This window comes from Hemiscyllium ocellatum, chromosome 7, assembly GCF_020745735.1.
Source record: "Hemiscyllium ocellatum isolate sHemOce1 chromosome 7, sHemOce1.pat.X.cur, whole genome shotgun sequence".
Lineage (NCBI taxonomy): Eukaryota > Metazoa > Chordata > Chondrichthyes > Orectolobiformes > Hemiscylliidae > Hemiscyllium > Hemiscyllium ocellatum.
In genome coordinates, this window is record NC_083407.1 from 1,770,544 (window position 1) to 1,842,632 (window position 72,089).

A 72,089-nucleotide genomic window follows, 5' to 3' on the forward strand; every position below is an offset into this window, starting at 1 on the left:
GGCCTCCCTCAGTACTGACCCTCTGACTGTGCGGCACTCGCTCAGCAATGACCCTCTAACAATGTGGCACTACCTCAGTACTGACCCTCCAACATTGCGGTACTCCCTCAGCACTCACCCTCTGACAATGTGGCACTCCCTCTGCACTGACCCTCTGACAGTGCGGCACTCCTTCAGTCCTGAATCTCTGACAGTGCGGCACTTCCTCAGCACTGACCCTCTGACAGTGCAGCACTCTCTCAGTCCTGACCCTCTGACAGTGCGGCACTCCCTCAGCACTGACCCTCTTGACAATAAGGCACTCTCTCACTACTGACCCTCCAACAGTGCAGCACTCCCTCAGTACTGACCCTCTGACAGTGTGGCACTCCCTTAGTCCTGACCCTCTGACAGTGCGGCACTTCCTCAGTACTGACTCTCTGACAGTGCAGCACTCCCTCAGCACTGACCCTCTGACAGTGCGGCACTCCCTCTGTACTGACCCTCTGACAGTGCGGCACTCCCTCAGCACTGACCCTCTGACAGTGTGGCACTCCCTCAGCACTGACCCTCTGACAGTGCAGCACTCCCTCAGCACTGACCCTCTGACAATGTTGCACTCCCTCTGCACTGACCCTCTGACAGTGCAGCACACCCTCAGAACCGACCCTCTGACAGTGCGGCACTCCCTCAGTACTGACCGTCTGACAGTGCAGCACTCCCTCAGTACTGACCCTCTGACAGTACGGCATTTCCTCAGCACTGACCCTCTAACAGTGCAGCACTCCCTCAGCAGTGACCCTTTAACTGTGCGGCATCCCTCAGTACTGACCCTCTGACTGTGTGGTACTCCCTCAGTACTGACCCTCTGACAGTACAGAACTCCCTCAGTACTGACCCTCTGACAGTGTGGCACTCCCTCAGTACTGACCCTCTGACAGTACAGCACTCCCTCAGTTCTGACCCTCTGACAGTGTGGCACTCCCTCAGCACTGACCCTCTGACAGTGCGGCACTCCCTCAGTTCTGACCCTCTGACTGTGCGGCACTCCCTCAGCACTGACCCTCTGACAGTGCGGCACTCCCTCAGTACTGACCCTCTGACAGTGTGGCACTCCCTCAGTACTGATCCTCTGACAGTGTGGCACTCCCTCAGTACTGACCCTCTGACAGTACAGCACTCCCTCAGTTCTGACCCTCTGACTGTGCGGCACTCCCTCAGCACTGACCCTCTGACAGTGCGGCACTCCCTCAGCACTGACCCTCTGACAGTGCTGCACTCACTCAGCACTGACCGTCTGACAGTGCGGCCTCCCTCAGTACTGACCCTCTGACAGTGTGGCACTCCCTCAGCAGTGACCCTCTAACAGTGCGGCACTCCCTCAGCACTGACCCTCCGACAGTGCGCTACTCCCTCAGCAGTGACCCATTAACTGTGCGGCACTCCCTCAGCACTGACCCTCTGACAGTGCAACACTCCCTCAGCACTGACCCTCCGACAGTGCAGCACACCCTCAGCACTGACCCTCCGACAGTGCAGCACACCCTCAGTATTGACCGTCTGTCAATGTGGCACTCCCTCTGCACTGACCCTCTGACAGTGCGGCACTCCCTCAGCACTGACCCTCTGACAGTGCAGCACACCCTCAGCACTGACCCTCCGACAGTGCAGCACACCCTCAGTACTGACCGTCTGACAGTGCAGCACTCCCTCAGCACTGACCCTCTGACAGTGCAGCACTCCCTCAGCACTGACCCTCTGACAGTGCAGCACTTCCTCAGTACTGACCCTCTGACAGTGCTGCATTTCCTCAGCACTGACCCTCTAACAGTGCGGCACTCCCTCAGCACTGACCCTCTGACAGTGCTGCACTCACTCAGCACTGACCCTCTGACAGTGCGGCACTCCCTCAGTACTGACCCTCTGACAGTACAGCACTCCCTCAGTACTGACCCTCTGACAGTACAGCACTCCCTCAGTACTGACCCTCTGACAGTACAGCACTCACTCAGTTCTGACCCTCTGACAGTGCGGCACTCCCTCAGCACTGACCGTCTGACAGTGCGGCCTCCCTCAGTACTGACCCTCTGACTGTGCGGCACTCGCTCAGCAATGACCCTCTAACAATGTGGCACTACCTCAGTACTGACCCTCCAACATTGCGGTACTCCCTCAGCACTCACCCTCTGACAATGTGGCACTCCCTCTGCACTGACCCTCTGACAGTGCGGCACTCCTTCAGTCCTGAATCTCTGACAGTGCGGCACTTCCTCAGCACTGACCCTCTGACAGTGCAGCACTCTCTCAGTCCTGACCCTCTGACAGTGCGGCACTCCCTCAGCACTGACCCTCTTGACAATAAGGCACTCTCTCACTACTGACCCTCCAACAGTGCAGCACTCCCTCAGTACTGACCCTCTGACAGTGTGGCACTCCCTTAGTCCTGACCCTCTGACAGTGCGGCACTTCCTCAGTACTGACTCTCTGACAGTGCAGCACTCCCTCAGCACTGACCCTCTGACAGTGCGGCACTCCCTCTGTACTGACCCTCTGACAGTGCGGCACTCCCTCAGCACTGACCCTCTGACAGTGTGGCACTCCCTCAGCACTGACCCTCTGACAGTGCAGCACTCCCTCAGCACTGACCCTCTGACAATGTTGCACTCCCTCTGCACTGACCCTCTGACAGTGCAGCACACCCTCAGAACCGACCCTCTGACAGTGCGGCACTCCCTCAGTACTGACCGTCTGACAGTGCAGCACTCCCTCAGTACTGACCCTCTGACAGTACGGCATTTCCTCAGCACTGACCCTCTAACAGTGCAGCACTCCCTCAGCAGTGACCCTTTAACTGTGCGGCATCCCTCAGTACTGACCCTCTGACTGTGTGGTACTCCCTCAGTACTGACCCTCTGACAGTACAGAACTCACTCAGTTCTGACCCTCTGACAGTGCGGCACTCCCTCAGCACTGACCCTCTGACAGTGCGGCACTCCCTCAGTACTGACCCTCTGACAGTGTGGCACTCCCTCAGTACTGATCCTCTGACAGTGTGGCACTCCCTCAGTACTGACCCTCTGACAGTACAGCACTCCCTCAGTTCTGACCCTCTGACTGTGCGGCACTCCCTCAGCACTGACCCTCTGACAGTGCGGCACTCCCTCAGCACTGACCCTCTGACAGTGCTGCACTCACTCAGCACTGACCGTCTGACAGTGCGGCCTCCCTCAGTACTGACCCTCTGACAGTGTGGCACTCCCTCAGCAGTGACCCTCTAACAGTGCGGCACTCCCTCAGCACTGACCCTCCGACAGTGCGCTACTCCCTCAGCAGTGACCCATTAACTGTGCGGCACTTCCTCAGCACTGACCCTCTGACAGTGCAACACTCCCTCAGCACTGACCCTCCGACAGTGCAGCACACCCTCAGCACTGACCCTCCGACAGTGCAGCACACCCTCAGTATTGACCGTCTGTCAATGTGGCACTCCCTCTGCACTGACCCTCTGACAGTGCGGCACTCCCTCAGCACTGAGCCTCTGACAGTGCAGCACACCCTCAGCACTGACCCTCTGACAGTGCTGCACTCACTCAGCACTGACCGTCTGACTGTGCGGCATCCCTCAGTACTGACCCTCTGACAGTGCGGCACTCCCTCAGCACTGACCCTCTGACAGTGCGGCACTCCCTCAGTACTGACCCTCTGACAGTACGGCACTTACTCAGCACTGACCCTCTAACAGTGCAGCACTACCTCAGCAGTGACCCTTTAACTGTCCGGCATCCCTCAGTACTGACCCTCTGACTGTGTGGTACTCCCTCAGTACTGACCCTCTGACAGTACAGCACTCCCTCAGTTCTGACCCTCTGACTGTGCGGCACTCCCTCAGCACTGACCCTCTGACAGTGCGGCACTCCCTCAGCACTGACCCTCTGACGATGCAGCACTCCCTCAGCACTGAGCCTCTGACAGTGCAGCACGCCCTCAGAACTGACCCTCTGACAGTGCTGCACTCACTCAGCACTGACCGTCTGACTGTGCGGCATCCCTCAGTACTGACCCTCTGACAGTGCGGCACTCCCTCAGCACTGACCCTCTGACAGTGCAGCACACCCTCAGAACCGACCCTCTGACAGTGCGGCACTCCCTCAGTACTGACCGTCTGACAGTGCAGCACTCCCTCAGTACTGACCCTCTGACAGTACGGCATTTCCTCAGCACTGACCCTCTAACAGTGCAGGACTCCCTCAGTACTGACCCTCTGACAGTACAGAACTCCCTCAGTACTGACCCTCTGACAGTGTGGCTCTCCCTCAGTACTGACCCTCTGACAGTGCTGCACTCCCTCAGTTCTGACCCTCTGACTGTGCGGCACTCCCTCAGTTCTGACCCTCTGACAGTGCGGCACTCCCTCAGCACTGACCCTCTGACGATGCAGCACTCCCTCAGCACTGACCCTCTGACAGTGCAGCACACCCTCAGCAATGACCCTCTGACAGTGCTGCACTCACTCAGCACTGACCGTCTGACTGTGCGGCATCCCTCAGTACTGACCCTCTGACAGTGCTGCACTCCCTCAGCACTGACCCTCTGACAGTGCGGCACTCCCTCAGTACTGACCCTCTGACAGTACGGCACTTACTCAGCACTGATCCTCTAACAGTGCGGCACTACCTCAGCAGTGACCCTTTAACTGTCCGGCATCCCTCAGAACTGACCCTCTGACTGTGTGGTACTCCCTCAGTACTGATCCTCTGACAGTACAGCACTCCCTCAGTTCTGACCCTCTGACAGTGTGGCACTCCCTCAGTACTGACCCTCTGACAGTACAGCACTCCCTCAGTTCTGACCCTCTGACTGTGCGGCACTCCCTCAGCACTGACCCTCTGACAGTGCGGCACTCCCTCAGCACTGACCCTCTGACGATGCAGCACTCCCTCAGCACTGAGCCTCTGACAGTGCAGCACGCCCTCAGCACTGACCCTCTGACAGTGCTGCACTCACTCAGCACTGACCGTCTGACTGTGCGGCATACCTCAGTACTGACCCTCTGACAGTGCGGCACTCCCTCAGCACTGACCCTCCGACAGTGCGGCACTCCCTCAGCACTGACCCTCCGACAGTGCAGCACTCCCTCAGCACTGAACCTCTGACAGTGCGGCATCCCTCAGTACTGACCCTCTGACAGTGCGGCACTCCCTCAGTACTGACCCTCTGACAGTGTGGCACTCCCTCAGTACTGACCCTCTGACAGTACAGCACTCACTCAGTTCTGACCCTCTGACTGTGCGGCACTCCCTCAGCACTGACCCTCTGACAGTGCGGCACTCCCTCAGCACTGACCCTCTGATAGTGCGGCACACCTTCAGCACTGAACCTCTGACAGTGTGGCATCCCTCAGTACTGACCCACTGACAGTGCGGCACTCCCTCAGTACTGACCCTCTGACAGTGTGGCACTCCCTCAGTACTGACCCTCTGACAGTACAGCACTCACTCAGTTCTGACCCTCTGACAGTGCGGCCTCCCTCAGTACTGACCCTCTGACAGTGCGGCACTCCCTCAGCAGTGACCCTCTAACAGTGCGGCACTCCCTCAGCACTGACCCTCCGACAGTGCACTACTCCCTCAGCAGTGACCCATTAACTGTGCGGCACTCCCTCAGCACTGACCCTCTGACAGTGCAGCACACCCTCAGTACTGACCGTCTGACAATGTGGCACTCCCTCTGCACTGACCCTCTGACAGTGCGGCACTCCCTCAGTACTGACCGTCTGACAGTGCAGCACTCCCTCTGCACTGACCCTCTGACAGTGCGGCACTCCCTCAGTACTGACCCTCTGACAGTGCGGCATTTCCTCAGCACTGACCCTCTAACAGTGCGGCACTCCCTCAGCACTGACCCTCTGACAGTGCTGCACTCACTCAGCACTGACCCTCTGACAGTGCAGCACTCCCTCAGCACTGACCCTCTGACAGTGCAGCACTCCCTCAGTACTGACCCTCTGACAGTGCGGCATTTCCTCAGCACTGACCCTCTAACAGTGCGGCACTCCCTCAGCACTGACCCTCTGACAGTGCTGCACTCACTCAGCACTGACCCTCTGACAGTACAGCACTCCCTCAGTACTGACCCTCTGACAGTGCGGCATTTCCTCAGCACTGACCCTCTGACAGTGCGGCACTCCCTCAGCACTGACCCTCCGACAGTGCAGCACTCCCTCAGCACTGACCCTCTGACAGTGCAGCACACCCTCAGAACCGACCCTCTGACAGTGCGGCACTCCCTCAGTACTGACCGTCTGACAGTGCAGCACTCCCTCAGTACTGACCCTCTGACAGTACGGCATTTCCTCAGCACTGACCCTCTAACAGTGCAGCACTCCCTCAGCAGTGACCCTTTAACTGTGCGGCATCCCTCAGTACTGACCCTCTGACAGTGCAGCACTCCCTCAGTACTGACCCTCTGACAGTGCAGCACTCACTCAGTTCTGACCCTCTGACTGTGCGGCACTCCCTCAGCACTGACCCTCTGACAGTGCGGCACTCCCTCAGCACTGACCCTCTGACAGTGCGGCACACCTTCAGCACTGAACCTCTGACAGTGTGGCATCCCTCAGTACTGACCCTCTGACAGTGCGGCACTCCCTCAGTACTGACCCTCTGACAGTGTGGCACTCCCTCAGTACTGACCCTCTGACAGTACAGCACTCACTCAGTACTGACCCTCTGACTGTGTGGTACTCCCTCAGTACTGACCCTCTGACAGTGCAGCACTCCCTCAGTAATGATCCTCTGACAGTACAGCACTCCCTCAGTTCTGACCCTCTGACTGTGCGGCATCCCTCAGTACTGACCCTCTGACTGTGTGGTACTCCCTCAGTACTGACCCTCTGACAGTGCGGCACTCCATCAGTACTGACCCTCTGACAGTACAGCACTCCCTCAGTTTTGACCCTCTGACTGTGCGGCACTCGCTCAGCAATGACCCTCCAACAATGTGGCACTACCTCAGTACTGACCCTCCAACATTGCGGTACTCCCTCTGCACTGACCCTCTGACAGTGCAGCACACCCTCAGCAGTGACCCTCTGACAGTGCAGCACTCCCTCAGCACTGACCCTCTGACAATGTTGCACTCCCTCTGCACTGACCCGCTGACAGTGCAGCACACCCTCAGAACCGACCCTCTGACAGTGCGGCACTCCCTCAGTACTGACCGTCTGACAGTGCAGCACTCCCTCAGTACTGACCCTCTGACTGTGTGGTACTCCCTCAGTACTGACCCTCTGACAGTACAGCACTCCCTCAGTTCTGACCCTCTGACTGTGCGGCACTCCCTCAGCACTGACCCTCTGACAGTGCGGCGCTCCCTCAGCACTGACCCTCTGACGATGCAGCACTCCCTCAGCACTGACCCTCTGACAGTGCAGCACGCCCTCAGCACTGACCCTCTGACAGTGCGGCACTCCCTCAGCACTGACCCTCCGACAGTGCTGCACTCCCTCAGCACTGACCCTCTGACGATGCAGCACTCCCTCAGCACTGAGCCTCTGACAGTGCAGCACGCCCTCAGCACTGACCCTCTGACAGTGCTGCACTCACTCAGCACTGACCGTCTGACTGTGCGGCATCCCTCAGTACTGACCCTCTGACAGTGCGGCACTCCCTCAGCACTGACCCTCCGACAGTGCGGCACTCCCTCAGCACTGACCCTCCGACAGTGCGGCACTCACTCAGCACTGACCATCTGACAGTGCGGCCTCCCTCAGTACTGACCCTCTGACAGTGCAGCACTCCCTCAGCAGTGACCCTTTAACTGTGCGGCATCCCTCAGTACTGACCCTCTGACAGTGCAGCACTCCCTCAGTACTGACCCTCTGACAGTACAGAACTCCCTCAGTACTGACCCTCTGACAGTGTGGCTCTCCCTCAGTACTGACCCTCTGACAGTGCTGCACTCCCTCAGTTCTGACCCTCTGACTGTGCGGCACTCCCTCAGTTCTGACCCTCTGACAGTGCGGCACTCCCTCAGCACTGACCCTTTGACGATGCAGCACTCCCTCAGCACTGAGCCTCTGACAGTGCAGCACACCCTCAGCACTGACCCTCTGACAGTGCTGCACTCACTCAGCACTGACCGTCTGACTGTGCGGCATCCCTCAGTACTGACCCTCTGACAGTGCGGCACTCCCTCAGCACTGACCCTCTGACAGTGCGGCACTCCCTCAGTACTGACCCTCTGACAGTACGGCACTTACTCAGCACTGACCCTCTAACAGTGCAGCACTACCTCAGCAGTGACCCTTTAACTGTCCGGCATCCCTCAGTACTGACCCTCTGACTGTGTGGTACTCCCTCAGTACTGACCCTCTGACAGTACAGCACTCCCTCAGTTCTGACCCTCTGACTGTGCGGCACTCCCTCAGCACTGACCCTCTGACAGTGCGGCACTCCCTCAGCACTGACCCTCTGACGATGCAGCACTCCCTCAGCACTGAGCCTCTGACAGTGCAGCACGCCCTCAGCACTGACCCTCTGACAGTGCTGCACTCACTCAGCACTGACCGTCTGACTGTGCGGCATCCCTCAGTACTGACCCTCTGACAGTGCGGCACTCCCTCAGCACTGACCCTCCGACAGTGCGGCACTCCCTCAGCACTGACCCTCCGACAGTGCAGCACACCCTCAGAACCGACCCTCTGACAGTGCGGCACTCCCTCAGTACTGACCGTCTGACAGTGCAGCATTTCCTCAGCACTGACCCTCTAACAGTGCAGCACTCCCTCAGCAGTGACCCTTTAACTGTGCGGCATCCCTCAGTACTGACCCTCTGACAGTGCAGCACTCCCTCAGTACTGACCCTCTGACAGTACAGAACTCCCTCAGTACTGACCCTCTGACAGTGTGGCTCTCCCTCAGTACTGACCCTCTGACAGTGCTGCACTCCCTCAGTTCTGACCCTCTGACTGTGCGGCACTCCCTCAGTTCTGACCCTCTGACAGTACAGCACTCGCTCAGTTCAGACCCTCTGACAGTGTGGCACTCCCTCAGTACTGACCCTCTGACAGTGCAGCACTCCCTCAATACTGACCCTCTGACAGTACGGCATTTCCTCAGCACTGACCCTCTAACAGTGCAGCACTCCCTCAGCACTGACCCTCTGACAGTACAGAACTCCCTCAGTACTGACCCTCTGACAGTACAGAACTCCCTCAGTACTGACCCTCTGACAGTGTGGCTCTCCCTCAGTACTGACCCTCTGACAGTGCTGCACTCCCTCAGTACTGACCCTCTGACAGTACAGAACTCCCTCAGTACTGACCCTCTGACAGTGTGGCTCTCCCTCAGTACTGACCCTCTGACAGTGCTGCACTCCCTCAGTTCTGACCCTCTGACAGTGCGGCACTCCCTCAGCACTGACCCTTTGACGATGCAGCTCTCCCTCAGCACTGAGCCTCTGACAGTGCAGCACACCCTCAGCACTGACCCTCTGACAGTGCTGCACTCACTCAGCACTGACCGTCTGACTGTGCGGCATCCCTCAGTACTGACCCTCTGACAGTGCGGCACTCCCTCAGCACTGACCCTCTGACAGTGCGGCACTCCCTCAGTACTGACCCTCTGACAGTACGGCACTTACTCAGCACTGACCCTCTAACAGTGCAGCACTACCTCAGCAGTGACCCTTTAACTGTCCGGCATCCCTCAGTACTGACCCTCTGACTGTGTGGTACTCCCTCAGTACTGACCCTCTGACAGTACAGCACTCCCTCAGTTCTGACCCTCTGACTGTGCGGCACTCCCTCAGCACTGACCCTCTGACAGTGCGGCATTCCCTCAGCACTGACCCTCTGACGATGCAGCACTCCCTCAGCACTGAGCCTCTGACAGTGCAGCACGCCCTCAGCACTGACCCTCTGACAGTGCTGCACTCACTCAGCACTGACCGTCTGACTGTGCGGCATCCCTCAGTACTGACCCTCTGACAGTGCGGCACTCCCTCAGCACTGACCCTCCGACAGTGCGGCACTCCCTCAGCACTGACCCTCCGACAGTGCAGCACTCCCTCAGCACTGACCCTCTGACAGTGCAGCACACCCTCAGAACCGACCCTCTGACAGTGCGGCACTCCCTCAGTACTGACCGTCTGACAGTGCAGCACTCCCTCAGTACTGACCCTCTGACAGTACGGCATTTCCTCAGCACTGACCCTCTAACAGTGCAGCACTCCCTCAGTACTGACCCTCTGACAGTACAGAACTCCCTCAGTACTGACCCTCTGACAGTGTGGCTCTCCCTCAGTACTGACCCTCTGACAGTGCTGCACTCCCTCAGTTCTGACCCTCTGACTGTGCGGCACTCCCTCAGTTCTGACCCTCTGACAGTGCGGCACTCCCTCAGCACTGACCCTCTGACGATGCAGCACTCCCTCAGCACTGACCCTCTGACAGTGCAGCACACCCTCAGCAATGACCCTCTGACAGTGCTGCACTCACTCAGCACTGACCGTCTGACTGTGCGGCATCCCTCAGTACTGACCCTCTGACAGTGCGGCACTCCCTCAGCACTGACCCTCTGACAGTGCGGCACTCCCTCAGTACTGACCCTCTGACAGTACGGCACTTACTCAGCACTGACCCTCTAACAGTGCAGCACTACCTCAGCAGTGACCCTTTAACTGTCCGGCATCCCTCAGAACTGACCCTCTGACTGTGTGGTACTCCCTCAGTACTGATCCTCTGACAGTACAGCACTCCCTCAGTTCTGACCCTCTGACAGTGTGGCACTCCCTCAGTACTGACCCTCTGACAGTACAGCACTCCCTCAGTTCTGACCCTCTGACTGTGCGGCACTCCCTCAGCACTGACCCTCTGACAGTGCGGCACTCCCTCAGCACTGACCCTCTGACGATGCAGCACTCCCTCAGCACTGAGCCTCTGACAGTGCAGCACGCCCTCAGCACTGACCCTCTGACAGTGCTGCACTCACTCAGCACTGACCGTCTGACTGTGCGGCATACCTCAGTACTGACCCTCTGACAGTGCGGCACTCCCTCAGCACTGACCCACCGACAGTGCGGCACTCCCTCAGCACTGACCCTCCGACAGTGCAGCACTCACTCAGCACTGAACCTCTGACAGTGCGGCATCCCTCAGTACTGACCCTCTGACAGTGCGGCACTCCCTCAGTACTGACCCTCTGACAGTGTGGCACTCCCTCAGTACTGACCCTCTGACAGTCCAGCACTCACTCAGTTCTGACCCTCTGACTGTGCGGCACTCCCTCAGCACTGACCCTCTGACAGTGCGGCACTCCCTCAGCACTGACCCTCTGACACTGCTGCACTCACTCAGCACTGACCGTCTGACAGTGCGGCCTCCCTCAGTACTGACCCTCTGACAGTGCGGCACTCCCTCAGCAGTGACCCTCTAACAGTGCGGCACTCCCTCAGCACTGACCCTCCGACAGTGCGCTACTCCCTCAGCAGTGACCCATTAACTGTGCGGCACTCCCTCAGCACTGACCCTCTGACAGTGCAGCACACCCTCAGTACTGACCGTCTGACAATGTGGCACTCCCTCTGCACTGACCCTCTGACAGTGCGGCACTCCCTCAGTACTGACCGTCTGACAGTGCAGCACTCCCTCTGCACTGACCCTCTGACAGTGCGGCACTCCCTCAGTACTGACCCTCTGACAGTGCGGCATTTCCTCAGCACTGACCCTCTAACAGTGCGGCACTCCCTCAGCACTGACCCTCTGACAGTGCTGCACTCACTCAGCACTGACCCTCTGACAGTGCAGCACTCCCTCAGCACTGACCCTCTGACAGTGCAGCACTCCCTCAGTACTGACCCTCTGACAGTGCGGCATTTCCTCAGCACTGACCCTCTAACAGTGCGGCACTCCCTCAGCACTGACCCTCTGACAGTGTGGCACTCACTCAGCACTGACCCTCTGACAGTACAGCACTCCCTCAGTACTGACCCTCTGACAGTGCGGCATTTCCTCAGCACTGACCCTCCGACAGTGCGGCACTCCCTCAGCACTGACCCTCCGACAGTGCAGCACTCCCTCAGCACTGACCCTCTGACAGTGCAGCACACCCTCAGAACCGACCCTCTGACAGTGCGGCACTCCCTCAGTACTGACCGTCTGACAGTGCAGCACTCCCTCAGTACTGACCCTCTGACAGTACGGCATTTCCTCAGCACTGACCCTCTAACAGTGCAGCACTCCCTCAGCAGTGACCCTTTAACTGTGCGGCATCCCTCAGTACTGACCCTCTGACAGTGCAGCACTCCCTCAGTACTGACCCTCTGACAGTACAGAACTCCCTCAGTACTGACCCTCTGACAGTGTGGCTCTCCCTCAGTACTGACCCTCTGACAGTGCTGCACTCCCACAGTTCTGACCCTCTGACTGTGCGGCACTCCCTCAGTTCTGACCCTCTGACAGTGCTACACTCCCTCAGCACTGACCCTCTGACGATGCAGCACTCCCTCAGCACTGAGCCTCTGACAGTGCAGCACACCCTCAGCACTGACCCTCTGACAGTGCTGCACTCACTCAGCACTGACCGTCTGACTGTGCGGCATCCCTCAGTACTGACCCTCTGACAGTGCGGCACTCCCTCAGCACTGACCCTCCGACAGTGCGGCACTCCCTCAGCACTGACCCTCTGACAGTACGGCACTTACTCAGCACTGACCCTCTAACAGTGCAGCACTACCTCAGCAGTGACCCTTTAACTGTCCGGCATCCCTCAGAACTGACCCTCTGACTGTGTGGTACTCCCTCAGTACTGATCCTCTGACAGTACAGCACTCCCTCAGTTCTGACCCTCTGACAGTGTGGCACTCCCTCAGTACTGACCCTCTGACAGTACAGCACTCCCTCAGTTCTGACCCTCTGACTGTGCGGCACTCCCTCAGCACTGACCCTCTGACAGTGCGGCACTCCCTCAGCACTGACCCTCTGACGATGCAGCACTCCCTCAGCACTGAGCCTCTGACAGTGCGGCACTCCCTCAGCACTGACCCTCCGACAGTGCAGCACTCCCTCAGCACTGACCCTCTGACATTGCGGCACTCCCTCAGTACTGTCCCTCTGACAGTGCGGCACACCTTCAGCACTGAACCTCTGACAGTGCGGCATCCCTCAGTACTGACCCTCTGACAGTGCGGCACTCCCTCAGTACTGACCCTCTGACAGTGTGGCACTCCCTCAGTACTGACCCTCTGACAGTACAGCACTCACTCAGTTCTGACCCTCTGACTGTGCGGCACTCCCTCAGCACTGACCCTCTGACAGTGCGGCACTCCCTCAGCACTGACCCTCTGACAGTGCGGCACACCTTCAGCACTGAACCTCTGACAGTGTGGCATCCCTCAGTACTGACCCTCTGACAGTGCGGCACTCCCTCAGTACTGACCCTCTGACAGTGTGGCACTCCCTCAGTACTGACCCTCTGACAGTACAGCACTCACTCAGTTCTGACCCTCTGACTGTGCGGCACTCCCTCAGCACTGACCCTCTGACAGTGCGGCACTCCCTCAGCACTGACCCTCTGACAGTGCTGCACTCACTCAGCACTGACCGTCTGACAGTGCGGCCTCCCTCAGTACTGACCCTCTGACAGTGCGGCACTCCCTCAGCAGTGACCCTCTAACAGTGCGGCACTCCCTCAGCACTGACCCTCCGACATTGCGCTACTCCCTCAGCAGTGACCCATTAACTGTGCGGCACTCCCTCAGCACTGACCCTCTGACAGTGCAGCACACCCTCAGTACTGACCGTCTGACAATGTGGCACTCCCTCTGCACTGACCCTCTGACAGTGCGGCACTCCCTCAGTACTGACCGTCTGACAGTGCAGCACTCCCTCTGCACTGACCCTCTGACAGTGCGGCACTCCCTCAGTACTGACCGTCTGACAGTGCGGCATTTCCTCAGCACTGACCCTCTAACAGTGCGGCACTCCCTCAGCACTGACCCTCTGACAGTGCTGCACTCACTCAGCACTGACCCTCTGACAGTGCAGCACTCCCTCAGCACTGACCCTCTGACAGTGCAGCACTCCCTCAGTACTGACCCTCTGACAGTGCGGCATTTCCTCAGCACTGACCCTCTAACAGTGCGGCACTCCCTCAGCACTGACCCTCTGACAGTGTGGCACTCACTCAGCACTGACCCTCTGACAGTACAGCACTCCCTCAGTACTGACCCTCTGACAGTACAGCATTCACTCAGCACTGACCCTCTGACAGTGCAGCACTCCCTCAGTTCTGACCCTCTGACAGTGCGGCACTCCCTCAGCACTGACCCTCTGACGATGCAGCACTCCCTCAGCACTGAGCCTCTGACAGTGCAGCACGCCCTCAGCACTGACCCTCTGACAGTGCTGCACTCACTCAGCACTGACCGTCTGACTGTGCGGCATCCCTCAGTGCTGACCCTCTGACAGTGCGGCACTCCCTCAGCACTGACCCTCCGACAGTGCGGCACTCCCTCAGCACTGACCCTCCGACAGTGCAGCACTCCCTCAGCACTGACCCTCTGACAGTGCAGCACACCCTCAGAACCGACCCTCTGACAGTGCGGCACTCCCTCAGTACTGACCGTCTGACAGTGCAGCACTCCCTCAGTACTGACCCTCTGACAGTACGGCATTTCCTCAGCACTGACCCTCTAACAGTGCAGCACTCCCTCAGCAGTGACCCTTTAACTGTGCGGCATCCCTCAGTACTGACCCTCTGACAGTGCAGCACTCCCTCAGTACTGACCCTCTGACAGTACAGAACTCCCTCAGTACTGACCCTCTGACAGTGCTGCACTCCCACAGTTCTGACCCTCTGACTGTGCGGCACTCCCTCAGTTCTGACCCTCTGACAGTGCGGCACTCCCTCAGCACTGACCCTCTGACGATGCAGCACTCCCTCAGCACTGAGCCTCTGACAGTGCAGCACACCCTCAGCACTGACCCTTTGACAGTGCTGCACTCACTCAGCACTGACCGTCTGACTGTGCGGCATCCCTCAGTACTGACCCTCTGACAGTGCGGCACTCCCTCAGTACTGACCCTCTGAAAGTACGGCACTTACACAGCACTGACCCTCTAACAGTGCAGCACTACCTCAGCAGTGACCCTTTAACTGTCCGGCATCCCTCAGAACTGACCCTCTGACTGTGTGGTACTCCCTCAGTACTGATCCTCTGACAGTACAGCACTCCCTCAGTTCTGACCCTCTGACAGTGTGGCACTCCCTCAGTACTGACCCTCTGACAGTACAGCACTCCCTCAGTTCTGACCCTCTGACTGTGCGGCACTCCCTCAACACTGACCCTCTGACGATGCAGCACTCCCTCAGCACTGAGCCTCTGACAGTGCAGCACGCCCTCAGCACTGACCCTCTGACAGTGCTGCACTCACTCAGCACTGACCGTCTGACTGTGCGGCATACCTCAGTACTGACATTCTGACAGTGCGGCACTCCCTCAGCACTGACCCTCCGACAGTGCGGCACTCACTCAGCACTGACCCTCCGACAGTGCAGCACTCCCTCAGCACTGACCCTCTGACAGTGCGGCACTCCCTCAGTACTGTCCCTCTGACAGTGCGGCACACCTTCAGCACTGAACCTCTGACAGTGCGGCATCCCTCAGTACTGACCCTCTGACAGTGCGGCACTCCCTCAGCACTGAACCTCTGACAGTGTGGCATCCCTCAGTACTGACCCTCTGACAGTGCGGCACTCCCTCAGTCCTGACCCTCTGACAGTGCAGCACTCACTCAGCACTGACCCTCTGACAGTGCGGCACTCCCTCAGTCCTGACCCTCTGACAGTGCAGCACTCACTCAGCACTGACCCTCTGACAGTGCGGCACTCCCTCAGTATTGATCCTCTGACAGTGCGGCACTCCCTCAGCACTGACCCTCGGACAGTGCGGCACTCCCTCAGCACTGACCCTCTGACAATGTGGCACTCCCTCTGCACTGACCCTCTGACAGTGCAGCACACCCTCAGCACTGACCCTCTGACAGTGCAGCACACCCTCAGTACTGACCGTCTGACAATGTGGCACTCCCTCAGTACTTACCCTCTGACAGTGCGGTACTCCCTCAGCAGTGACCCTTTAACTGTGCGGCACTCCCTCAGCACTGACCCTCTGACAGTGCAGCACTCCCTCAGCACTGACCCTCTGACAGTGCAACACTCCCTCAGCACTGACCCTCCGACAGTGCAGCACACCCTCAGCACTGACCCTCTGACAGTGCAGCACACCCTCAGTACTGACCGTCTGACAATGTGGCACTCCCTCTGCACTGACCCTCTGACAGTGCGGCACTCCCTCAGTACTGACCCTCTGACAGTGCGGCATTTCCTCAGTACTGACCCTCTGACAGTGCAGCACACCCTCAGCACTGACCCTCTAACAGTGCGGCACTCCCTCAGCACTGACCCTCTGACAGTGCTGCACTCACTCAGCACTGACCCTCTGACAGTGCAGCACTCCCTCAGCACTGACCCTCTGACAGTGTGGCACTCCCTCAGTACTGACCCTCTGACAGTGCGGCATTTCCTCAGCACTGACCCTCTAACAGTGCGGCACTCCCTCAGCACTGACCCTCTGACAGTGCTGCACTCACTCAGCACTGACCCTCTGACAGTGCAGCACTCCCTCAGCACTGACCCTCTGACAGTGCAACACTCCCTCAGCACTGACCCTCCGACAGTGCAGCACACCCTCAGCACTGACCCTCTGACAGTGCAGCACACCCTCAGTACTGACCGTCTGACAATGTGGCACTCCCTCTGCACTGACCCTCTGACAGTGCGGCACTCCCTCAGTACTGACCCTCTGACAGTGCGGCATTTCCTCAGTACCGACCCTCTGACAGTGCGGCATTTCCTCAGCACTGACCCTCTAACAGTGCGGCACTCCCTCAGCACTGACCCTCTGACAGTGCTGCACTCAGTCAGCACTGACCCTCTGACAGTGCAGCACTCCCTCAGCACTGACCCTCTGACAGTGCAGCACTCCCTCAGTACTGACCCTCTGACAGTGCGGCATTTCCTCAGCACTGACCCTCTAACAGTGCGGCACTCCCTCAGCACTGACCCTCTGACAGTGCTGCACTCACTCAGCACTGACCCTCTGACAGTACAGCACTCCCTCAGTACTGACCCTCTGACAGTACAGCATTCACTCAGCACTGACCCTCTGACAATGTGGCACTCCCTCAGCACTGACCCTCTGACAGTGCAGCACTCCCTCAGCACTGACTCTCTGACAATGTGGCACTCCCTCAGAACTGACCCTCTGACAGTGCAGCACCCCCTCAGCACTGACCCTCTGACAATGTGGCACTCCCTCAGAACTGACCCTCTGATAGTGTGGCACTCCCTCAGCACTGACCCTATGACAGTGCAGCGCTCCCTCAACACTGACCATCTGACAGTGCGGCACTCCCTCAGCACTGACCCTCTGACAGTGTGGTACTCCCTCAGTCTTGACCCTCCGACAGTGCGGCACTCCCTCAGTACTTACCCTCTAACAGTGCAGCACTCCCTCAGCACTGACCCTCCAACATTGCGGTACTCCCTCAGCACTCACCCTCTGACAATGTGGCACTCCCTCTGCACTGACCCTCTGACAGTGCAGCACACCCTCAGCAGTGACCCTCCGACAGTGCGGCACTCCCTCAGTACTGACCCTCTGACGGTGCGGCACTCCTTCAGTACTGACCCTCTGACAGTGCAGCACTCACTCAGCACTGACCCTCTGACAGTGCGGCACTCCTTCAGTATTGACCCTCTGACAGTGCAGCACTCCCTCAGTATTGATCCTCTGACAGTGCGGCACTCCCTCAGCACTGACCCACAGACAATTTGGCACTCCCTCAGTACTGACCCTCTGACAGTGTGGTACTCCCTCAGTCCTGACCCTCCGATAGTGTGGCACTCCTTCAGTACTGACCCTCTGACCGTGCAGCACACTCTCAGCACTGACCCTCTGACAGTGCGGCAGTCCCTCATTACTGTCCCTCTGACAGTGCGGCACTCCCTCAGGACTGACCCTCTGACAGTGTGGCACTCCCTCAGCACTGTCCCTCTGACAATGTGGCACTCCCTCTGCACTGACCCTCTGACAGTGCAGCACACCCTCAGCACTGACCCTCTGACAGTGCAGCACTCTCTCAGTCATGACCCTCTGACAGTGCGGCACTCCCTCAGCACTGACCCTCTTGACAATAAGGCACTCTCTCACTACTGACCCTCCAACAGTGCAGCACTCCCTCAGTACTGACCCTCTGACAGTGTGGCACTCCCTTAGTCCTGACCCTCTGACAGTGCGGCACTTCCTCAGCACTGACTCTCTGACAGTGCAGCACTCCCTCAGCACTGACCCTCTGACAGTGCGGCCTCCCTCAGTACTGACCCTCTGACAGTGCGGCACTCCCTCAGTACTGACCCTCTGACAGTGCAGCACTCCCTCAGCACTGAACCTCTGACAGTGCGGCATCCCTCAGTACTGACCCTCGGACAGTGCGGCACTCCCTCAGGACTGACCCTCTGACAGTGTGGCACTCCCTCAGTACTGACCCTCTGACAGTGCGGCATTCCCTCAGTACTGACCCTCTGACAGTGCGGCACTCCCTCAGCACTGACCCTCCAAAAGTGCAGCATTCCCTCAGCACTGACCCTCTGACAATTTGGCACTCCCTCAGCACTGACCCTCTGACAGTGCGGCACTCCCTCAGCACTGAACCTCTGATAGTGCGGCATCCCTCAGTACTGACCCTCTGATAGTGTGGTACTCCCTCAGTCCTGACCCTCCGACAGTGTGGCACTCCCACATCACTGACCCTCTGACAGTGCAGCACTCGCTCAGCAATGACCCTCAAACAATGTGGCACACCCTCAGTACTTACCCTCTGACAGTGCAGCACACCGTCAGCACTGACCCTCTGACAGTGCAGCACACCCTCAGCACTGACCCTCTGACAATGTTGCACTCCCTCTGCACTGACCCTCTGACAGTGCAGCACACCCTCAGAACCAACCCTCCGACAGTGCAGCACTCCCTCAGCACTGACCCTCTGACAGTGCAGCATTTCCTCAGCACTGACCCTCTGACAGTGCGGCACACCTTCAGCACTGAACCTCTGACAGTGCGGCATCCCTCAGTACTGACCCTCTGACTGTGTGGTACTCCCTCAGTACTGACCCTCTGACAGTGCGGCACTCCCTCAGCACTGACCCTCTTGACAATAAGGCACTCTCTCACTACTGACCCTCCAACAGTGCAGCACTCCCTCAGTACTGACCCTCTGACAGTGTGGCACTCCCTTAGTCCTGACCCTCTGACAGTGCGGCACTTCCTCAGCACTGACTCTCTGACAGTGCAGCACTCCCTCAGCACTGACCCTCTGACAGTGCGGCACTCCCTCTGCACTGACCCTCTGACAGTGCAGCACTCCCTCAGCACTGAACCTCTGACAGTGCGGCATCCCTCAGTACTGACCCTCGGACAGTGCGGCACTCCCTCAGTACTGACCCTCTGACAGTGCAGCACTCCCTCAGTTCTGACCCTCTGACAATGTTGCACTCCCTCTGCACTGACCCTCTGACAGTGCAGCACACCCTCAGAACCGACCCTCTGACAGTGCGGCACTCCCTCAGTACTGACACTCTGAGAGTGCGGCACTCCCTCAGCACTGACCCTCTGACGATGCAGCACTCCCTCAGCACTGAGCCTCTGACAGTGCAGCACACCCTCAGCACTGACCCTCTGACAGTGCTGCACTCACTCAGCACTGACCGTCTGACTGTGCGGCATCCCTCAGTACTGACCCTCTGACAGTGCGGCACTCCCTCAGCACTGACCCTCTGACAGTGCGGCACTCCCTCAGTCCTGACCCTCCGACAGTGCGGTAGTCCCTCAGCAGTGACCCTTTAAATGTGCGGCACTCCCTCAGCACTGACCCTCTGACAGTGCGGCACTCCCTCAGTACTGACCCTCGGACAGTGCAGCACTCCTTCAGCACTGACCCTCTAACAATGTGGCACTACCTCAGTACTGACCCTCCAACATTGCGGTACTCCCTCAGCACTCACCCTCTGACAATGTGGCACTCCCTCTGCACTGACCCTCTGACAGTGCAGCACACCCTCAGCAGTGACCCTCTGACAGTGCAGCACTCCCTCAGTACTGACCCTCTGACAATTTGGCACTCCCTCAGCGCTGAATCTCTGACAGTGCGTCATCCCTCAGTACTGACCCTCTGACAGTGCGGCACTCACTCAGCACTGACCCTCCGACAGTGCGGTACTCCCTCAGCAGTGATCCTTTAACTGTGCGGCACTCCCTCAGCACTGACCCTCTGACAGTGTGGCACTCCCTCAGCACTGACCCTATGACAGTGCAGCGCTCCCTCAGCACTGACCCTCCAACGGTGCGTTACTCCCTCAGCACTCACCCTCTGACAATGTGGCACTCCCTCTGCACTGACCCTCTGACAGTGCAGCACATCCTCAGCAGTGACCCTCCGACGGTGCGGCACTCCTTCAGTACTGACCCTCTGACAGTGCGGCACTTCCTCAGCACTGACCCTCTGACAGTGCGGCACTCCCTCAGCACTGACCCTCTGACAGTGCTGCACACCCTCAGCACTGACCCTCTGACAATTTGGCACTGCCTCAACACTCACCCTCTGATAGTGCGGCACTCCCTCAGCACTGAACCTCTGACAGTGCGGCATCCCTCAGTACTGACCCTCTGACACTGTGGCACTCCCTCAGTACTGACCCTCGGACAGTGCGGCACTCCCTCAGCAGTGACCCTCTGACAGTGCGACACTCCCTCAGCACTGACCCTCTGACAATGTTGCACTTCCTCTGCACTGACCCTCTGACAGTGCAGCACACCCTCAGAACCGAACCTCTGACAGTGCAGCACTCCCTCAGTACTGACCCTCTGACAGTACGGCATTTCATCAGCACTGACCCTCTAACAGTGCAGCACTCCCTCAGCAGTGACCCTTTAACTGTTCGGCATCCCTCAGTACTGACCCTCTGACTGTGTGGTACTCCCTCAGTACTGACCCTCTGACAGTACAGAACTCCATCAGTACTGACCCTCTGACAGTGTGGCACTCCCTCAGTACTGACCCTCTGACAGTACAGCACTCCCTCAGTTCTGACCCTCTGACTGTGCGGCACTCCCTCAGCACTGACCCTCTGACAGTGCGGCACTCCCTCAGCACTGACCCTCTGACGATGCAGCACTCCCTCAGCACTGACCCTCTGACAGTGCAGCACACCCTCAGCACTGACCCTCTGACAGTGCTGCACTCACTCAGCACTGACCGTCTGACTGTGCGGCATCCCTCAGCACTGACCCTCTGACAGTGCGGCACTCCCTCAGTCCTGACCGTCTGACAGTGCAGCACTCCCTCAGTACTGACCCTCTGACAGTGCGACACTCCCTCAGTACTGACCCTCTGACAATGTTGCACTTCCTCTGCACTGACCCTCTGACAGTGCAGCACTCCCTCAGTACTGACCCTCTGACAGTACGGCATTTCCTCAGCACTGACCCTCTAACAGTGCAGCACTCCCTCAGCAGTGACCCTTTAACTGTTCGGCATCCCTCAGTACTGACCCTCTGACTGTGTGGTACTCCCTCAGTACTGACCCTCTGACAGTACAGAACTCCCTCAGTACTGACCCTCTGACAGTGTGGCACTCCCTCAGTACTGACCCTCTGACAGTACAGCACTCCCTCAGTTCTGACCCTCTGACTGTGCGGCACTCCCTCAGCACTGACCCTCTGACAGTGCGGCACTCCCTCAGCACTGACCCTCTGACGATGCAGCACTCCCTCAGCACTGACCCTCTAACAGTGCAGCACTCCCTCAGCAGTGACCCTTTAACTGTGCGGCATCCCTCAGTACTGACCCTCTGACTGTGTGGTACTCCCTCAGTACTGACTCTCTGACAGTACAGCACTCCCTCAGTTCTGACCCTCTGACAGTGTGGCACTCCCTCAGTACTGACCCTCTGACAGTGCGGCATTTCCTCAGCACTGACCCTCTGACTGTGCGGCACTCCCTCAGCACTGCCCCTCTGACAGTGCGGCACTCCCTCAGCACTGACCCTCTGACGATGCAGCACTCCCTCAGCACTGAGCCTCTGACAGTGCAGCACACCCTCAGCACTGACCCTCTGACAGTGCTGCACTCACTCAGCACTGACCGTCTGACCGTGCGGCATCCCTCAGTACTGACCCTCTGACAGTGCGGCACTCCCTCAGCACTGACCCTCTGACAGTGCGGCACTCCCTCAGTCCTGACCCTCCGACAGTGCGGTAGTCCCTCAGCAGTGACCCTTTAAATGTGCGGCACTCCCTCAGTACTGACCCTCCGACAGTGCGGCACTCCCTCAGCACTGACCCTCCGACAGTGCAGCACTCCCTCAGCACTGACCCTCTGACAGTGCGGCACTCCCTCAGCACTGACCCTCTGACAGTGCTGCACACCCTCTGTACTGACCCTCTGACAGTGCGGCACTCCCTCAGCACTGACCCTCTGACAGTGCGGCACTCCCTCAGTACTGACCCTCTGACAGTGCGGCACTCCCTCAGCACTGACCCTCCAAAAGTGCAGCATTCCCTCAGCACTGACCCTCTGACAATTTGGCACTCCCTCAGCACTGACCCTCTGACAGTGCGGCACTCCCTCAGCACTGAACCTCTGATAGTGCGGCACTCCCTCAGTCCTGACCCTCCGACAGTGTGGCACTCCCACATCACTGACCCTCTGACAGTGCAGCACTCGCTCAGCAATGACCCTCAAACAATGTGGCACACCCTCAGCACTGACCCTCTGACAGTGCAGCACACCCTCAGCACTGACCCTCTGACAATGTTGCACTCCCTCTGCACTGACCCTCTGACAGTGCAGCACACCCTCAGAGCCGACCCTCCGACAGTGCGGCACTCCCTCAGTACTGACCGTCTGACAGTGTAGCACTCCCTCAGTACTGACCCCCTGACTGTGTGGTACTCCCTCAGTACTGACCCTCTGACAGTGCGGCACTCCCTCAGTTCTGACCCTCTGACTGTGCGGCACTCGCTCAGCAATGACCCTCTAACAATGTGGCACTACCTCAGTACTGACCCTCCAACATTGCGGTACTCCCTCAGCACTCACCCTCTGACAATGTGGCACTCCCTCTGCACTGACCCTCTGACAGTGCAGCACACCCTCAGCAGTGACCCTCCGACAGTGCGGCACTCCTTCAGTCCTGAATCTCTGACAGTGCGGCACTTCCTCAGCACTGACCCTCTGACAGTGCAGCACTCTCTCAGTCCTGACCCTCTGACAGTGCGGCACTCCCTCAGCACTGACCCTCTTGACAATAAGGCACTCTCTCACTACTGACCCTCCAACAGTGCAGCACTCCCTCAGTACTGACCCTCTGACAGTGTGGCACTCCCTTAGTCCTGATCCTCTGACAGTGCGGCACTTCCTCAGCACTGACTCTCTGACAGTGCAGCACTCCCTCAGCACTGACCCTCTGACAGTGCGGCACTCCCTCTGCACTGACCCTCTGACAGTGTGGCACTCCCTTAGTCCTGATCCTCTGACAGTGCGGCACTTCCTCAGCACTGACTCTCTGACAGTGCAGCACTCCCTCAGCACTGACCCTCTGACAGTGCGGCACTCCCTCTGCACTGACCCTCTGACAGTGCGGCACTCCCTCAGCACTGACCCTCTGACAATTTGGCACTCCCTCAACACTGACCCTCTGATAGTGCGGCACTCCCTCAGCAGTGACCCTCTGACAGTGCGGCACTCCCTCAGCACTGACCCTCTGACAGTGCAGCACTCCCTCAGCACTGACCCTCTGACAATGTTGCACTCCCTCTGCACTGACCCTCTGACAGTGCAGCACACCCTCAGAACCGACCCTCTGACAGTGCGGCACTCCCTCAGTACTGACCGTCTGACAGTGCAGCACTCCCTCAGTACTGACCCTCTGACTGTGTGGTACTCCCTCAGTACTGACCCTCTGACAGTGCAGCACTCCCTCAGTTCTGACCCTCTGACTGTGCGGCACTCCCTCAGTACTGACCCTCTGACAATGCGGCACTCCCTCAGTTCTGACCCTCTGACTGTGCGGCACTCGCTCAGCAATGACCCTCTAACAATGTGGCACTAACTCAGTACTGACCCTCCAAGATTGCGTTACTCCCTCAGCACTCACCCTCTGACAATGTGGCACTCCCTCTGCACTGAACCTCTGACAGTGCGGCACTTCCTCAGTACTGACCCTCTGACAGTGCGGCACTCCCTCAGCACTGACCCTCTGACAGTGCGGCACTCCCTCAGCACTGACCCTCTGACAGTGCTGCACACCCTCTGTACTGACCCTCTGACAATTTGGCACTGCCTCAGCACTGACCCTCTGACAATTTGGCACTGCCTCAACACTCACCCTCTGATAGTGCGGCACTCCCTCAGCACTGAACCTCTGACAGTGCGGCATCCCTCAGTACTGACCCTCTGACACTGTGGCACTCCCTCAGTACTGACCCTCGGACAGTGCGGCACTCCCTCAGCAGTGACCCTCTGACAGTGCGACACTCCCTCAGCACTGACCCTCTGACAGTGCAGCACTCCCTCAGCACTGACCCTCTGACAATGTTGCACTTCCTCTGCACTGACCCTCTGACAGTGCAGCACACCCTCAGAACCGAACCTCTGACAGTGCAGCACTCCCTCAGTACTGACCCTCTGACAGTACGGCATTTCCTCAGCACTGACCCTCTAACAGTGCAGCACTCCCTCAGCAGTGACCCTTTAACTGTTCGGCATCCCTCAGTACTGACCCTCTGACTGTGTGGTACTCCCTCAGTACTGACCCTCTGACAGTACAGAACTCCCTCAGTACTGACCCTCTGACAGTGTGGCACTCCCTCAGTACTGACCCTCTGACAGTACAGCACTCCCTCAGTTCTGACCCTCTGACTGTGCGGCACTCCCTCAGCACTGACCCTCTGACGATGCAGCACTCCCTCAGCACTGACCCTCTGACAGTGCAGCACACCCTCAGCACTGACCCTCTGACAGTGCGGCACTCCCTCAGCACTGTCCCTCTGACAGTGCTGCACTCACTCAGCACTGACCGTCTGACTGTGCGGCATCCCTCAGCACTGACCCTCTGACAGTGCGGCACTCCCTCAGTCCTGACCGTCTGACAGTGCAGCACTCCCTCAGTACTGACCCTCTGACAGTACGGCATTTCCTCAGTTCTGACCCTCTGACAGTGTGGCACTCCCTCAGTACTGACCCTCTGACAGTACGGCATTTCCTCAGCACTGCCCCTCTAACAGTGCAGCACTCCCTCAGCAGTGACCCTTTAACTGTGCGGCATCCCTCAGTACTGACCCTCTGACAGTACAGCACTCCCTCAGTTCTGACCCTCTGACAGTGTAGCACTCCCTCAGTACTGACCCTCTGACAGTGCGGCATTTCCTCAGCACTGCCCCTCTGACAGTGCGGCACTCCCTCAGCACTGACCCTCTGACGATGCAGCACTCCCTCAGCACTGAGCCTCTGACAGTGCAGCACACCCTCAGCACTGACCCTCTGACAGTGCTGCACTCACTCAGCACTGACCGTCTGACTGTGCGGCATCCCTCAGTACTGACCCTCTGACAGTGCGGCACTCCCTCAGTTCTGACCCTCTGACAGTGCGGCACTCCCTCAGTCCTGACCCTCCGACAGTGCGGTAGTCCCTCAGCAGTGACCCTTTAAATGTGCGGCACTCCCTCAGTACTGACCCTCTGACAGTGCGGCACTCCCTCATTACTGACCCTCTGACAGTACAGCACTCCCTCAGTTCTGACCCTCTGACTGTGCGGCACTCCCTCAGCACTGACCCTCTGACAGTGCGGCACTCCCTCAGCACTGACCCTCTGACAGTGCTGCACTCACTCAGCACTGACCATCTGACAGTGCGGCCTCCCTCAGTACTGACCCTCTGACAGTGCGGCACTCCCTCAGCAGTGACCCTCTAACAGTGCGGCACTCCCTCAGCACTGACCCTCTGACAGTGCAGCACTCCCTCAGTACTGACCCTCTGACAGTGCAACACTCCCTCAGCACTGACCCTCTAACAGTGCGGCACTCCCTCAGCACTGACCCTCTGACAGTGCGGCACTCCCTCAGTACTGACCCTCTGACAGTACAGCACTCCCTCAGTACTGACCCTCTGACAGTACAGCACTCACTCAGTTCTGACCCTCTGACTGTGCGGCACTCCCTCAGCACTGACCCTCTGACAGTGCAGCACTCTCTCAGTCCTGACCCTCCGACAGTGCAGCACTCCCTCAGCACTGCCCCTCTGACAATATGGCACTCCCTCAGCACTGACCCTCTTGACAATAAGGCACTTTCTCACTACTGACCCTCCAACAGTGCAGCACTCCCTCAGTACTGACCCTCTGACAGTGCAGCACTTCATCAGCACTGAACCTCTGACAGTGCAGCACTCCCTCAGCACTGACCCTCTGACAGTGCAGCACTCCCTCAGTACTGACCCTCTGACAGTGCAACACTCCCTCAGCACTGAACCTCTGACAGTGCAGCACTCCCTCAGCACTGACCCTCTGACAGTGCGGCACTCCCTCAGCACTGACCCTCTGACAGTGCTGCACACCCTCTGTACTGACCCTCTGACAGTGCGGCACTCCCTCAGCACTGACCCTCTGACAATTTGGCACTGCCTCAACACTCACCCTCTGATAGTGCGGCACTCCCTCAGCACTGAACCTCTGACAGTGCGGCATCCCTCAGTACTGACCCTCTGACACTGTGGCACTCCCTCAGTACTGACCCTCGGACAGTGCGGCACTCCCTCAGCAGTGACCCTCTGACAGTGCGACACTCCCTCAGCACTGACCCTCTGACAGTGCAGCACTCCCTCAGCACTGACCCTCTGACAATGTTGCACTTCCTCTGCACTGACCCTCTGACAGTGCAGCACACCCTCAGAACCGAACCTCTGACAGTGCAGCACTCCCTCAGCACTGACCCTCTGACAGTACGGCATTTCCTCAGCACTGACCCTCTAACAGTGCAGCACTCCCTCAGCAGTGACCCTTTAACTGTTCGGCATCCCTCAGTACTGACCCTCTGACTGTGTGGTACTCCCTCAGTACTGACCCTCTGACAGTACAGAACTCCCTCAGTACTGACCCTCTGACAGTGTGGCACTCCCTCAGTACTGACCCTCTGACAGTACGGCACTCCCTCAGTTCTGACCCTCTGACTGTGCGGCACTCCCTCAGCACTGACCCTCTGACAGTGCGGCACTCCCTCAGCACTGACCCTCTGACGATGCAGCACTCCCTCAGCACTGACCCTCTGACAGTGCAGCACACCCTCAGCACTGACCCTCTGACAGTGCTGCACTCACTCAGCACTGACCGTCTGACTGTGTGGCATCCCTCAGCACTGACCCTCTGACAGTGCGGCACTCCCTCAGTCCTGACCGTCTGACAGTGCAGCACTCCCTCAGTACTGACCCTCTGACAGTACGGCATTTCCTCAGCACTGACCCTCTAACAGTGCAGCACTCCCTCAGCAGTGACCCTTTAACTGTGCGGCATCCCTCAGTACTGACCCTCTGACAGTACAGAACTCCCTCAGTACTGACCCTCTGACAGTGTGGCACTCCCTCAGTACTGACCCTCTGACAGTACAGCACTCCCTCAGTTCTGACCCTCTGACAGTGTGGCACTCCCTCAGTACTGACCCTCTGACAGTGCGGCATTTCCTCAGCACTGCCCCTCTGACAGTGCTACACTCCCTCAGCACTGACCCTCTGACGATGCAGCACTCCCTCAGCACTGAGCCTCTGACAGTGCAGCACACCCTCAGCACTGACCCTCTGACAGTGCTGCACTCACTCAGCACTGACCGTCTGACTGTGCGGCATCCCGCAGTACTGACCCTCTGACAGTGCGGCACTCCCTCAGTTCTGACCCTCTGACAGTGCGGCACTCCCTCAGTCCTGACCCTCCGACAGTGCGGTAGTCCCTCAGCAGTGACCCTTTAAATGTGCGGCACTCCCTCAGTACTGACCCTCTGACAGTGCGGCACTCCCTCAGTACTGACCCTCTGACAGTACAGCACTCCCTCAGTTCTGACCCTCTGACTGTGCGGCACTCCCTCAGCACTCACCCTCTGACAGTGCGGCACTCCCTCAGCACTGACCCTCTGACAGTGCTGCACTCACTCAGCACTGACCATCTGACAGTGCGGCCTCCCTCAGTACTGACCCTCTGACAGTGCGGCACTCCCTCAGCAGTGACCCTCTAACAGTGCGGCACTCCCTCAGCACTGACCCTCTGACAGTGCAGCACTCCCTCAGTACTGACCCTCTGACAGTGCAACACTCCCTCAGCACTGACCCTCTAACAGTGCGGCACTCCCTCAGCACTGACCCTCTGACAGTGCGGCACTCCCTCAGTACTGACCCTCTGACAGTACAGCACTCCCTCAGTACTGACCCTCTGACAGTACAGCACTCACTCAGTTCTGACCCTCTGACTGTGCGGCACTCCCTCAGCACTGCCCCTCTGACAATATGGCACTCCCTCAGCACTGACCCTCTTGACAATAAGGCACTTTCTCACTACTGACCCTCCAACAGTGCAGCACTCCCTCAGTACTGACCCTCTGACAGTGCAGCACTTCATCAGCACTGAACCTCTGACAGTGCAGCACTCCCTCAGTACTGACCCTCTGACAGTGCGGCACTCCCTTTGCACTGACCCTCTGACAGTGCGGCACTCCCTCAGTACTGACCCTCTGACAGTGCGGCACTCCCTCAGCACTGACCCTCTGACAATTTGGCACTCCCTCAACACTGACCCTCTGACAGTGCAGCACTCCCTCAGCACTGAACCTCTGAAAATGCGGCATCCCTCAGTACTGACCCGCTGACAGTGCAGCACTCCCTCAGTCCTGACCCTCTGACAGTGCAACACTCCCTCAGCACTGACCCTCCGACAGTGCAGCACACCCTCAGCGCTGACCCTCTGACAATTTGGCACTCCCTCAACACTGACCCTCTGACAGTGCGGCACTCCCTCAGCACTGAACCTCTGACAGTACAGCACTCCCTCAGTTCTGACCCTCTGACTGTGCGGCACTCCTTCAGCACTGACCCTCTGACAGTGCGGCACTCCCTCAGCACTGACCCTCTGACAGTGCAGCACACCCTCAGCACTGACCCTCTGACAGTGCGGCACTCCCTCAGCACTGACCCTCTGACGATGCAGCACTCCCTCAGCACTGACCCTCTGACAGTGCAGCACACCCTCAGCACTGACCCTCTGACAGTGCTGCACTCACTCAGCACTGACCATCTGACAGTGCGGCATCCCTCAGTACTGACCCTCTGACAGTGCGGCACTCCCTCAGCAGTGACCCTCTAACAGTGCGGCACTCCCTCAGCACTGACCCTCTGACAGTGCAGCACTCCCTCATTCCTGACCCTCTGACAGTGCAACACTCCCTCAGCACTGACCCTCCGACAGTGCAGCACACCCTCAGCACTGACCCTCTGACAGTGCTGCACTCACTCAGCAATGACCGTCTGACAGTGTGGCATTCCTCAGTACTGACCGTCTGACAGTGCGGCACTCCCTCAGCAGTGACCCTCTAACAGTGCGGCACTCCCTCAGTCCTGACCCTCTGACAGTGCAGCACTCCCTCAGTCCTGACCCTCCGACAGTGAGGTACTCCCTCAGCAGTGACCCTTTAACTGTGCGGCACTCCCTCAGTACTGACCTTCTGACAGTGCAGCACACCCTCAGCACTGACCCTCTGACAATGTGGCACTCCCTCTGCACTGACCCTCTGACAGTGCGGCACTCCCTCAGTACTGACCGTCTGACAGTGCAGCACTCCCTCAGCACTGACCCTATGACAGTGCCGCACTTCCTTAGCACTGACCCTCTGACAGTGCGGCACTCCCTCAGCACTGACCCTCTGACAGTGCAGCACTCCCTCAGTACTGACCCTCTGACAATGCAGCACTCCCTCAGCTGTTGTGGTTCTGCTTGCCGAGCTGGAAGTTTTTGCTGCAAACGTTTCGTTCCCTGGCTAGGGAACATCATCAGTGCTGTTGGAGCCTCGTGTGAAGCGCTGCTTTGATGTTTCTTCCGGTATTTATATTGGTTTGTTCTTGCCGCTTCCGGGTGTCAGTTTCAGCTGCAGTGATTTGTATGTGGGGTCCAGGTCGATGTGTCTGTTGATGGATGTTCTTGCCGTTTCCGGGTGTCAGTTTCAGCTGTAGTGGTTTGTATATGGTGTCCAGGTCAATGTGTCTGTTGATGGAGTTTGGGGATGAATACCATGCTTCTAGGAATTCTCTGGCTGTTCTCTGTCTGGCTTGTCCTATGATCGTGGTGTTTTCCCAGTCAAATTCATGTTGCTGGTTGTCTGAGTGTATGGCTACTAGAGATAGCTGGTCATGTCGTTTTGTGGCTAGCTGATGTTCATGGATGCGGATTGTTAGCTGTCTTCCTGTTTGTCCTATATAGTGTTTTGTGCAGTCCTTGCATGGTATTTTGTAAACTACGTTAGTTTGGCTCATGCTGGGTATTGGGTCCTTTGTTCTAGTGAGTTGTTGTCTGAGCGTGGATGTTGGCTTGTGTGCTGTTATGATTCCTAAGGGTCGCAGTAGTCTGGCTGTCAGTTCTGAGACGCTCCTGACGTATGGTAGAGTGGCTAGTCCTTTTGGTTGTGGCATGTCCTCGTTCCTCGGTCTATCTCTTAGGCATCTGGTGATTTACAAAATACCATGCAAGGACTGCACAAAACACTATATAGGACAAACAGGAAGACAGCTAACAATCCGCATCCATGAACATCAGCTAGCCACAAAACGACACGACCAGCTATCTCTAGTAGCCATACACTCAGACAACCAGCAACATGAATTTGACTGGGAAAACACCACGATCATAGGACAAGCCAGACAGAGAACAGCCAGAGAATTCCTAGAAGCATGGCATTCATCCCCAAACTCCTTCAACAGACACATTGACCTGGACACCATATACAAACCACTACAGCTGAAACTGACACCCGGAAACGGCAAGAACATCCATCAACAGACACATCGACCTGGACCCCACATACAAATCACTGCAGCTGAAACTGACACCCGGAAGCGGCAAGAACAAACCAATATAAATACCGGAAGAAACATCAAAGCAGCGCCTCACACAAGGCTCCAACAGCATTGATGATGTTCCCTAGCCAGGGAACGAAACGTTTGCAGCAAAAACTTCCAGCTCGGCAAGCAGAACCACAACAACGGATACCCGAGCTACAAATCTTCAATCAGATTTTCCTCCCTCAGCACTGACCATCTGACATTGCAGCACTCCCTCAGTACTGACCCTCTGACAGTACAGCACTTCCTCAGTACTGAGCCTCTGACAGTGCGGCACTCCCTCAGTCCTGAATCTCTGACAGTGCGGCACTTCCTCAGCACTGACCCTCTGACAGTGCAGCACTCCCTCAGCACTGACTGTCTGACAATTTGGCACTTCCTCAGCACTGACCCTCTGACAGTTTAGCACTCCCTCAGCACTGACCCTCTTGACAATAAGGCACTCTCTCACTACTGACCCTCCAACAGTGCAGCACTCCATCAGCACTGACCCTCTGACAGTGCAGCACTCCCTCATTACTGACCCTCTGACAGTGCGGCACTCCCTCAGTCCTGCCCCTCTGACAGTGCAGCACTCCATCATCACTGACCCTCTGACAATGCAGCACTCCCTCAGTGCTGACCCTCTGACAGAATATCCTGTCGATATCCTTCCAAGGTCTGACACACGGTAAACTCTCCTGCTTGATTTAAACCAGCAGCACTGAAAGTATTGATTCCGTGTGGTCATCTGTGAGAATTCAGGCCAAGAACTATTTCAAGTAAAAATTAACAACTTTATTTCTATCGGGATAACAGACAATAATTTACAAACAACTTTTGCAACAATGTCATCTGAGCTATCTTTTACTTTCCCTTCTATCATATTTTTCCGATAGTACCCCGAGTAAGATTTCCCAAAAATTGAACCTTCACAACCAGCTCGCTATCAAATCGTCCCTCGGTATCTTTCTCTGTAGAATTTATTCTTCTTTGGGATATCTGTTTCACAGTTTGTTGACCGATGCAGGTATCTTTAAGAGAGCTGGGTTTCGGGCAGTCTGTACATGCTGGTGGCTTGGCTGTTCTCCTCTTAACTGTTTGATTATTCCCAGTCTTATACTCCCAAAGCATTAGATTGTGTCATTGGTTTTTAAGATTGTCAATATACTCAATTCAAACTGGATTGGAGTTTCGTATTTTTGGGGGAATAATTTTAACTGATTGGCCTAATTTAAATTTGTTTTTGTCTCCAGGCAACCAGCTACCCTAGGTGCTGGACCACGTGTTACATTGTATTTTGTTCAGAACACTTGGTGCTGCCAGGTAGTTCTGCCAGCTTTTAACTCTCTGAAAGGTACAGCTCTTCATAACACCTACAACAGGGCAAGCAGAACTGTACACAGTATTCCAATGTCCTGTACAACCTCAATGTGAAGCCCCAACTACTCTGATCAAGAGTCATCTTGACTCACAATGTTAGTTTTTTCTCTCCCCGTGATGCTGGTTGTGACTGTGATCTCCAACATTTGCTGTCTTTAGAACGAAGTGAATGTCCCTGAGTTTACCCTCCTGTGGCCTCTATCGATGTGAGCTGTTCTGGGTCTCCGCACTGTAGATATTAGACTGACAGTATATACATGGACTGACAGAGTAGACCAAAGAGACCAATTAAAACAATAAATGCTTCTCAATAATTAATTTGCAATCTGCTTGTTGTTATTGGCCCACAATGCTTCAATCTAAATTGAACAGTGAATCCCTCCTGCAATCTATTGTGTAAATGGGGCTTCAGCTTCCAATCCTCGAACTGATTGACCCCGATCGATTAGAAACTTGTTCTTCATGCAAACTGTTCGAGAGTGTCAGGGAAATCCAATCAGACAATCCGTTCTCAGCGAGAGCCAGGGGGCTGCCCGATATCGTTCAGACCATCCTGCAGGTATCAGCGTAGGCCCAAGGGCAATGAAGTCACCCATTATGTGAATGAATAGGGCTCAGCAACACAGAATGTAATACATCGCTGTTATTGATCTCCCTGTCTGGCTCGCAGCCCTATTTAAACAGTAATTGATTTTGTTTTGCAATGAGGTATTTTTGAACATTGATTAACCACAGATACGTACACACTCCCGCGCTGCATTGGGGTAATTCTGCCATAACTTATTGAAGTTTTAAGGAGGGAATGTCTCCTTTCCTTGGCTCTAATGGATCAATTTGAACAGGAGATGCAGCTATTGATGGGAAATAAGAGATTTCACTCACCACTACAATCTTACAGAGGTCAGGAGCTGACTGTGGTGAATCTCCCACACATTGCACACCCATTCACCAACACGGTCCAGTTTCATTTACATCAGGAACCTTACACTCCCTCATGTCAGTTCAGCATCAGTTAGATCATTTTATCTTCACCCAACAGAGCTGGGCAGCTGCACTGGAGCAGACAGAGCTGAGCTTCCTCACGAACCACTGCAAATACCAATTCACATCGACTTCAGTGAATCATAGAATCCTTACAGTGTGGAAGCAGGCCATTCAGCCCATCAAGGCTACACCAACCCTCTGAAGAACATCTTATCCAGACCCTAACCCCCTACTCCATCCCTGTAACCCTTCATTTCCAACAGACAATCCCCCTGACCTGCACATTGTTGGACTGTGGGAGGAAACTGGAGCAACGAGAGGAAACCCCTGCAGACACAGGGAGAATGTGCAAACTCCACACAGACAGTTGCCCGAGGCTGGAATCACACCCAGGTCTCTGGCGCTGAGAGGCAGCAGTGCTGACCCCTGAGCCACTGTGCTGCCCCCTGTCAGAGAGAACTCAGTGATGGTAACTGCTCCTGGTGGAGCACTGAGCTCTGAGCTATCTCCTGTACCTCCACCCTCACCACCTCTCTCCCCTCCCACAACAGGGGTAAGGTCCCCCTTGTCCGGACCCACTATCCCCGCTACCAGCATCCACATCCAGAGGATCATGAGCCAGAATTTCCACCATCCCCAGTAAGATGCCACCACCAGACACGTACACCCCTCCCCCCCTCCCCCCCCACCTTGTCCGCCTTCTGCAGGAACATTCCCTCCAGGACACTCAGGTCCTCTCCTGATAAGGATTGGGGTAAATCACTCTTTCAATCCCCCACACACCAGGCCTTGAATCACACGGGCTGCTCCCACATATCTCCCACTGTCAGCCACTAACTGTCCCCATTCACAGCTGCCCATTCTCCCAGGGTGACCCTTCACCATTTCTTTGTCTGTTTAGCTGTTTTTCTCTCTCTCTTTGGGTTCTATCTTCACTGACTATTTACTCGCTCTCTCCCCCCACCCCATCTTCTGTCGATATATCTACATTTTCCTAGCTACCTAGCTAGGGGGTCACTGGACCTGAAACATTAACTCTGATTACTTTCTCCACAGATGTGTCAGATTTGCTGAGATTTTCCAGTAATTTCAGGTAGTTTTTATTTCGGATTTCCAGCATCAACAGTTTTTTTTTGGTTTCCTGCTCCTGATCACTGTCCAGTGATCCATCTCCAAGGCACAAGTCCGGAGGGTGATGGAATACTCCCCACTTGCCCTGGATGGGGGCAGCTCCAACAACACTCAAGAAACTCAACACCATCCAGGACAAAGCAGCCGCTTGATTGGCCCCACACTCACAAACACCCCCTCCCTCCCCTCACCCACACTCAGTAACAGCAGTGTGTACCATCCCCTCCCTCCCCCCACCCACACTCAGTAACAGCAGTGTGTACCATCCCCTCCCTCCCCCCACCCACACTCAGTAACAGCAGTGTGTACCATCCCCTCCCTCCCCCCACCCACACTCAGTAACAGCAGTGTGTACCATCCCCTCCCTCCCCCACCCACACTCAGTAACAGCAGTGTGTACCATCCCCTCCCTCCCCCCACCCACACTCAGTAACAGCAGTATGTACCATCCCCTCCCTCCCCCCACCCACACTCAGTAACAGCAGTGTGTACCATCCCCTCCCTCCCCCCACCCACACTCAGTAACAGCAGTGTGTACCATCCCCTCCCTCCCCCCACCCACACTCAGTAACAGCAGTGTGTACCATCCCCTCCCTACCCCCACCCACACTCAGTAACAGCAGTGTGTACCATCTACAAGATGCTCTGCAGAAACTCACCAAAGACCCTCAGGCAGCACCTTCCAAACCCACACCCACTTCCATCTAGAAGGACAAGGGCAGCAGATCCATGGGAACACCACCCCCTGCAAGTTCCCCTCCCAGCCCCTCACCATCCTGACTTGGAAATATATCACTGTTCCTTCAGTGTCACTGGGTCAGAATCCTGGAATTCCCTCCCTAAGGGCATTGTGGGTCTACCCACAGCACATGGACTGCAGCGGGTCAAGAAGGCAGCTCACCCCCACCTTCTCAAGGGGCAACTAGGGACGGGGGAATAAATACTGGCCCTGTCAGTGACCCCCATATCCCACAAAAAAAATTACAATAAATTTACAAAGAACACAAAACTGGGTGGGAGGGCGAGCTGTGAGGAGGAGACTGAGGGAGTGGGTGAAATGAGGGAGTTGGTAGATGCAGGATAATGTGGAGAAATGTCACGTGACCCAGTCTGAGAGCGAAAACAGGAAGGCAGATTATTGAAAGCAAAAGATGCTGGAGATCTCAACGGGTCAGGAGAGAGAGCAAGCTAATGTTTGGAGTCAGGGCATGAATCTGATAAAGAGTTATCTAAAGTGGAAATGTTAGCTTGCTCTCTCTCCGTGGATGCTGCCTGACTCGCTGAGATCTCCAGCATTTATTGTTTTAAGTTCAGATTGCAGCATCTGCAGTGACCTGCTCTGAGGCAGAGGGTTCTCTGAGTGGTGTGTCCCCATGGACTGATCACCAAAGGTCAGCATCGCAGGTACAACAGGTGGTGAAGAAGGCTCTCCAAGCCCGAGGATTCAGGGACAGGGTCAGGGACGGTCTGGTTGCATTTGGACAGGGCTTTGGAGAGACCAGCCCTGGAATATTGTGTACAGTTTGGGTCTCCTTACCTGGGGAAGGATGTTCGTGCTGTAACGGGAGTACAGTGAAGGTCTCCCAGACTGATTCCTGGGATGGCAGCACCGATGTCTGAGGAGAGATTGAGTCAGTTATGATTGCAGTCACTGGAGGGGAATCTCACCAGGACTAGGCAGGGTAAACCCAGGAAGGATGTTCCCAGTGACCAGGGCGTCCATGAGCAGGGCTCACAGTCTGAGGATACAGGGTACACTGTTTAGAACAGAGGTGTGGGGAAACTGGGAAGCATGTGAAATTCTCCACCACAGGAACTGGTTAAACCAAAGCATTCCATTTTCAACAAATATCTATTGGGGCTAAAGGGCTGGAGGAATATGGGGGGAGGGTAGGCTTGGGACATTGGCCTTGATGGTCAGCAATGACCTTACTAAATGGCGGAGCAGACCTGAGAGACGAAATGGCTTTGTCCTGTTCCTGTTTCTCTGTTTGAGCTGACACTCACAGTCTGCTTTGGGAGCCTGAATAGAAAGGAGATCATCCTGCTCAGGGTGAGTCACTGTGTTTGTGAGATCGGAATCTGTCAGTGAGTTCACGCAGGGAGAGGGAGGGAGGGATCCTGGGTCACCAATCATGAAACACTGTGTTTGATTCAATAAAAGATCAGTCTGTTGGAAATTCTCATGGACACAGGAATCACATGGCTGTTATTACGGGATGGTGATGGCTGTTTGGACAATGACTGCGATCCCAGCTCTCACACTTCCCCGGGATCAGGCAGAGCTGGGAGAGCCAACTGGGATGTAGGAGGGAGTCACAGTCACAAACAGGACCATGTGGAGGGGTGGGGGGGTGGGGAGAGGCTGTGTGGGGGTGGGGAGAAGGTGGGGGTGGGGAGATGGTGAGGGTGGGGAGGTGGTGAGTGTGGGGAGTGGCAGTGTGGGGGTGGGGAGATGGTGGGGGTAGAGCGAGGCAGTGTGGGGGTGGGGAGAGGCAGTGTGGAGGTGGGGAGAAGCGGTGTGGGGGTGGGGAGAGGCAGTGTGGGGGTGGGGAGAAGCAGTGTGGGAGTGGGGAGAGGCAGTGTGGGGGTGGAGAGAGGCAGTGTGGGGGTGGGGAGAGGCAGTGTGGGGGTGGAGAGAGGCAGTGTGGGAGTGGGGAGAGGCAGTGTGGGGGTGGAGAGAGGCAGTGTGGGGGTGGAGAGAGGCAGTGTGGGGGTGGGGAGAAGCAGTGTGGGGGTGGGGAGAGGCAGTGTGGGAGTGGGGAGAGGCAGTGTGGGGGTGGGGAGAAGCAGTGTGGGAGTGGGGAGAGGCAGTGTGGGGGTGGGGAGAAGCAGTGTGGGGGTGGGGAGATGGTGGGGGTGGGGAGAGGCAGTGTGGGGGTGGAGGTACTGTCTCAGGTCCATGGTGGATGTCTGTGGTTCCATTAGGAATAATTGCTGGGTTCCTATTCTCTGTGTTGCTCATAAAACATAGAACATAGAAACACACAGCGCAGTACAGGCCCTTTGGCCCTCGATGTTGCGCCGATCCAAGCCCACCTAACCTACACTAGCCCACTATCCTCCATATGCCTATCCAATGCCCCTTCAAATGCCCATAAAGAGGGAGAGTCCACCACTGCTACTGGCAGGGCATTCCATGAACTCACAACCCGCTGAGTAAAGAATCTATCCCTAACATCTGCCCTATACCTACCACCCCTTAATTTAAAGCTATGTCCCCTCGTAATAGCTGACTCCATACGTGGAAAAAGGTTCTCATGGTCAACCCTATCTAAACCCCTAATCATCTTATACACCTCTATCAAATCCCCCCTAAACCTTCTTTTCTCCAATGGAAACAGCCCCAAGTGCCTCAGCCTTTCCTCATACGATCTTCCTACCATACCAGGCAACATCCTGGTAAACCTCCTCTACACCCGTTCCAATGCCTCCACATCCTTCCTATAGTATGGCGACCAAAACTGCACACAATACTCCAGATGCGGCCTCACCAGAGCCTCACACAAGTTAGTCAGCTCCTGTTAGTATCTGAGGTTACTCTGTCTCTGGAACTCCTGGACTCTCCTGAAGGTTCCAAGCCCTTTGACCCTTGCCTCAACCTGCCCTCCCCGTTACACCAGGCCCCGTGCTGCTACCTCAAACTGAACTCCAGCCTCAACAATTCCCTCGATGCAGGGAATTCCCAATCTCACGGCCACATTCCCAATCTCACTCTGAGTGACCGTTATCTAATGTTGTGAGACCCTTGCTCTGGTCCCTCACTTTCAGGATTTCCTGTCTCCTTGCTGTTCCTATCAACATTCTTCTAAAATTAAAAGCTCACCAATCACAAGCACAGAACCAAAGAGTGATCCAGCAGCTGAAGAGGCCATTCAGCCCATCATGCCTGCACGGATTGCCCAAGTGCACCCCATTCCCCTTTAACTGGGTCCCTGTACATTTCTCCTGTTGAATCTCTTTCCAATTCTCTTTTGAAAGTTCCTCTTCGATCTGCCCCCCCCCCCCCCCCCCCAGACAGTGGTGGGGTGGGGGTGGTGGGTGCGGGGTGAGATGGGATGGGTGTGAGGGGTGGGGATACCTATGTCCCAGCAGGATGCCCCAGATCGCCCTTTTGAAACCCTCTCCTCCCCTCCAGCTCTTTCACCAACGACCTCCAATCTGTGTGTTCCCCTGTTACCAACCCTCCCTCTCACCGAAGCCCCACCAATCAAAAGATTCAATTTCATCTTAGCTTCAAAATAAAAGTGACACAAGCCAGATGCTGGAAATCGAAACGCAGTAAGTGCTGGAGTCACTCAGCGACGTCTGTGCAGAGAGAGAAACAGAATTCATGTTTCACTCTGTCAGTTCTGACAAGAGCTTCTCGCTCTGAAACATTAACCTTCTGCTGCCCCTGGGGAGAGGGGGTGGGTGAGTGTGTGACCCTGGGGGGGTGTGGGAATGGGGCAGGGGGAGAGAGTCTGTTACTGAGGAGGGGGATGGGGTGGGAACATGCAGCTGGGGAGAATGTGAGAGAGAGGGGTGCTGGGGTGAGATGAACGTGTGAGATACCCACACCCAGGGAGAGTCTGTTACCCAGGGGTGTGCGGGGCTTTGGGGTTGGGTGAGGTGGGAGCTGGGGGTATCTGCTCCCAGTTATAGTTCTCTTGCTGCTTGTGGTACAGGGTGTGTGCAGATGGTGTCTGTGGGAGTCCCAGTGGGTCATTGCTGCAGACTGTGGTACATAGTCTCCTGTCCATAGGCTCCCATTCTCCCAGCCCCTTCTGCAATAGTGATGGGAGGGGGGTGGGGGGGGTCTCATTCACATCTCTCTCCCTGATCAAACTCAATTACTGTGGCATCACCACAACCTCCCACACTCCTTCATCAAAGTCAATCCTGAGCTACTTTTATCTGTAATTTGCATAATTTCCATTCTAATGGGAGGCTGGAATATATTATCTGAAACTGTAGCTGAACAGAGCAGGAGGAGATGCAGAAAGCTAGGGGTTAGAAACCCTCTCCCACTGACATGTGTCACTCCAACCTGACAGAGTCTCCCTAAGCGCCCCCCTCCCTAACCCCAGGGTGGTCCTGACCCTGCACACACCTCCATTACAGTTAGCAACACTCTCGGTGTGTTTCTCAATGTGACTAACAGGTTTGAATGGGGTGGCTGATCCCCATCAATCACTCCCCACCCTTCCCCGATTCCTCCCCTCCCCAGGCTCAGAGCCGTCGCTGGAGAAGCCCCGAGCAGGGACAGTCTGAGCAAGGGGAGGCTAGAGGGGAGATTGTGGTTCTCAGAGTGAGCACTACTGTGTGAGGGCCAACCAGAAGTGAGCTCCCTGGAGAGTGTGGGGTCTAGAGCTTCAGATGGAGGAGGAGGAGGAGGAGGATCACACTCTGGGTCACACTCACCGAATACACTTTGGTGAGAATGGACCACCCAGCAACATAAACAAGAATCTGAAATAGTTTTAAAATCCAATGAACAAATCTCTCCTTCTTTATTCTTTCATGGGACATGAGTGTCGCTCACTCAGTCAGCATTACCTGTACATCCCCGATGGTCCCATCTGCCAATCAGCCTTATTACGTAGGCCAGATCAGGCAAGGACAGCAGATTTCCTTCATTAGTGAAACAGGTAATTTCCCAATAATTGTGTTCATCATTCCGTACTTAATTCCAGGTTTTAAAGAAAGTTGAGTTCAATGTACATCAGGTGCGATTTAAACCCAGGTCCCTGAATAATATTCCAGCGACAAAACCATGAGACCATCTCCTCTCTCTCAGCCCAAGATACAGACACCAATAAGGGACTGGAGAAGGGATCTCGGTTTGACAACTGCAACACACCTGAAGCTGAAATGGAGAAATTTCCTGTAACATCAGCAGAAGAAAGGACCCCGCTGACTGAGAGCTCACCCCACAGGGAGAGGGAGCTACACCGAGATCACAACTGGGGCTGTGTTTAACAGTTTGATAACATATAAACATGGCACAGTCACCCAATCCCCATTGGGAAACACCTCCCGAGGGAACACAGGCAGGGACGGGGGGTGGGGGTCTGGAATGGGAGTTCAGGCAGGAAACCTCACAACCTTTAAAACACACTTGGATCAGAACATGCAATGAAATGAGTTGTTTTTGTTGGTACAGACACAGTGGGCAAAATGGTCTCTTCTGTACAGAATAATTATAAACCTGTATGACCTCTGCGATCTCCACTGAACCATGGGATGGTGGCAGACAGATGGACAAACGCAACAATGTCACATGGTCTTGGAGGGTACCATTACGAGGCAGGATGATGATGAGAAATAGGAGGGACCCAGGATGGATCACGGGGTGTCACAGGGAACGGTGCTGGGGTGAGGATAAGAAACTGTTACCAGGGTACTCTCTGTGAGAATGAGAATGGGACCAGGTGACGTGTAGAGCAGATGTGATGGGCCGAATGGCTGCTTTCTGCTCCTCACAGTCTTATCATTAAAAAAAGAGTTTCAGAAATCACACCACAACAGATTACAGCCCAACAGGTTTATTTGAAATCACAAGCGAGAACAGTCACAGTGGCTGGACGATGATGGTGAGGGGCTGGAGGAGGGTGCAGGGGTCACCATGGTAAAGCCTGCAGCCAGGGTGGGAATAACATGGGGAAACGTTTCCCACACAGACAGGGAGAGGGACAGGGAGAGGGAGAGGGACAGGGAGAGGGAGAGGGAGAGGGAGAGGGACAGGGAGAGGGACAGGGAGAGGGAGAGGGACAGGGAGAGGGAGAGGGACAGGGAGAGGGACAGGGAGAGGGACAGGGAGAGGGAGAGGGACAGGGAGAGGGACAGGGAGAGGGAGAGGGAGAGGGAGAGGGAGAGGGAGAGGGAGAGGGAGAGGGACAGGGAGAGGGACAGGGAGAGGGACAGGGAGAGGGAGAGGGAGAGGGAGAGGGAGAGGGACAGGGACAGGGACAAGGACAGGGAGAGGGAGAGGGACAGGGACAGGATCAGGGACAGGGAGAGGGACAGAGACAGGGACAGGGAGAGGGACAGGGACAGGGAGAGGGAGAGGGACAGGGACAGGGACAAGGACAGGGAGAGGGAGAGGGACAGGGACAGGATCAGGGACAGGGAGAGGGACAGAGACAGGGACAGGGAGAGGGACAGGGACAGGGACAAGGACAGGTACAGGGAGAGGGACAGGGACAGGGACAGAGACAGGGACAGGGACAGGGACAGGGAGAGGGACAGTGACAGGGACAGGGACAGGGACAGTGACAGGGACAGGGACAGGGACAGGGAGAGGGAGAGGGACAGAGACAGGGACAGGGACAGGGACAGGGACAGGGAGAGATACAGGGACAGGAATAGGGAGAGGGACAGGGAGAGATACAGGGACAGGGAGAGATACAGGGACAGGGATAGGGAGAGGGACAGGGACAGGGAGAGATACATGGACAGGGGCAGGGACAGGGACAGGGATAGGGACAGGGACAGGGAGAGATACAGGGACAGGGATAGGGAGAGGGACAGTGAGAGGGACAGGGACAGAGACAGGGACCCAGAGACGGGGTGGGTTTGGTACGGTGGGGAGGAACTGTTTCAGTACTGACTGGTGCAGACAGCTGGTTGGAGACATTCCAGCATAAAGTCCTGGGAAAGGATGGAGAGACGAGACCACGTTGAAGGGATTTGGAGGGGAATGGGAGCTTGATGATTGGATGGTAATTTTTAATGACAGGAGCGTGGAGGGTGTGGGGAGGGGCAGGGTTTTGAGAGGAAGGGAGGTGCTATAATCCTGATTGCTGATTGGTGAATGAAGGAACTAGAGGCAGGACCAGATTCTTTACTCCGTTCTCATTATTTCCTCATCAGCTCATCCCCAGATGTCCTCACACACCTTCAGATTTTCATTACCATCTTTACAGAGAATTATCTCCCCCCCGCCCCCCCCCCGACTCTGTTCCCCTCTCTCTTCAGACTCTCTCGAAAACCCATTGAACAAATGAACATAACCTCCTTGTTTTTATACCCTTTAGCAATGAAGGACAAAATTCCATTTGTTTTCCTAATTATAGGAAGCTCCTCGTCTCTTGTCATCCAAGGCTCCTTCACCTTACCGTTCCTTGCCTGTCTCAGTGAGACAAGGTTATCCAATACTCACAACAAGTTCTCCTTAAACAGCCTCCACATTTCTGTTGTGTATTGCCTGTGGAACAATTGTTTCCAGTTTATACTCCCCAGCTCCTGTCTAATACCTCCCCCCCAAATACCTTCCCATACAGTCTATTCCTATCCCTCTCCATGGCTATGGTAACGGTGAGGCAGTTGTGGTCACTATCACCGAAATGCTCTCCCACTGAGAGATCTGTCACCGGGCCTGGCTTGTTGCCTAGCACCAACTCCAATATGGCCTCCCCCCCTAGCCGGCCTATGGACATATTGAGTCAGGAATCCTTCCTGGACACACCTGACAAAATCGGCTCTGGCAAGACCATCTGCACTAAGGAGGTTCCAATCAATACTAGAGGAAGTTGAAGTCACCCGTAACAACAACTGTTACCTCTGCACCTTTCTGAGATCTGCTCTCCAATCTGTTCCTCCATCTCTCTGCTGCTATTGGAGGGGGAGGTGGGGGTGGTCTATACAAAACACCCAGTTACTGACTCCCATCCATACTGACTCCGTAGACAAACCCTCCTCAACAATCTCCTTCCTGCATGCCCTCTCTCATTAACAATGCTACTGCCCCTCCTCTAATACCCCAGGGTAATCGAAGATGGAGGATGGGAAAAATTTCTGGCTGGAACAGTTGCTCCTTTTTTGAGGTATTTTAGGGGATGGAGGTGATTTTCTCAAATTCCAAGAGCAGCAATTACAGTTTGATCTGCTGTTACATTATTTTGGAACTTCAGAAAAAAAGGTCAAAACAACAGCAAAAGGGAGAACAGCAGCCAAAGGCAGCACATGGTGAGGTCATTGCAGGAGAGAGAGGGAGAAAGAAACTGACACCACAGTGTCTCTGCCCAGTTACTGCCTTTGCTGTTTGAATTCATGTATCGCTGGACATTGATTCACAACTAATCTTGGAGGAACCTGTTTGGGCCAAGTTCAAAGCACAGAATCTTATAAGTTAATCATTGTTTTAAGGCTGCAGTAGTGAGTAGAGTGGGTTCTTTCTTGATTATATGTTTTTGGAGATATGTCTCTTGATTAAACTTAAAATATAAGCCATAGCTATTAATTTAACCTGGGGCAGTGTTTGTAGAGGAATAAGACGGTGTTATTTTCTGGGTCTGTAGATTGTGAAGGAGCAAAAATGGCCTTTGCAGTGAGATGTACTTCTTGTCAGATGTGGGAGTTTAAAGAGAGTTTAAGGGTTACTGTGGATTATATCTGCCATAAATGCTGTTGGATGCGAATCTTATCAGATCGAGTGGATCGGCTGGAGAGACAGATAGAAGCGATGAGGAATTCGCAACAGCAACAGTATGTGATGGATGGCAGTTATAGGAAGGGGGGAAGTCTCAGATACACTCACATAGATGGGTTAACTCCAGGAAGGGTGAGAGAGGTCGGCACCTAGGGCAGGAGCCTTTTGTGGATATACCCATTTCAAACAGGTATACTGTTTTGGAAAATGTAGGGGGTGATGGATTCTCAGGGGAACGTAGCACAAACAGCCAAGTTTCTGGTATTGAGACTGGCTCTAATGCAACGAGGGGTACGTCGGCTTCCAAGACCATCAATTGTGTTAGGGGATTCTGTAGTCCGAGGTACAGACAGACGTTTCTGTGGCCAGCAGAGAAAAAGCAGAATGGTGTGTTGCTTCCCTGGTGCGAGGATCAAGGATGTCTCAGAGAGGGTGCAGAATGTTCTCACGTGGGGAGGGGCCAGCAAGAGGTCACTGTCCACATTGGAACCAACGACATCGGATGGGAAAACGTTGAGACTCTGAAGGGAGATGGGTGACATAGAGGGGGAGTGGGAGGAAGCAGCCAGTGCAGGGACCTCCTGCGGTCATTCCCCTCAAGAACAAGTATACCGTTTTGGATACTTGTGGGGGGGATGACTTACCAGGGGTAAGCAATGAGGTTCAGGCCTCTGGCACGGAGCCTGGCCCCGTTGCTCAGAAGGGAAGGGTGGAGAAGAGCAGAGCAATAGCTATTGGAGACTCGATAGTTCGGGGCACAGATAGGCGGTTTTGTGGGGGCGACAGAGACTCATGTTTGGTATGTTTTCTCCCAGGTACAAGGGTACGTGATGTCTCTGATCGTGTTTTCCGGGTCCTTAAGGGGGAGGGGGAGCAGCCCGAAGTCGTGGTCTACATTGGCACCAACGACATAGGTAGGAAGAGGGGTGAGGATGTCAGGCAGGCTTTCAGGGAGCTAGGTTGGAAGCTCAGAGCTAGAACGAACAGAGTTGTTGTCTCTGGTTTGTTACCCATGCCACGTGATAGAGAGTCGAGGAATAGGGAGAGAGAGCAGTTAAATGCGTGGCTACAGGGATGGTGCAGGAGGGAGGGATTCCGGTTTCTGGACAACTGGGGTTCTTTCTGGGGAAGGTGGGACTTCTATAAACAGGATGGTCTACACCTGAACCTGAGGGGCACCAGTATCCTTGGGGGTAGGTTTGCTAGTGCTCTTTGGGAGAGTTTAAACTAACTCTGCAGGGGCATGGGAACCTGGACTGTAGCTTTAGGGTGCAGGACTTTGAGTGTAGGGAGGTTAGGAACATGGCATCGATCTCAAAGGAGGGTGCCTGTAAACAGGAAGGTGGCTCGAAGTGTGTATACTTCAATGCCAGAAGTATAAGAAATAAGGTAGGTGAACTTGCAGCGTGGGTTGGTACTTGGGACTTCGATGTTGTGGCTATTACGGAGACATGGGTAGAACAGGGACAGGATTGGCTGTTGCAGGTTCCAGGGTTTAAATGTTTTAGTAGGGTCAGAGGTGGGGGCAAAAGAGGGGGAGGTGTGGCATTGCTTGTCAAGGATAGTATTACAGCGGTGGAAAGGACGATGGAGGAAGACTTGCCATGTGAGGTAGTTTGGGCTGAGGTTAGAAATAGGAAAGGTGAGGTCACCCTGTTAGGAGTTTTCGACAGGCCTCCTAATAGTCCGAGAGACGTAGAGGAAAGTATTGCGAGGATGATTCAGGAGAAGAGTGAAAGTAGCAGGGTGGTTGTTATGGGGGACTTTAACTTCCCAGATATTGACTGGGAAAGCTATAGCTCGAGTACGTTAGATGGGTCGGTGTTTGTCCAATGTGTGCAGGAAGGTTTCCTGACACAATATGTAGACAGGCCAACAAGAGGTGAGGCCATACTGGATTTGGTTCTGGGTAACGAACCAGGCCAGGTGTTAGAATTGGAGGTAGGTGAGCACTTTGAGGACAGTGACCACAATTCGGTGACTTTTACTCTAGTGATGGAGAGGGATAAGTGTGCACTGCAGGGCCAGAGTTATAGCTGGGGGCAGGGAAATTATGATGCGGTGAGGCATGACTTGGGATGCGTGGCTTGGAAAAATAGGCTTCAAGGGAAGGACACAAATGATATGTGGAGCTTGTTCAAGGAGCAGCTATTGAGTGTCCTTGATAAGTATGTACCAGTCAGGCAGGGAGGAAAGGGTCTTGTGAGGGAGCCGTGGTTTAATAAGGAATTGGAATCCCTTGTGAAAGGGAAGAAGGCGGCCTATGTAAAGATGAGGCGTGAAGGTTCAGTTGGGGCGATTGAGAGTTATAAGGTAGCCAGGAAGGATCTAAAGAGAGAGCTAAGAGCAGCGAGAAGGGAACATGAAAAGTCCTTAGTTGGTAGGATTAGGGAAAACCCAAAGGCTTTCTATAGGTATGTCAGGAATAAAAGGATGATTAGGGTAGGTATCGGTCCAGTCAAGGATAGTAGTGGGAAGTTGCGTGTGGAGGCGGAGGAGATTGGAGAGACACTAAATCAATACTTTTCGTCAGTATTCACTCAGGAACAGGACACTGTTGCTGATGTGAATATTGAGTCACAAGTGATTAGAATGGATGGCCTTGAGGTATGTAGGGAAGAGGTCTGGGGAATACTGGAAAGGATGAAAATAGATAAGTCCCCTGGGCCTGATGGCATTTATCCTAGGATCCTCTGGGAAGCAAGGGAGGAGATAGCGGAGCCATTGGCCTTGATTTTTATGTCGCCATTGTCTACAGGAATAGTGCCAGAAGACTGGAGGATAACAAATGTGGTTCCCTTGTTCAAGAAGGGGAGTAGGGATAGCCCGAGTAACTATAGGCCGGTGAGTCTCACTTCTGTTGTGGGCCAAGTCTTAGAAAGAATTGTAAGGGATAGGATTTACGAACATCTGGATAGGAATAATATGATCAAGGATAGTCAGCATGGTTTTGTGAAGGGCAGGTCGTGCCTCACAAACCTTATTGAGTTCTTTGAGAAGGTGACCAAGGAAGTGGATGAGGGTAAAGCAGTAGATGTGGTGTATATGGATTTTAGCAAGGCGTTCGATAAGGTATCCCATGGTAGGCTAATGCAAAAACTACGGAGGTATGGCATTGAGGGTGCATTAGAGGTTTGGATTAGGAATTGGCTGGCTGGAAGGAGACAGAGGGTAGTAGTTGATGGTATAGGTTCATCTTGGAGTGCAGTTGCTAGCGGTGTTCCACAAGGATCTGTTTTGGGACCATTGCTGTTTGTCATTTTTAGAAATGACCTGGAGGAGGGGCTTGAAAGCTGGGTGAGCAAGTTTGCGGATGATACGAAAGTCGGTGGAGTTGTGGACAGCGAAGAAGGATGTGGCAGGTTACAGTGGGATATAGATAAGTTGCAGAGCTGGGCAGAAAGGTGGCAAATGGAGTTCAATGTAGTTAAGTGTGAAGTCATTCACTTTGCTAAGAGTAACAAGAAGATGGATTACTGGGCTAATGGTAGGCTACTTGGTAGTGTGGATGAGCAGAGGGATCTTGGTGTCCATGTACACAGATCTCTGAAAGTTGCCACCCAGGTAAATAGTGCTGTGAAGAAGGCATATGGCGTACTGGCTTTTATTGGTAGAGGAATTGAGTTCCGGAGTCCTGAGGTCATGTTGCAGTTGTGTAAGACTCTGGTGCGGCTGCATCTGGAGTATTGTGTGCAGTTTTGGTCGCCATACTATAGGAAGGATGTGGAGGCATTGGAACGAGTGCAGAGGAGGTTTACCAGGATGTTGCCTGGCATGGTAGGAAGATCGTATGAGGAAAGGCTGAGGCACTTGGGGCTGTTCTCATTGGAGAAAAGAAGGTTTAGGGGTGATTTGATAGAGGTGTACAAGATGATTAGGGGTTTAGATAGGGTTGACAATGAGAACCTTTTTCCGCTAATGGAGTCAGCTGTTACTAGGGGACACAGCTTTAAATTAAGGGGTGGTAGGTATAGGACAGATGTTAGGGGTAGATTCTTTACTCAGCGGGTTGTGAGTTCATGGAATGCCCTGCCAGTAACAGTGGTGGACTCTCCCTCTTTATGGGCATTTAAGCGGGCATTGGATAGGCATATGGAGGATAGTGGGCTAGTGTAGGTTAGGTAGGCTTCGGTCAGCGCAACATCGAGGGCCGAAGGGCCTTTACTGCGCTGTATTTTTCTATGTTCTATGTTCTATGAGATTACAGAGAGTTAGGCAGAAATTTAAAAAGGAGGTCCTCGAGAGCAGTAATATCTGGATTACTCCCAGTGCTATGAGCTAGTGAGGGCAGGAATAGGAGGATAGAGCAGATGAATGCATGGCTGAGGAGCTGGTGTATGGGAGAAGGATTCACATTTTTGGATCATTGGAATCTCTTTTGGGGTAGGAGTGACCTGTACAAGGAGGACGGATTGCACCTAAATTGGAAGGGGACTGATATACTGGCAGGGAGATTTGCTAGAGCTGCTCAGGAGGATGTAAACTAGTAAGGTGGGGGTGGGGTGGGGACCCAGGGAGATAGTGAGGAAAGAGATCAATCTGAGACTGGTACAGCTGAGAACAGAAGTGAGTCAAACAGTCAGGGCAGGCAGGGACAAGGTAGGACTAATAAATTAAACTGCATTTATTTCAATGCAAGGGGCCTAACAGGGAAGGCAGATGAACTCAGGGCATGGTTAGGAACATGGGACTGGGATATCATAGCAATTACAGAAACAGGGCTCAGGGATGGGCAGGACTGGCAGCTTAATGTTCCAGGATACAAATGCTACAGGAAGGATAGAAAGGGAGGCAAGAGAGGAGGGGGAGTGGGATTTTTGATAAGGGATAGCATTACAGCTGTGCTGAGGGAGGATATTCCCGGAAATACATCCAGGGAAGTTACTTGGGTGGAACTGAGAAATAAGAAAGGGATGATCACCTTACTGGGATTGTATTATAGACCCCCTAATAGTCAGAGGGAAATTGAGAAACAAACTTGTAAGGAGAGAGCGGTGGGAGCTGGGCGGGAGTGCAGTCAGAGCGCAGAGGTGGTTGGGAAGGTAAGTGATTGTTATTTGAGTGGATAAGGAACCCGAGACACTACATGTGTAGTGTCTCCCACCCTCCCTCCTCCTCTAACCTAACAAAAAAGGACTCAGTCGGCTGACCAGGTAAGCTACTTAGTGTTCTTGTTTTGGAGCCTAAGTGTAGAGTTATGGCAGCACAGGCAGTGGAATGTTCCTCCTGCAGGATGTTTGAGGTGGGGGTGACCACCGACGCTCCTGCCGACTTCACCTGCAGGAAGTGCAGCCAGCTCCAGCTCCTCACAGACCGCGTTAGGGAGCTGGAGCTGGAGTTGGATGAACTGAGAATTATTCGCGAGGCTGAGAGGGTGATAGATAGAAGCTGCAGGGACATAGTTACGCCAGAGAATAGAGGTAGCTGGGTAACAGTTAGAGGTGGGAAGGGGAGGAAGCAGGCAGTGCAGGGATCCCCTGTGGTCGTTCCCCTCAACAATAAGTATACAGCTTTGGATACTGTTGGGGGGGGACGGCCTAGCAGGGGTAAGCTGCAGTGACCGGGTCTCTGGCACGAGGTCCGGCTCTGAGACTCAGAAGGGAAAGGGGGAGAGGAGGAGAGCACTAGTTATAGGAGACTGTATAGTTAGAGGGACAGACAGGCGGTTCTGTGGACATGGGCGAGACTCTCGGATGGTTTGTTGCCTCCCGGGTGCCAGGGTCCGAGACGTCTCGGACTGTGTTTTCAGAATCCTTAAGGGGGAGGGTGTGCAGCCAGTAGTCATGGTGCACATTGGCACCAACGACATAGGTAGGAAGAGGGGTGGGGAGGTCATTCAGGAGCTCAGGGAGTTAGGCTGGAAGCTAAAAGCTAGGACAGACAGAGTCGTCATCTCTGGGTTGTTGCTGGTGCCACGTGACAGTGAGGCAAGGAATAGGGAGAGAGTGCAGTTGAACACGTGGCTGCAAGGATGGTGTAGGAGGGAGGGCTTCAGGTATTTGGAAAATTGGACTGCATTCTGGGGAAGGTGGGACCTGTACAAACAGGACGGGTTGCACCTGAACCAGAAGGGCACCAATATCCTGGGAGGTAGGTTTGCTAGCACTCTTCGGGGTGGTTTAAACTAATTTGGCAGGGGGCTGGGATCGGGACTTGTAATTCAGCAAGTAGGTTAGCTGTTTTTCAGGATGTCCAAGAATGTAGGGAGGCTGTGGAGAAGGTAGCACTGACAGGGAATACTTGCGGACACAGAGATGGGTTCAAGTGCGTATACTTCAACGCAAGGAGTATCAGAAATAAGGTGGGTGAACTTAAGGCGTGGATCGGTACCTGGGACTACGATGTTGTGGCCATCACGGAAACGTGGATAGATGAGGGACAAGAATGGTTGTTGGAGGTTCCTGGTTACAGATGTTTCAGTAAGATTAGGGAGGGTGGTAAAAAAGGAGGGGGGTGGGTGGCATTGCTAATTAGAAATGGTATAACGGCTGCAGAAAGGCAGTTCAAGGGGGATCTGCCTTTGGAGGTAGTATGGGCTGAAGTCAGAAATAGGAAAGGAGCAGTCACCTTGTTGGGTGTTTACTATAAGCCCCCCAATAGCAGCAGAGATGTGGAGAAAGAGATTGGGAAACAGATTTTGGAAAGGTGCAGAAGCCACAGGGTAGTAGTCATGGGCGACTTCAACTTCCCAAATATTGATTGGAAGCTCTTTAGATCAAGTAGATTGGACGGGACGGTGTTTGTGCAGTGTGTCCAGGAAGCTTTTCTAACTCAGTATGTAGATTGTCCAACCAGAGGGGAGGCTATATTGGATTTGGTACTCGGTAATGAACCGGGACAAGTGATGGGCTTGTTAGTGGGTGAACATTTTGGTGATGGTGATCACAATTCTGTGACTTTCACCTTGGTTATGGAGAGAGATAGGTGCGCACAACAGGGTAGATTTTACAATTGGGGGAGGGTAAATATGATGCTGTAAGACAGGATTTGAGGAGCATAAATCGGGAGCATAGGCTGTCAGGGAAAGATGTGGTGGAAATGTGGAACTTTTTCAAGGAGCAGATACGACGTGTCCTTGATATGTATGTACCTATCAGGCAGGAAAGAAATGGTCATGTGAGGGAGCCTTGGTTGACGAGGGAGGTTGAATGTCTAGTAAAGAGGAAGAAGGAGGCTTACATAAGGTTGAGGAAACAGGGTTCGGACAGAGCAGTGGAGGAATACAGGATAGCCAGAAGGGACCTGAAGAAAGGGATTAGGAGAGCTAAGAGAGGGCATGAAAAATCCTTGGCGGATAGGATCAAGGATAACCCCAAGGCCTTTTATGCGTATGTGAGAAACATGAGAATGACGAGAACGAGGGTAGGTCCGATCAAGGACAGTAGTGGGAGACTGTGTATTGTGTCGGAAGAGAGAGGAGAGGTCTTGAATGAGTACTTTTCTTCAGTATTTACGAACGAGAGGGACCGTATTGTTGAAGAGGAGAGTGTGAAACGGACTGGTAAGCTGGAGGAGATAATTGTTAGGAAGGAAGATGTGTTGGACATTTTGAAAAACTTGAGGATAGACAAGTCCCCCGGGCCTGACGGGATATATCCTAGGATTATGTGGGAAGCAAGAGAGGAAATTGCAGAACTGTTGGCAATGATCTTTTCGTCTTCACTGTCAACGGGGGTGGTACCAGGGGACTGGAGAGTAGCGAATGTTGTGCCCCTGTTCAAAAAAGGGAATAGGGATAACCCTGGGAATTATAGGCCAGTTAGTCTTACTTCGGTGGTGGGCAAAGTAATGGAAAGGGTACTGAGGGATAGGATTTATGAGGATCTGGAAAGACACTGCTTGATTAGGGACAGCTAGCACGGATTTGTGAGGGGTAGGTCTTGCCTTACAAGTCTTATTGAATTCTTTGAGGAGGTGACCAAGCATGTGGATGAGGGTAGAGCAGTGGATGTAGTGTACATGGATTTTAGTAAGGCATTTGATAAGGTTCCCCATGGTAGGCTTATGCGGAAAGTCAGGAGGCATGGGATAGTGGGAAATTTGGCCAGTTGGAGAGAGAACTGGCTAACCGGTCAAAGTCAGAGAGTGGTGGTAGATGGTAAATATTCAGCCTGGAGCCCAGTTACAAGTGGAGTTCTGCAGGGATCAGTTCTGGGTCCTCTGCTGTTTGTAATTTTTATTAATGACTTGGAAGAGGGAGTCGAAGAGTGGGTCAGTAAATTTGCAGACAATAAGAAGATTGGTGGAGTTGTGGACAGTGAGGAGGGCTGTTGTCGGCTGCAAAGGGACTTAGATATGATGCAGAGCTGGGCTGAGGAGTGGCAGATGGAGTTCAACCCTGTCAAGTGTGAGGTTGTCCATTTTGGAAGGACAAATAAGAATGCGGAATACAGGGTTAACGTTAGGGTTCTTAGTAAGGTGGAGGAGCAGAGGGATCCTGGGGTCTATGTTCATAGCTCTTTGAAAGTTGCCACTCAGGTGGATAGAGCTTGTAAGAAGGCCTATGGTGTATTAGTGTTCATTAGCAGAGGGATTGAATTCAAGAGTTGTGAGGTGATGTTGCAGTTGTATAGGACCTTGGTAAGGCCACATTTGGAGTACTGTGTGCAGTTCTGGTCGCCTCATTTTAGGAAAGATGTGGAAGCTTTGGAGAGGGTGCAGAGAAGATTTACCAGGATGTTGCCTGGAATGGAGAATAGGTCGTACGAGGATAGGTTGAGAGTTCTAGGCCTTTTCTCATTGGAACGGCGAAGGATGAGGGGTGACTTGATAGAGGTTTATAAGATGATCAGGGGAATAGATAGAGTAGACAGTCAGAAACTTTTTTCCCAGGTACAACAGAGTGTTACAAGGGGACATAAATTTAAGGTGAAGGGTGGAAGGTATAGGGGAGATGTCAGGGGTAGGTTCTTTACCCAGAGAGTGGTGGGGGCATGGAATGCGCTGTCTGCGGAAGTGGCAGAGTCAGAATCATTGGCGACCTTTAAGCAGCAATTGGATAGGTACATGGATGGGTGCTTAAGCTAGGACAAATGTTTGGCACAACATCGTGGGCCGAAGGGCCTGTTCTGTGCTGTATTAGATTAGATTAGATTAGATTACTTACAATGTGGAAACAGGCCCTTCGGCCCAACAAGTCCACACCGACCCACCGAAGCGCAACCCACCCATACCCCTACATATACCCCTTACCTAACACTACCGGCAATTTAGCATGGCCAATTCACCTGACCCGCACATCTTTGGACTGTTCTATGTTCTATGTTCTATGTTTTATGAGATCTCAGCTGTCTCTAAGAATAATAGGGTGGTTAGGGTTGGGGATTTGGGGATTTTAACTTTCCAAACATAGGCTGGGATTGAAAATGTGTTGCTGGAAAAGCGCAGCAGGTCAGGCAGCATCCAAGGAACAGGAGAATCGACCTGAGCCCTTCTTCAGGAAGGACTCATGCCCGAAACGTCGATTCTCCTGTTCCTTGGATGCTGCCTGACCTGCTGCGCTTTTCCAGCAACACATTTTCAGCTCTGATCTCCAGCATCTGCAGTCCTCACTTTCTCATAGACTGGGACTGCCATAGTGTTAAGGGTTTAGATGGAGAGGAATTTGTTAAGTGTGTACAAGACAATTTTCTGATTCAGTATGTGGATGTACCTACTAGAGAAGGTGCAAAACTTGACCTACTCTTGGGAAATAAGGCAGGGCAGGTGACTGAGGTGTCAGTGGGGGAGCACTTTGGGGCCAGCGACCATAATTCTATTAGATTTAAAATAGTGATGGAAAAGGACAAACCAGATCTAAAAGTTGAAATTCTAAATTGGAGAAAGGCCAATTTTGACGGTATTAGGCAAGAACTTTCGAAAGCTGATTGGAAGCAGATATTCGCAGGTAAAGGGACGGCTGGAAAATGGGAAGCCTTCAGAGATGAGACAACAAGAATCCAGAGAAAGTACATTCCTGTCAGGGTGAAAGGGAAGGCTGGTAGGTATAGGGAATGCTGGATGATCAAAGAAATTGAGGGTTTGGTTAAGAAAAAGAAGGAAGCATATGTCAGGTACAGACAGGATAGATCGAGTGAATCCTTAGAAGAGTATAAAGGAAGTAGGAATATACTTAAGAGGGAAATCAGGAGGGTAAAAAGGGGACATGAGATAGCTTTGGCAAATAGAGTTAAGGAGAATCCAAAGGGTTTTTACTATTCCTGATGAAGGGCTTTTGCCCGAAACGTCGATTGTCCTGCTCCTCGGATGCTGCCTGAACTGCTGTGCTCTTCCAGCACCACTGATCCAAAATCTGGTTTCCAGCATCTGCAGTCATTGTTTTTACCAAATACATTAAGGACAAAAGGGTAACTAGGGAGAGAATAGGGCCCCTCAAAGATCAGCAAGGCAGCCTTTGTGTGGAGCCGCAGAAAATGATGGAGATACTAAATGAATACTTTGCATCAGTATTTACTGTGGAAAAGGATATGGAAGATATAGACTGTAGGGAAATAGATGGTGACATCCTGCAAAATGTCCAGATTACAGAGGAGGAAGTGCTGGATGTCTTGAAACGGGTAAAGGTGGATACATCTTCTAGGAGAAACTGAGGACTGCAGATGCTGGAGATCAGAGCCATCTGATTGTGGGCGGCACGGTGGCACAGTGGTTAGCACTGCTGTCTCACAGCGCCTGAGACCCGGGTTCAATTCCGGACTCAGGCGACTGACTGTGTGGAGTTTGCACGTTCTCCCCGTGTCTGCGTGGGTTTCCTCCGGGTGCTCCGGTTTCCTCCCACAGTCCAAAGATGTGCGGGTCAGGTGAATTGGCCATGCTAAATTGCCCGTAGTGTTAGGTAAGGGGTAAATGTAGGGGTATGGGGGTTGCGCTTTGGCGGGTCGGTGTGGACTTGTTGGGCCGAAGGGCCTGTTTCCACACCGTAAGTAATCTAACCTCATCTGTGACTATCGATGATATAATTATCTCAGCAAGAGGCCCAGCAATCACTTCTGTAGCTTCCCACAGAGTTCTCGGGTACACCTGATCAGGTCCTGGGGATTTAACCACCTTTGCTGAAAATGTGTTGTTGGAAAAGCGCAGCAGGTCAGGCAGCATCCAAGGAGCAGGAGAACCAGTGTTTCAGGCATGTAACTACCTCCCTGTAACTACCTCCCTGTGACTACCTCCCTGTGACTACCTCCCTGTGACTATCTCCCTGTAACTACCCCCCTGTAACTACCTCCCTGTGACTACCTCCCTGTAACTACCCCCCGTAACTACCCCCCTGTAACTACCCCCCTGTAACCACCCCCCTGTAACTACCTCCCTGTAACTACCCTCCTGTAACTACCCCCCTGTAACTACCCCCCTGTAACTAACCCCCTGTAACTACCCCCCCGTAACTACCTCCCTGTAACTACCCCCCTGTAACTTACCCCCCTGTAACTACCCCCCTGTAACTACCTCCCTGTAACTAACCCCCTGTAACTACACCCCTGTAACTACCTCCCTGTAACTACCTCCCTGTAACTACCCCCCTGTAACTACTCTCCTGTAACTAACCCCCTGTAACTATCTCCCTGTAACTACCCCCTGTCTTATACTCTCTGCCTCCCGAATGACCCGAAGTTCGGTCGTAAATCTCTGAAGCTTTTACAGATCGATGTCCTTTGGTCTTGAGAAAGGAGAATGGGTTACAGGAATGGGGGGTTTATTTAAAGTCTCTGACGTCACGGGTACAGGGAGAGGGTTGGGTAAATCTGTGAATGTAGATAGACGGGGGAGAGTTTGACCTTTAGTATTTTGTAAGTGATTTGAGAATTTGGGAGCAATGCCCCAGGAATGGATTGAGGAGGGAGGCTGGGGTTGGGATGGATACAAGGGAGTGGCTGGAAATGTTTGATTGATGACTGATTTTATTGGAGTATATGAGGAGGCAAGTACAAGAATGTAATGGTGGGGAGTGGGAGTCAGAGTGGTTGAGGGGTGGTGATGGTGGGGGGGGACAGGGGTAAGAGAATAGGAAGGGGAGGTTCCTAACTAGCTGGGAATGGCCAGACATTGTTGTGCTGGCTGACTCAGCCACTTGTTTATCTCATGTTGATGAGATATTCATAGGATCATAGAATCCCTACAGTGTAGAAGCAGGCCATTCAGCCCAACGGGTCCACAATAACCCTCCGAAGAGCATTCCACTCAGATCCACCCCCTCCCCGTTCCTGAATCCCTGCATTTCCATGGCTAACCCACCCAGCCTGCACATCCCTGAACACTAGGGGGTAACTCCCCATGGCCAATTCACCCTGACCTGCACGTCTTTGTGAGTGTGGGAGGAAACCGGAGCACCCGGAGGAAACCCACACAGACACGGGGAGAACGTGCAAACTCCACACAGTCAGACGCCTGAGGCTGGTCCCTGGCACTAACCCCTGAGTCACCATGTTGCCCCTAATTGGAACACAGAGAGTAGGGTTGGCCATTCAGCCCATTCAGTCTGCTCTACCATTCAATAGCTGATGATCCAATTCATGTCCTTTCTCCCCCACACTATCCCCTGATCCCTCTGTCATTGGGATTTTGAAATCTGTCAATCTTTGGGTGATTCTGTCTTGTGCATCGTTGGGTTCACACCCCAATCACCAGAGGTTCATTCTATTTTCAGGCTACACTTTTGCACTTGTTGATATTTAGAAAATTAAAGACAAGATATTTGCAAGAGGAAAAAGACAAAGTCAGGATTGAGGGTCTGTGGGATTCAGGGTGACATCTGTGACTCCAGTCCCCCAAACCAACAGCCCAGGTTAAAGCAATCTCTTCACTGTCTGGGTCCAATATCCAAACTCGCGATGGGTTCCTGTTCTCACCTGTCCCTAAGATCATCTCCTCCACCTCCGTGAGATCACCAGCCTCCCATCCTCCAAACCTCTGTTACCTCCAGACTTGACTCCTCCACCATTCTCTGTCTAATTTCCTCTCCCAGATCTGAACTCCCACCAAAGCTCCTCTGCTCACTGGCTCATTGAAGATCAAGTAACATTTGAGTTTTAAAACCCTCCTCCTTGTTTTTAAACCCTACCATGACCTCCCCATCTCTATCCCTGTAACCCTCTCCAGATGCTATGACCTTCCACCATCTCTCTGCTCCTCTCATTCCACATCTTTCTTTCAATCCCATTGCTCCACCCACTGGGCTCCAGACTCTGCAATTCCCTCCTAAACGTATTCATCATTCTCTCCTCCTGAAAACTTCCTGCTGAGACTGAGCTATGGTGGACCTGTCACTACAGCTCCTGTGATAGTGTCCCATTTTGACACTTTGGAGTGTTCCACACCATTAAAGGGCTTTTTTGGAACAGAAGAAGCGACCAAACCTCCTCGAGTGTATCGGGTGACGGGATCACTGATTGCGATCTAATTATGTTTGTCTGCCTTGTTCGACATTCCAGAATCCACTGACCCAGCCTGGATTAGTTTGGAAGCTCCCAATGAACCCTAACCCTCAGCACAGGAAGTGAAAACCCAATTCCCTTTGGGTGAGGAAATGCTTTTTGACATGACCCCTGACCCTGATTCCAATTTTAAAGTTTTACCTCTTGTTGTAGCGTCCAAAATCTCAGCCCCCGATCTCCCCGAAACAAACACCTCACCTCCTTACCCAGGTTATCCCACAATACCTCATTGTCCTGTCCCAGTACCTCCTCCCGCACCCCCACCCTTCCCCTCTACCCCCACCTCTCACCCCGGTCGCATCCCTCACTGTAGAGGAGGGCGCTGAGGATGCAGGATGGTGAACTCAAAGATTGAGGTTCTCAGTGAGATTACTGATCGACATTCTCTCACGTCACTGAGATAGGACAGCTGCAGCATCGAGTTACAGATTGCTGGGATGGTGGTGCTCAGAGACGTGAAGCTATTGTTGTTGAGAGATGGCACCGTGACACGACCCTGCACCGTGACAGGACCCTGCACCGTGACACGACCCTGCACCGTGACACGACCCTGCACCGTGACAGGAACCTGCACCGTGACAGGAACCTGCACCGTGACACGACCCTGCACCGTGACACGACCCTGCACCGTGACAGGACCCTGCACCGTGACAGGACCGTGCACCGTGACACGACCCTGCACCGTGACACGACCCTGCACCGTGACAGGATCCTGCACCGTGACAGGACCCTGCACCGTGACACGACTCTGCACCGTGACACGACCCTGCACCATGACAGGAACCTGCACCGTGACACGACCCTGCACCGTGACACGACCCTGCACCGTGACACGACCCTGCACCGTGACAGGAACCTGCACCGTGACAGGACCCTGCACCGTGACACGACCCTGCACCGTGACACGACCCTGCACCATGACAGGACTGTGCACCGTGACACGACCCTGCACCGTGACAGGACCCTGCACCGTGACAGGACCGTGCACCGTGACACGACCCTGCACCGTGACACGACCCTGCACCGTGACAGGACCCTGCACCGTGACACGACCCTGCACCGTGACACGACCCTGCACCGTGACACGACCCTGCACCGTGACAGGACTGTGCACCGTGACACGACCCTGCACCGTGACAGGACCCTGCACCGTGACAGGACCCTGCACCATGACACGACCCTGCACCGTGACAGGACCCTGCACCGTGACAGGACCCTGCACCGTGACAGGACCCTGCACTGTTGGTCAAACAGAATTGTTTCACAGTGAGAGAGACAGTCCCTTTCCTGCTGAGGCTATTCCCCCGTGAGCTCCATGGCTAGCACGAGGGGGCATAGCTTTACAGTGAGGGGGCATAGATATAGGACAGATGTCAGAGGGATTCCTGAGAATGGAATAGTGTAGGATAGATGGGCTTCAGATTGGTTCCACAGGTCGGCACAACATCGAGGGCCGAAGGGCCTGTATCATGCTGTAATGGTCAATGTTCTATGAGTAGGATCTGGTGCTCCTTTGTCTGGGACCTCCAGGGAGCAGATTCCCACCAGAACGGGGGTCTGGTATGTGGACAAGCTCTTGCAGATAATCTGAAAACATGACGACGGTCACAAAGAGAGGAATATGAAAGAGTTTGTGCCGGGACATGACCCAGTTTAAATGCACTGACAATCCCAGACGGTCATGAGATTATCCCCTGGGAGCTGGCCTGTCCCACCATGCTGTGGAGATCACTGTGTGGTGAGGGGAGGGGGGTTGCTGTCAGTCACAGCCCCCCCCGGCGTGGCTGAAACAGATGTATGTGTGGATGTGAATCCCTTGGGGAGATCAGTTTGATGGCAATATCTCGTGGCCTTCTTTTGTTCTCAACATTTCTCTCTCTGTTGTTAAAAAGTAAAGATCTCATCATTGTGGGTCTTCCTGTTCCGAGGCTGCACTGGGATTTGGGGCGAGTATGTTCAGACAGACTCTGACAAAGAGCCTGGATTTGAACATAACTCAAACATCTATTTTTTGCCTTTGAAAGAAACCCATTCCATTTCCTCCAACCACGAGTGAACTATCTCACCGTCCTGACTTTCAATTAGATTTGCTGTGGAAGATTGATAATTAGAACACTGGCCTCAGGCTCTGCTCAGATGAAGTCCTTGTAAAAAAAAACCTAGTGTTTGATCAAATGTTTGGAGGGCATTTTATATAATAACTTGTAGCAGCTTTTGAACATTGAGTGATTTGAGAGAAAGGAAATGATTCTGGGATGGTCAGTGTGCAGGCGAGAGAGAGAGAAATGGGAGAGTTAGTTGCTCATGCAGTGCACTCGCCACATTGCCCGTGGTTAAGCGTGTTATTGCTGAGGAACATTGCACAGATTTGGCTCAAAGTTAAGTAGAGAGGATTGAGGTGAAGTTACTCTTTGCTGTTTGTCAGGAGTGGGGATGTTCACTCTCTGTGATGTTCAGTACCATGTGTGACTCCTCAGGTATTGAAGCAGTCCGTGTTCAAATGCAACAAGATCTGGACAATATCCAGGTTTGAGCTGACAAGAGGCAAGGAACATTCACGCCACAAAAATGCCAGGCAATGACCATCTCTGACAAGAGAAAACCTAACCTCCACTCCTTGACATTCACTCAATCCCACTCTAGTGATATCCTGGGGGTTACCATTGACCAGAGACTCAACTGGGTTCACCACATAAACACAGTGGCTACAGGAGCAGCTCGGAGGCTGGGATTCTGCAGAGAATAACTCCCTCCTGAATCCCCAAAGCCTGTCTACCAAGGCACAAGACAGGAATGTGGTGGAATACTCCCCACTTGCCCTGGGTGGGTACAGCTCCAGTAACACCGTCCAGGGCAAAGCAGACCTCTTGATTGGCACCACCTCCACAAACAACGTCTCAGGTTGTAAGACCCAGCGAGGATAGTGAGGACAGCTGAGGAGATCATTGGGGTCTCTCTCCCTCCATTCCAAACATTTACCCCCGCACACCCCTCACTCAAATTCTTCTCCCTACTTCCATCTGGCAGAAGTTACCAGAGCACTCAGTCTCTCACAGCCAGACTGTGCAATTGTTCCTTCCCCAAAACATCAGGCTCCTGAACACAGTATGATTGGACTCTTCCCCATCTGACTTCAACTTGCTGCTGGAAAAATGTCTATTATTTATCATCCTTCTGTGAGACTGGACAGTGTGTGTTTTGCCCTTCGTATGCACTTTACACCACCCGTATGATCTTTGTAATTTGTTCTGTCCATGTAGCACCTCGGTCCTAGAGGAACACTGTCTGGTTTTTACTGGATCAGTTGTATGTGGTAGAAACGACAAATAAAAGCTCCTCTCTCACTCACTCAACCATCCCCTCCCTCCACCACCGACGTTCAGTAACAGCAGCTTGTACCATCTACAAGTTATACTGCAGAAATTCCTTAGCATTCCCAAAGATCCTCAGACAGCACCTTCCAAACCCACACCCACTTCCATCGAGAAGGACAAGGGCAGCAGATCCATGGGAACACCACCCCCTGCAAGTTCCCCTCCGAGCCCCTCACCATCCTGACTTGGAAATTTATCGCCGTTCCTTCAGTGTCACTGGGTCAGAATCCTGGAATTCCCTCCCTAAGGGACATTGTGGGTCTACCCACAGCACATGGACTGCAGCGGGTCAAGAAGGCAGCTCACCCCCACCTTCTCAAGGGGTAACTAGGGACGAGTGATAAATACCCGACCTAGCCAGCAATGCCCATGTCTCATGAGTGAATATTAAAAGTGTGTGTGTGTGTGTGTGTGTGGGGGGGGGGGGGGGTCAGGGGCAAAGCATTTTCAGTGATGTTCAGTTGATTCTCTTGATGAGCATTGAGGGGCATCTCCACCAACTGATCCCACTGGAAGGGTTGATGGGCTGGGACTGTTGTCTGGAGCAAGGTGTCTCCAAAATTAAGATGACGCATTTTGGAGGATCAAATGTTGGTGTGAATTATCCTGTAAATGGCAGGAACATTAACATACAGATGGATCTGTGTGTGCAGGTCCACAGCTCCCGAAAAGTGTCAGCACAAGTGGCCAAGATGATTAAGGAGGCACATGGTATACTTGTCTTCATCGTCCGGGGCATGGAGTACAGAGTTGGCAAATCACTTTGCAGCTATATAAAACTCTGCTTAGGCCGCATTTGGAGTATCGTGTGCAGTCTTGGTCACCACATTACCAGAAGGATGTGAAAGTTTTGGAGACAGAGTGCAGAGAAGGTTCATCGGGATGTTACCTGGTATCAAGGGCATTGGTTCGAGGAAAGAGGGTGACTGAGAGGAGACCTGATAGAGGTCTACAAAATTATGAGAGGCATAGGTAGGGCGGATAGTCAGAGGCTTTTACCCAAGGTTAAAGTTTCATATACAAGGGAACACAGGGTCAAGGTGAGGGTGGGGGTGAAGTTTAAGGGAGATATATGCAAGAAGATTTTCATGCAGAGAGTAGTAGGAGCCTGGAACGCAAGGCCAGAGGAGTGGTGGAACCAGACACCTGGATGGTTCCATGAACAGGAAGTGAATCAGAGATATCAAAATAATTGGCTTTATCACCTGGCATCGACCCAGGTATGGGAAAAGACAGCGGCAGAAACAGCCCTGTCTGACCCTGCAGTGTCCTCCTCACTGCCATCTGGGGCTAGTGCCAACACTGGGAGAGCTGTCTCACAGACTCATCCAGCAACAGCCTGGTATAGCCATAGCGACAGGATCATCCCTTACAGACAATGTTCCAGACTGCAAATGTGTTGCTGGTCAAAGCACAGCAGGTTAGGCAGCATCTCAGGAATAGAGAATTCGACGTTTCGAGCATAAGCCCTTCATCAGGAATAAGAGAGAGAGAGCCAAGCAGGCTGAGATAAAAGGTAGGGAGGAGGGACTAGGGGGAGGGGCGATGGAGGTGGGATAGGTGGAAGGAGGTCAAGGTGAGGGTGATAGGCCGGAGTGGGGTGGGGGCGGAGAGGTCAGGAAGAGGATTGCAGGTTAGGAGGGCGGTGCTGAGTTGAGGGAACCGACTGAGACAAGGTGGGGGGAGGGGAAATGAGGAAGCTGGAGAAATCTGAATTCATACCTTGTGGTTGGAGGGTTCCCAGGCGGAAGATGAGGCGCTCCTCCTCCAGCCGTCGTGTAGTTGTGTTCTGCCGGTGGAGGAGTCCAAGGACCTGCATGTCCTCGGTGGAGTGGGAGGGGGTGGTTAGGGGTGTGTGGGGGATGTGGGTGAGGGGGTAGTTAGGGGTGTGTGTGGGGTGTGGGTGAGGGGGTGGTTAGGAGTGTGTGTGGGGGTGGGGGGAGGGGATGGTTAGGAGTGTGTGTGGGGTGTGGGTGAGGGGGTGGTTAGGAGTGTGTGTGGGGCTGGGGGGAGGGGGTGGTTAGGGGTGTGTGTGGGGGTGGGGTGGAGGGGGTGGTTAGGAGTGTGTGTGGGGGTGGGGGAGGGGGTGGTTAGGGGTATGTGTGGGGGTGGGGGGAGGGGGTGGTTAGGGGTATGTGTGGGGGTGGGGGGAGGGGGTGGTTAGGGGTGTGTGTGGGGGTGGAGTTAGGGGGTGGTTAGGGGTGTGTGTGGGTGTGGGGTGGAGGGGGTGGTTAGGGGTGTGTGTGGGGGTGGGGTGGAGGGGGTGGTTAGGGGTGTGTATGGGGGTGGGGGGAGGGGGTGGTTAGGGGTGTGTGTGGGGTGTAGGTGAGGGGGTGGTTAGAGGTATGTGTGTGGGATGTGTGTGGTGGGAGGGTGTGTGGGGGTGTGTGGGGGGCGGGGGGGAGGGTGTGGGGGTGGGGATTACTGTTTGCAGGAGGTTGTGTTGAAACCTTTCTCTTAAAGTTGTGAATGTGAACGTGTCAAAGTGTTGGCTGCAGTTCCTGGTGATCACCGTGTCACTGGCTGCCAAAGCCGGACCAGCTGGTGATGCTCCGAGAGTTGAATATCCCATTTGTTGTGATGGCACCGTGTCAGGTCAGTGTCTCCACACACTCACACACATACACACTCACACGCTCACACACACTGAGCTGGGAGATTGATCGCACTGACACAGGGAGCATTGTGATAAATTGGAAATGTTTGCACTGACTAATCTTTACATCTGATCACTTGGTGCTGGATGTGATCCTTTCGAGCCAGCTCCTAAACTCACGGATTGTTTGGTGATTCTCCAAGGCAGGGTTTGAGACTGGCTGCTGACGCGGCAGAATTGGCTGGACACATTTGTTTGATGCCAGCAATGAGTGGAGATGCAGCTTCCCCCCTGATCCTGATCTCTGTCAGTGTAACAAGTGGAAACTGATAAAGACAACATCCTTAGCCAGGTCTTTGTTTCTGTGCTGGATGTGAAATCGATACACTCTGCATTTCAGAGGCTGTTTGATCTCAGGCTCCTTGGAAAGTGACATCTCTTATATATAATAATTGTTCACCAGGGAGCTACAAAGACAGAAGGCAAATCACATGCAGTTAACTACTTCCTCAATTAACTCCCTCTTAACCAAATAAAGACCACAGTAACAGGACACCCTTTAACCCCCTCCTGAGCCAGTGACTGAGGTACATGAGGAGACCAGTTAATTAGAGAACAATTACCAATCATGACTTTGTAAACTCCAATTAATCCTGAGCATCTGCAGTATATTTTTGGGGGGTTTTGGGGACAGGTAGGTGGGAGGGTTTGAGACCATTCCTGATTTCTTGATTCCTGCTCCATTTCAGAAGGTACTCCTGAACATCAGCTTGACCCTGGCTTGAATGTGTAAGTGGGGCTGGACCATCCCATGGGTTACTTTCTCCGCAGTGATCCCTGATCATTTCTTTGCTGTTCTCACAGTACGACACAGTCAGGGCGGAATCACAACACCGTCTCCACTGTTTTAGTTAAAATGGGACTGGGATTTACCCAGCTTGGGGACACAGCTGACCCACTCCATGATGTTGGACGGTGTCAGTGTGCCTGGTCAGGGGACTGCATGCCCAGTGTTTATTACCCAGAGGGCAGCTCGGAATCAGGCACACTGCTGAGGGGCTGGAGTCACATGGAAGCTATTCCAGGTTGGCAGATTCTGTCCCTAAAGAGCAGAAAGGGTATGATCCCCCCATTATAATAAACGAATCGCAGAAGACCTCCCACTTTCCCCAAAGGGCACAGGGTGGGAGAGGCATTCCTTCAAGAAGCAGCGATTCTGTCCCTTCCTGCTCTGTTTTCTCCATCAGACAGTGACTGTGAAAAGCAAAACAAGGTCCCAATGGCAGCAATGTGACAGGGATCTAATGCTAGACTGAACAATGTTAAATAAGTACAACATGACAGCACGTGCCCCCCTCTTCAAACATCCCAACTTTCAGTTCAAAGCTATTTTTGCTCTTGGAATGAAACTCTTCATCCTTCACCTTTTGATTGAGTTTGCTTTTCCCTCGGAGTAATTTCCCTCGGAGTAATTTCCTGTTCATTCCTTTTAATGGTATCCTGTGTGATTTTGCAAGTACAGTGTTTCGGTAAGTCAGGGCTGAGGCTGTTGTGAAGAAGATTAAAGTACAGTTCAGCTTCTGGGGCTGATGTTGCAGGGGAACCAGTTAGACGTCATTATCATCATTGAGGACTGTCTCATATAAATCAGGAGGGACAGGCAGGAGGCTGGGGGAACACAGCAAGGCAGGCAGCATCAGGAGGGACAGGCAGGAGGCTGGGGGAACACAGCAAGGCAGGCAGCATCAGGAGGGACAGGCAGGAGGCTGGGGGAACACAGCAAGGCAGGCAGCATCAGGAGGGACAGGCAGGAGGTTGGGGGAACACAGCAAGGCAGGCAGCATCAGGAGGGACAGGCAGGAGGCTGGGGGAACACAGCAAGGCAGGCAGCATCAGGAGGGACAGGCAGGAGGCTGGGGGAACACAGCAAGGCAGGCAGCATCAGGAGGGACAGGCAGGAGGCTGGGGGAACACAGCAAGGCAGGCAGCATCAGGAGGGACAGGCAGGAGGCTGGGGGAACACAGCAAGGCAGGCAGCATCAGGAGGGACAGGCAGGAGGCTGGGGGAACACAGCAAGGCAGGCAGCATCAGGAGGGACAGGCAGGAGGCTGGGGGAACACAGCAAGGCAGGCAGCACCAGGAGGGACAGGCAGGAGGCTGGGGGAACACAGCAAGGCAGGCAGCACCAGGAGGGACAGGCAGGAGGCTGGGGGAACACAGCAAGGCAGGCAGCACCAGGAGGGACAGGCAGGAGGCTGGGGGAACACAGCAAGGCAGGCAGCATCAGGAGGGACAGGCAGGAGGCTGGGGGAACACAGCAAAGCAGGCAGCATCAGGAGGGACAGGCAGGAGACTGGGGGAACACAGCAAGGCAGGCAGCATCAGGAGGGACAGGCAGGAGGCTGGGGGAACACAGCAAGGCAGGCAGCATCAGGAGGGACAGGCAGGAGGTTGGGGGAACACAGCAAGGCAGGCAGCATCAGGAGGGACAGGCAGGAGGCTGGGGGAACACAGCAAGGCAGGCAGCATCAGGAGGGACAGGCAGGAGGCTGGGGGAACACAGCAAGGCAGGCAGCATCAGGAGGGACAGGCAGGAGGCTGGGGGAACACAGCAAGGCAGGCAGCATCAGGAGGGACAGGCAGGAGGCTGGGGGAACACAGCAAGGCAGGCAGCATCAGGAGGGACAGGCAGGAGGCTGGGGGAACACAGCAAGGCAGGCAGCATCAGGAGGGACAGGCAGGAGGCTGGGGGAACACAGCAAGGCAGGCAGCACCAGGAGGGACAGGCAGGAGGCTGGGGGAACACAGCAAGGCAGGCAGCACCAGGAGGGACAGGCAGGAGGCTGGGGGAACACAGCAAGGCAGGCAGCACCAGGAGGGACAGGCAGGAGGCTGGGGGAACACAGCAAGGCAGGCAGCATCAGGAGGGACAGGCAGGAGGCTGGGGGAACACAGCAAAGCAGGCAGCATCAGGAGGGACAGGCAGGAGACTGGGGGAACACAGCAAGGCAGGCAGCATCAGGAGGGACAGGCAGGAGGCTGGGGGAACACAGCAAGGCAGGCAGCATCAGGAGGGACAGGCAGGAGGCTGGGGGAACACAGCAAGGCAGGCAGCATCAGGAGGGACAGGCAGAAGGCTGGGGGAACACAGCAAGGCAGGCAGCATCAGGAGGGACAGGCAGGAGGCTGGGGGAACACAGCAAGGCAGGCAGCATCAGGAGGGACAGGCAGGAGGCTGGGGGAACACAGCAAGGCAGGCAGCATCCAAGGAGCAGGAGATTCGACGTTTCGGGCATAAGCCCTTCATCAGGACCACCTCAACCTCTGGGTTTTCCGAGGATTATATACACAACTCAGATCGCCAGGAAAGATTATATACTGGAATCTAATTGAGGGGTTCAGGGTGGTATATATAGAGGATAACAGATACAAATATTGACTGGGAATACCATGGTTCAAATTCTATAGATGGGTCAGTTTTTGTCCAATGCATGCAGGAATGTTTCCTGACACAGTATGTAGACAGGCCAACAAGGATCGATGACACATTGGATTTGGTACTGGGTAATGAACCCGGCCAGGTGTTAGATTTGGAGGGAGGTGAGCACTTTGCTGATAGTGACCACAGTTCGGTTATGTTTACTTTAGTGAGGGAAAGGGATAGGTATACACTGCAGGGCAAGAGTTATAGCTGGGTGAAAGGCAATTATGGTGTGATTCAGCAGGATTTAGGAAGCATAGGATGGGGAAGGAAACTGCAGGGGATGGACACACTTGAAATGTGGAGCTTATTCAAGGAACAGCTACTGTGTGTCCTTGATAAGTATGTACCTGTCAGGCAGGGAGGGAGTGTTTGAGGGAGGGAGCTGTGGTTTACCAAAGAAGATGAATCTCTTGTAAAGAGGAAGAAGGCGGTTTATGTTAGGATTAGATGTGAAGGCTCAGTTAGGGCACTTGAGAGTTACAAGTTAGTCAGGAAATACCAAAAGAGAGAGCTCAGAAGAGCCAGGAGGAGACATGAGAAGTTGTTGGCGGATAGGATCAGGATTAACCCTAAGGCTTTCCATTGGTATGTCAGGAATAAAAGAATGACAAGAGTTAAATTAGGGCCAATCAAGGACAGTCATGGGAAGTTATGCGTGGAGTTGGAGGAAATAGGGGAAGCGCTAAATGAATATTTTCTGTCTGTATTCACACAGGAAAAAGACAATGTTGTTGGGGAGAATACTGAGATACAGGCTGTTAGACTGGATGGGATTGGGGTTCACAAGGAGGAGGTGTTAGCAATTCTGGAAAGTGTGAAAATAGATAAGTCCCCTGGGCTGGGTGGGATTTATCCGAGGATTCTCTGGGAAGCCAGGGAGGAGATTGCAGAGCCTTTGGCTTTGATCTTTACATCATCATTGTTGACAGGAATAGTGCCAGAAGACTGGAGGATGTCAGAGGTAGTTTCTTTATTCAGAGAGTAGTAGGGGTGTGGAATGCCCTGCCTGCAACAGTAGTAGACTCACCAACCTTAAGGGCATTGGACAGGCAAATAGATGTACATGGGATAGTGTAGGTGGGATGGGCTTCAGATTGGTGTGACGGGGCGGTGCAACATCGAGGGCCAAAGGGCCTGTACTGATTAGATTAGATTACTTACAGTGTGGAAACAGGCCCTTCGGCCCAACAAGTCCACACCAACCTGCCAAAGCGCAACCCACCCAGACCCATTCCCCTACATTTACCCCTTCACCTAACACTACGGGCAATTTAGCATGGCCAATTCACCCTAACCTGCACATCTTTGGATTGTGGGAGGAAACCGGAGCATCCAGAGGAAACCCACACAGACACTGGGAGAACGTGCAAACTCCACACAGACAGTCGCCTGAAGCGGGAAATGAACCTGGGTCTCTGGCGCTGCGAGGCAGCAGTGCTAACCACTGTGCCACCGTGCCATACTGCGCTGTAATGTTCTGTGTTCTGAGTTACAGACTAGAGTCAAATTGAAGGGTTCAAGGTGGTTCATATACAGAAGTGACCAAGTTGATAGATGAAGGAAGGGCTGTTGATGTCATATACGTGGACTTTAGTAAGGTGTTTGATAAGGTTCCCCATTGTAGACTAATGGAGAAAGTGAAGTCACATGGTGTGCAGGGTGTTCTAGCAGGTGGATAAAGATCTAGTTGAGCAACAGGAGACAGAGAGTAGTAGTTGAAGGGTGTTTCTCGAAATGGAGAAAGGTGACCAGTGGTGTTCCCCAGGGGTCAGTGTTGGGGCCACTGTTGTTTGTGATATACATAAATGATCTGGAAGAGGGCACTGTTGGTATGATCAGCAAGTTTGCAGATGACACAAAGATTGGTGGAGTAGCAGAAAGCATAAGGGTCTGTCAGAGAATACAGGAGGGTATAGAGAGACTGGAGAGTTGGGCGGAAAAGTAGCAGGTGTTTTTCAATCCAGACAAATGTGAGGTGACACATTTCGGCAAGACTAATTCTAGAGCGAATTCTACAATGAATGGAAGAGCCTTAGGAAAAGTTGTTGGGCAGAGAGATCTGGGAGTGCAGGTCCATTGTACCCTGAAGGTTGCTGCACAGGTGGATAGAGTGGTCAAGGCGGCTTATAGTATGCTTGCCTTCACTGGACGGGGTATTGAGTATAAGAGCTGGCAGGTCATGTTAACATTGTACAAGACATTGGTTCAGCCGCATTTAGAATACTGTGTACAGTTCTGAGCGCCACATTACCAAAAGGATGTGGACGCTTTGGAGAGGGTGCAGAGAATGCGGAATACAGGGTTAACGGTAGAGTTCTTAGTCAGGTGGAGGAACAGAGGGATCTTGGGGTCTATGTACATAGATCTTTGAAAGTTGCCACTCAGGTGGATAGAGCTTGTAAGAAGGCCTATGGTGTATTAGCGTTCATTAGCAGAGGGATTGAATTCAAGAGTCGTGAAGTGATGTTGCAGCAGTACAGGACTTTGGTTAGGCCACATTTGGAGTACTGTGTGCAGTTCTGGTCGCCTCACTTTAGGAAAGATGTGGAAGCTTTGGAGAGGGTGCAGAGAAGATTTACCAGGATGTTGCCTGGAATGGAGAATAGGTCGTACGAGGATAGGTTGAGAGTTCTCGGCTATTTCTCATTGGAACGGCGAAGGATGAGGGGTGACTTGATAGAGGTTTATAAGATGATCAGAGGAATAGATAGAGTAGACAGTCAGAGACTTTTTCCCCAGGTACAACAGAGTGTTACAAGGGGACATAAATTTAAGGTGAATGGTGGAAGGTATAGGGGAGATGTCAGGGGTAGGTTCTTTACCCAGAGAGTGGTGGGGGCATGGAATGCGCTGCCCGTGGGAGTGGTGGAGTCAGAATCATTGGCAACCTTTAAGCAGCAATTGGATAGGTACATGGATGGGTGCTTAATCTAGGATAGATGTTCGGCACAACATCGTGGGCCGAAGGGCCTGTTCTATGCTGTATTGTTCTATGTTCTATGTTCTATGTTCTAGAAGGTTTACAAGGATGTTGCCTGGTATGGAAGGTGCTAGCTATGAAGAGAGGTTGAGGTAGGTTAGGTTTGTTTTCATTAGAAAAAAGGATATTGAGGAGGGACCTGATTAAGGTTTACAAAATGATGAAGGGTATAGACAGGGTGGGTAGAGACAAGCTTTTTCCCAGGGTGAAGGATTCAATAACGAGAGGTCACGCTTTCAAGGTGAGAGGTGGAAAGTTTAAGGGGGGTACACACAGCAAGTACTTCACACAGAGGGTGGGGGGTGTCTGGAATGCGTTGCCAGCAGAGGTGGTAGAGGCAGGCACGGTAGATTAATTTAAGGTGCATCTGGACAGATACATGAGTAGGTGGGGAGCAGGGGGATACAGATGCTTAGGAATTGGGCGACAGGTTTAGACAGTACATTTGGATCGGCTCAGGCTTGGAGGGCCGAAGGGCCTGTTCCTGGGCTGTACATTTTCTTTGTTCTTTAATAACAGATACCCAGGGAGGGAGTTACAACCTGGAATCTAGTCAAGGGGTTCAGGGTGTTTTATCTAGATTCATAGAGTCCTAGAGCATGGAAACAGACTCTTTGGACCAAGTGGTCCACGCTGCCTTTCCAAAACTATACTGGTCCCAATCCCTCTAAACCTTTGCTATTCATGTACTTATTAAAATACCTGTATGTACCACTTCCTCTGGCAGCTCATTTCACACAACTCCTATACTCCAAATGCAAAGCTCTGAGCAATGAAGGCTCATGTGCTAAATATCTTGTTAACCTCCCTGTCTACCTGTGACTCAAATTTCAAAGGATTATATACTTAAACCCCTATATCTTTCTGTTCCACAGCGCTCACCAGGGCTTTGCTGTTAACTGTATACAGTCTGTCCTATTTGTTTTACCAAAATGCAAAACTTCGCATTTATCCAAATTAACCTCCATCTGCCACTCCTCCATCTTTTCATCAATTGATCAAGATCTCCGTGTAATCTGAGATATCCTTCTTCGCTGTCCATTACGCCTCCAATTTTGGTGTCATCTGCAAACTTACTAACCATGCTTGCAATTTTCTCATCCAAATCGTTTATATAAACGACAAACAAAAGCCTCTTCAAATGCATGTAAATTCAATATTTCAGAATCACCTTCAACAACTTACCCACCACAGATGTCAGACACAGATCTACGTTTCCAGACTTCTCCTTACAGACTTTCTTAACTCAAGGCACAACGTTATCCACCCTCCAGTGCTCCAGCAGCTCACCCATAGTTATAGATGAGCCAAATATTTCTGTTATAGGCCCCGCAATTTCTTTCCTAACCTAGAATAACAGATATCTGGAAGTGAGTTGAAGACTGAAATCGAATTGGGGTTATTGAGGTGTTAATATACAGAATAACAGATACCCATGAGTGAGTTATGGACTGGAACCTATTTGAGGGATTTGGGGTGGTTTATAGAAAGAATAGCGTATATTCAGTAGTGAGTTACAGCTTGGAATCTAATCGAGGGGTTCAGGGTGGGGTATATACAGAATAACAGATACCTGGCAGTGAGTTACAGACTGGAATCTAATCAAGGCTTTGGAGTGGTTAATATATAGAAAATCAAATACCCACGAGTGAATTATAGACTGGAATCTAATCGAGGGGTTCAGGGTAGTTTGTGTACAGAATAACCGATACCCAGAAATGAGTTACAGACTGGAATCTAACTGACCAGAATTGCACGCAATATTCCAACAGTGGCCTACCCAATGTCCTATACAGCTGCAACATGACCTCCCAACTCCTGTACTCAATACTCTGACCAATAAAAGAAAGCATACCAAACGCCGCCTTCACTATCCTATCTACCTGTGACTCCATTTTCAAGGAGCTATGAACCTGCACTCCAAGGTCTCTTTGTTCAGCAACACTCCCTAGGACCTTACCATTAAGTGTATAAGTCCTGCTAAGATTTGCTTTCCCAAAATGCAGCACCTCGCATTTTTCTGAATTAAACTCCATCTGCCACTTCTCAGCCCATTGGCCCATCTGGTCCAGATCCTGTTGTAATCAGAGGTAA